The 72,089-nt window shown below is 46.5% G+C and overlaps 1 protein-coding gene across 1 annotated transcript; it reads left to right on the top strand.

Annotated features, from left to right (window-relative positions):
* The first annotated feature begins 20,577 nt into the window (after nt 1–20,577).
* CDK2AP1 (cyclin dependent kinase 2 associated protein 1) lies at nt 20,578–68,558 on the top strand. The gene is made up of 4 exons (XM_078667596.1): nt 20,578–20,742; nt 54,346–54,443; nt 65,564–65,711; nt 67,865–68,558. Exons 1-4 carry the CDS (start codon nt 20,676–20,678, stop codon nt 67,930–67,932), a joined length of 381 nt encoding a protein of 126 aa, XP_078523722.1. The 5' UTR covers nt 20,578–20,675; the 3' UTR covers nt 67,933–68,558.
* Nucleotides 68,559–72,089: the final 3,531 nt, after the last annotated feature.

Below are 72,089 nucleotides of genomic sequence, written 5' to 3'. Positions count from 1 at the left end.
CTTTTCGATTTTCCACTGGAGCTGACATGCTCTGTTGTTTCAGCCAGTCTATGGCTTACTGTGGGTGTAATCATGTCCATTAGCTTGTGAATTCAAAACTATCCAAGCTCCCTCCAAATCCTCACAAGCTATACATTTATTCCTTTCACAAGAAGTGTAACTATTCCTAATATTTATTGAGTGTTGTATGATGCTGAGTCCCAAGGGCCATATTTATGACCCGGTTTGCGTCGCTCTTGCACCATGCAATGTGGTGCAAGAGCGACCAAACCGTGAGTCATATTTTTGAAGCTACACAAAGCCACTTTGCATGGCTCCAAAAATATGGAGTAACGCAACACAGTGCACATCACTGTGTTGCGTTATTCTACCCTGGCTAGGTGTTGCGTGGGTGTTCCCACACAACTCCCATGCATTTTGACACATTCCTAGAGCTACAAGACCTTGTAACCCTGGGAATGTCCAAAAAAGATACACCTCCCAGGAGAGGTGTAACAAAGAGAAATATGTTTATTTCTCTTCGTATTTCCCTCTTACTATGCGTGCTGCAGAATGCAACACACATAGAAAGAGGGAAATGCCTCTCAGGTGTCCCTTCCTGCACAAAAACAATCCTGCCTGCAACACAGGCACCCTTGCATCTTGGTGCAAGTGTGCCTGATTTGGCGGTAGGCTGCTAAAACAGCATCAGCGCAAGGGAAAAGGACAGAATTGCACAGTATTGGATTAATACAGCACAATTCTACCTTTTCCCTGTGACACATGATAACACAGCAAATGACTTGCTGCGCTGCGCTAACCTGCACCACAAACCTAATAAATATGGCCTCAAATGTTCTGCCATTGAAGTCCCAGTTGACTAGAGAAGCAAATCAACCAAGAAGGATTGTACCCTATGCGCAAAGTGGCTTATTATACCAATGGTATGAACACATCCCATCACCCAATTAAATATTGAGCAGTGCAGGTTTAAACAATGTATTCATTTGCTTGGTCGTTTCCGTACTATTCCCATGCCACGACACAGGTATTTCTTTCCACTGTACTTGTTATGAGAAAGCAAATATTACAATTTTAAAGTTGTAGTTAATAAGGTCAAACTTTAGGGCTTGGTGGTCCTAGCCCTTATACTTGTCTGAAACGTGAATTTGTCTATTGTATTATTTAAGAAGTCATTTTCTTGATAAAGGTGCGATTGGAGGCCATTTCAGTGTTGAAACATAGAGAGCTATTCCCCTGCAGTGTTGGCATTGCAGGACATACAGCCAAATCGTGTTAGCCTGTTATGAGGTGTTTGGTGGCTTGTAGGCAGTGTTAATTTGAAAAGAATAAGGGCTGGGGCCCAAATAATCAAGCCTGCCTAATCTTAAATCCACCTCATGCCTCTTTAACCCATCAGACACTCCCTGCATCTTGCTCTCTCGTAGGTTCTATTCCAACCCTGTTTCTCCCCTTGCTACTGTTTTTCTGTCTTTCTCACTCTCCTTCTTTCCCTCATTTGTGTATTTGTCCCTCTTGCTTGGGATGAAGTCTATTGGAGAAAAATAGGTGCCGGTAGGCCCCACCTGCAGCCACCAGCTCAAATTAAGCACTATTTATAAGGGTGAACAGGGGCATAGTTTCAGTGGAGATTGCTTGGGATGTGATACCCCCCATATAAAGGCATTCTTGGCCTCAGAGTTAGGTTTAGGTGCCCTGAGTCAGGTCTATTATGCCTTTGTTGGTTTTTCTCATTGTCCTTATTTGACTAAAAGGGTTTTAACTTGTTAATTTTTTGTTATCGAGAACTTGGACAGAGGTCCACCTAATGCAAATCAGTATTAAACCTTTCCCTCGTTGGAATATTGTATCCCAAGCCTTGGTCATCTCATTCCCTTCACCCTTCGGTATACTGTTTTTTAGTTGGGAAATTTACGATTCCCCCATGGGTGATAATCTGCGTTTTACAAATACTGTTTGATGATAATGGGAACCACAGCTATCCAGATAGCTGAGTTAGCGAATACAGTACCCCTCACACAGGGTCATGAATGGTACAAATATTTTCAGTGTCACTGCCAAAATTAATTTATTCTGATTTCTTTCCTCCACATCATAAAAGGGATTGTATTTGCAGCTTTTAGCTGAAATCCATGTGACCCTAATTTCCCATGCTGGTGCTGACAGTAACATCTAAAATGCACAGGATGTGTCACTCACCACATGTTTATTCTATACCCAATGGCTCTGCATCACATGAGAATCTGCATTTGCTCAAGTGACTCGCCTGAGGTCAAGGGGTTATCCAAATATTTCCTGTGTCGACCTTAAGGTTTAACTATATACCAGAGCAGAGGTCCCTCACCCCTGGACCATCAGGTAGGGCCCAGCCCAGGCTATCCCCACCCACTCCTTGGACTGGTGGTCCTAAATTTGTGACGCGTTGTGCACCACTAGTTTTCTGTCATACCAGATGTCCGAAGAGTCTGGTTTCTTGCAGCAGCAAGGGTGGAGGAAGCAGCAGTCTTCTGCGGTAAGGTGCCAGCCACTAGCTTCAGGTTCCCATCCAGCACATGGGTGCCTACGGGTTTAGACCCACCTCTCCGGCATCCTTTCCTACGCCAAAGACATTGAATAAGACAACATTCAATGTTACCCCCTTACTGAGTCCTCTAGTTGGAGCCCTTTATAATGGATACATTCTTTCAGCGGCTTCTCATACAATCAACTCCTAGGATATATCTAGCTTTCACCATCAATCACTCCAGCACAATCCCTACTCAGACTATGATCACATTCTCTGACCACCCCCACCTTTTCCCCGGCATACCCCTCGATCACTCTCTGAAAGATGCAGACACCCTTACAGAGTCACCTATATGGAAGAGGTCCCTACTGTACCATTACAGTTGTCCATAAGAGACATACGACTGCATGCACCTGTTCAGTACGGCGCATGAGCTTCAGTAACGCGAGGGTAATCCAGTGGTGGTGCGAGAGGAAAAATGCGCTTCTCATAACAGCATTTGCTTTAGATGCAAAGTTGAATGATTGGGATGTGGGTGAGTTTAACTAGACGAGTATGCTTTGTCAGAATGAATAAAATGCATTTTATGTCTATTGAAACCTTTCTTTGTGACACCTTATATAATTAGCCTCTGGGTGTCTTCAAATTGTGCTTTTCTTTTTCTTTCAGGAAAGGGTTCCCTTTCCACTCCTGGACTAGTGACCCTCTGAAGGTACAAAAAAACCAAAAAGTCTGGGTATGTATGAGCAACAGGGGGAATTCCCTGAAGAAATAATAAATAAAGCTTCCCTAGTTCTGAGTCATATCACTGTCCATGTTGATCCATTAGACTCTGGTGTATGTTCTACTGTGGTGGGCTTCCAATCTAAGACACCAGCAGTCTACCTGCCTCCAGGGTGTACTTGGCCCTGCTCACCTCCAGAATCCTCACCGGACAGAGCAAACACTCAATGCCACACTATCTGAGATTAAGTGTGGATCTGTGGTTTCTTGTTGGTTTTACACTAGACCCTGGCATCCTCTTTGACCTCCATTGGAACGTTCAGGTGAGCATGAAATTGTCTAATAGGGATATAACCCTGTGCTGCACTTCAGTAACCAAGGATTGGGCCTTATATTGATAACGATGTGCTTCATTCTAGCGTATGAAGTATGGGGTCAGATCAGTCGGATACTGAGCCCTCCAAGGGTTCAGCTGACCCATATCCCCCCGCCACTACCCGCAATGGATAGACATCATTGCCATTGCAGTACCCACATACCTCTGCCAGGATCTGAATACTCTTCCACACAAGATTCCCGTTGACCCACCTTAGAAGTGGATCTGAGGTACAGGCTACAATTTTCTGCAGATCCGCCACAAGAAATTCATTCTGATCTGTATTTGGCATTTACAGTCACAAGGGTTGACATCCTGACCCTCAGACTGCTGGTAAAGGCCAGTCGTCTCCCCCTCTCATGGCCGATGATCACTGGAACGAAACCACACCTAAAAGTGTGGATGAATTTCTATCCCATCCAATTTGGACTTGGCCAAAGAGAAGTGTTTTCCCATGAAATGTCTGGAGCAAAGCCTCTATGCATCTTTATGCAGCAGGTCAGTTTCCTATAGAAAATATATGTCTGCAGCCATCCAGTATAGCAACTGGTGCACATTTACCCTCACTTTAGCTATACCTGCTTCTTATTGTGAAGCTGAACTCAAGGCTGAGATGCCCTGTCCCAAACTATACAACCTGGGTAATCTGGTGTGCCTTAAACAATAGTAAGAATATTTTGAATATATCTCTCCTCACTTCCCCAGAACTCAACCACCCCCATTTCGAAATAAGACCTCACACTCCTCATTTGTGCATTAGCCCTTTTAGCCCCCTCCTGCTGCTCCCCCAACAAGAGAAACCACAGAGCTGGCACACTCATTATCTGTCAGCAGGGCCCAGGCTGCTTTGCATATGGATGGGTGTAATCTGAGGTGGCATGCTGGGCAAAAACACAATAGGACACTGCCCTGAGTAATTACCAGTGGCTTAGATTAATTCAAGCATTCCATCCATCACTTTTTGTATTTTTAAGTGTGATGCCATAAGTGCAACAGTTAGGCCCACAGGTGGATTCTTTGCTCACTGTGCCACTGAAACCTAACTGCACCCCACTGAAGAAGACCAAGTAGGCTTAAAGTTGGCCTGGGGTGCTTGTGTTTTGGATCAGAGAAGACCTGAGCCTCACTGATCCTATTGGAGCAAGGTCAAGGCTGATTTGCTTATAGGTGGGTCTAATCTGATGTGACTTGGTGAGCAAAAAAGACGATGCACTGGGATGCGGCCCTGAGCAATTAAAAGTGGCTTAGATTAATTCAAGCATTCCATCTATCACTTTTTGTATTTTTAATTGTGATGCCATCAGTGCAACAGTTAGGCCCAGCGGTGGATTCCGTGCTCTCTGCACCACTGCACCTGAACAAAGAGGAACAAGTAGGCTGAAACTGGTCTTGGGTTGCTTGTATTTTAGTTCAGAGAGGACCTGGCCTGGTAGTTTGGGCTTGACTGTTCCTATTGGAGCAAGGTCAAGGCTGATTTGCATATAGCCGGGTCTAATCTGAAGTGGAGGTGGAGGTGGCGTGGTGAGCAATGGACTGGCCCTGGGTAATTACCAGTGGCTGAGATTAATTCAAGCATTTCATCGATCACGTTTTTGTACTTTTCATTATCTGACGAAGGCCGTGGAAACAGGACCCTTAATCTTAAAACCCTCTCCATACTAGTCAAGTACCAGGTAATGTTATCAAGACCCAAACTCCTCCCTTCACACTATTTTTTTGTAAACAAATTTTTATTGGTTTTTCAAAGTGATGCCATTAAAAAAACGGTACAAAAGAGGGTGGTGATGGACGGAGCATCTGAACCAATCAAACACTCACACCCAGTCAACAGATCTGGGTTTAATCCATCACCGTTCTTTAGCCCACTCTGCCACCCCAGTTCAGACATGGCCATATGCAAATCAGTCTGACCCTGTGCCTCATGGGAACAGTCCAGCCCGAACTGCCTAGCCAAGCCTTCCCTGGACCAGAATCAAGCTTCCTAGGACCGGTTTCTAGCATTTCAACCGTCTTAAAAAAACAGCCCAGAGGGCAAACTAGATGATCAAACTGTGCAATTAAAGTACGGTGCCGTTATCCCTCCCGTTCACTGTCATAAAGCCCTTCTTCCCCATCCATTATCGATTACTCCCATCAGGGAGTCAACGTGAGCACTCCCCCGTCATTCCAAACTCCCTCCCCGTGCTTAGCCTTATATAAATATCTCAGAACACCTCATCATAGTGGTCATCCCAGCAGGATTCCTCATGTGGATGCCACCCTCCGCCTCATCTCCCCCTCCCCCAACTCCCTAAGAAACTCCCACCACCTGCCCCACCCCCCAGGCATGCCGCTGTCCCATTAGGATGTCCGTTCATACCCGTCTGATGCATCCACCTTATTCCATGTCCCCTACATCTCAAACCCCAGGCGTCAATATCATGGAGAGAATTGAGGGAAGCCCCCAACTAGTCCTTCCCAGGTCCCACTCTATGCTCGAGGTTGCGAGGAACCTCCGGATTCAGTTGCCCGATGCTGCGCCCATCTCCCCTAGTACATCTTCTGCATCCGCAGCCGGGTGCTTCACCAAGTCCACCAGTCCCACCCATGCGCGCACCGTTTGCATCGATTTTTCATTCCCAGTGCGCCTAGCCATTTGCAGTCTGCAGTTCCCCTCACTCTCCGCCCATTTCACTAGTTCCCTAATCCATCTCAGCAGGTTAGGGGCATTCTTTGACTTCCAGTGACTGGTAAGCTCTCTCTTTGCCAATACCAGCCCCAAGTCGATACATTTACTAGTAATTTTGGTTTTAGCAGTATGCAGGTACCAATGTAACAAACAACAACCAGCGTCAATGCTATCTCTCTCTCTCCGTCACTGTTGCCAGTCCAGCTGTCACCCCTCTCCAGTATTCTCCCAAGTGTGGGCATTCCCAAAACATGTGAAGGAACCCTGCCCCCTCCAGGTTACACCTTGGGCAGGTGGACGAAACCCCAACGTAATAATTAATTTTGCCCGGTGTTAGGTATGCCCTATGCAATACATTGAAGTGAATTAATTGAAAGCGCTCATTCTTAGTGCCCTTCCAAGCCCGTTCTAGGATTTTCCCCATGGTTTCTCCCCGATGGTCTCCCCCAAGTCTGCCTCCCATTTAAAGCATAAAGCTATCAGAGGCTGTCGCAAATCGTGCGTGATCCGCCTATGGAGACATGTAACTGCCTTAACAGTCCCCGCTGCCATCACTACATACTGACATGCCAGGAACATCTTGGGTTCCACCAACCCCTCTCGCCAGTGCTTTCTAACGGCTGCTGTCAAAGCGGCATAGAAGAGAAAGTCCCCCCGTGGGAGGTCATGGCGCTAAAAGAGGTCATTAAAGGGGAGGAGGTTACCATCTTCAAACAAGTCTCCAATAGTAATGATTCCTGCGTCTTCCCATTGACGCAACTTGGTCCAATCGCTCCCATGGGGCAGCGCTTCACACATCCATAACGGAATCTCAGGCGCGTATGGGATTCGTATCCGCGCCCATCTAGCCAGGTGACTCCAACACTGTCTCACCGTCCCCAAATCAGGGGGAATCATTCTATACCTCATAGGCAACCTTCCTCCCTTCACCCCATGGACCTACCCGGCCAGAGTGTGGCAATATACAAGTAATTAAGCAAACAGAACAACCTGAACTTCTTGCAGTTTGCTCACCCTCGCTTCAGTTAACCCCTTCCAGTCAAAGATTCTACCTCTTGTTGCATTTCAGTTCCTATCCACTCGCAAGTCTTCTGGGGTACTTCAGCTTGAACAGTTCCCTGGTCAGATCACAAGCTGAAGTTGTTGCATCGCTGCCCGCCAGCCCCTCATGATCATTTCCGCATTGGGTTTGGTGCTTCTTTGCCACTGCTCTGCTTTGTCGGGTAGAGCCTTTTTCCACCTCCCCTTCATCGATAAATACAGAAACTTTATTGCTTCTCCTTAATCACAGACATTTGTCCCTGCCAATAGAGATGAACCAGGAGAGGCAGTGTCTCCAGTTGGATTGTGTTTTGTTTGATTGTAGAGAGTCAGTGATCTGATCAAAAGTACTTTCTCTTTTGTGGTACTGAAATAACTTTTCTAGGCATTGTACATAGGGTTATCTCTCCAACTGGTTTCCAACATTATGATTTCTTTTTGCTGGAAGTGGTGAATGCACAGGTTGTTGGAAAGCAGATTCTGTTGTGAGCCAGTTGATGCCATGTCCAGTTCTTTCCATGATGAATCCTCTAGGCCCAAAGGAGCTCGCTTAGGAATACCTCAGTAGAGTGACTCTCAAGATCCTCCTATTTTTCTGGCAGAGTAACAGTTTTCTTTAGAAGGGTCACCGCCCTATTGTGTTCCTTTTTGCAGTCTACGGTCGTTGCCTATCAATATTCCTATTCTATATTCCTTTGCCTAGATTGTCCACCTCTGTATGCCCTTCTGTCAAGTCTCTTATAAAGTTAGATTGTTGGAAGCAAAATCATGTTTTAACCCCTTGAAGAGAGACACCATAAAGTCTTGTTCCACTGTTGCTGTTCAGGTCTGTTTTGCTTTCTATGAAGAGATGCCCGGCTTCTGTTGAGGTTGAGTCAGCACATCTCTAACCGGAGGGCCCTGCTCCCATTTCCCATCTGTCATAGCTACAAGATGCTTCAAGAGGGCAGGCTTCTTGTTAAGTGCCTGACTCTCTACTTGCAGCTTTGAGTACATCATGTAGAAGAGACCAGTGGTGGCTGGTATTTGAAAGTGGTTGGGCGGCGGAGGGAATGACATGTGATGGCTTTGGATTGGGTACAGGAAGTACGTTTAGAAGTATAAGATCATGTCTCGTGAGTCCATGGTGCAAACAGGTCAGGGGGAACAAACCCAGAACAGAAACAACCCCTGCAAGTGTGTGGCTCAGGACCCACACAACACATATAAGTCAAAGTCCTGTGCACACGTATTAAGTGTTGTTAGGTTCTGGTGTCAAAACCAAGTGTGTTCAACAATGTTCATACGAAAAGTAACTTAGGTCAACATCCAGGGTTTCATGTGGAAAAGATTTATATTTCGATTTGATCAGTACAAGAGAAACAAACCAGCCGACACGTGTTTCGTCACACCGTGCAACAGATGTGACTCTTCAGGGCTGTTGGTTTGAACAAAAGTTCGAAAATCGCGGAAACCGGTGTGAATCCCACCCGGTCGCGACCTAATTGAGGGATTAATTTAAAAAATGGCAACGAATCACGAACCCCTGGTGTCTCAGATGTAGAGACAAGTGGGCAAAAAGACGGGTGCATCCAAATGCTAAAAGAGACCTAAGCTCCAGTGGTGCTGTGTGACGATCACGTCACGTAATCCTGGTAATGGATATTACCAGGATTACGTGACGCTATCGCCACACAGCATTTGGATGCACCCGTCCTTTTGCCCTCTTGTCTCTACATCTGAGACACCAGGGGTTCCTGATTCATTTCCCTTTTTATATTGATCCATGAATTAGGCTGCGACCGAGTGGGATTCACACCGGTTTCTGCGATTTTCGAACTTTCGGTCAAACCAAAAGCCCTGAAGAGTCACATCTGTTGCACGGTGTGACGAAACACATGTCGGCTGGTTTGGTTCTCTTGCACTGATCAAATTGAAATATAAATCTTTTCCAAATGAAACCCTGGATGTTGACCTCCGTTACTTTTCGTATGAACATTGTTGAACACACTTGGTTTTGACACCGGAACCTAGCAACACTTAATACGTGTGCACAGGACTTTGACTTATAAAAAAACCCACACTTACCTGTCTTCCGTTGCCGCACACCGTCGCTGCTGCCTCCTCTCGGTCCTCTTCCCCACTTCCATGGCAGGAAGAAGGATGCACCAGGCTCCCAGCATCCCGATAGCGAATCACAATGCTGCAATGAAGCCTTGTGATTGATCTGAGCACACATAAAAAGAGCAAATCGGCATGAATGATTTTTTATCTGCAGGAAGGTGTCCCTTAAAAAATTGCCCCTGCAGCGCAGGCACCCTTGCAAACTGTCGGCACTGTGCCTGCGCTGGTGCTAGGCAGCTTTTTTTGTTTCAGCGCTAGGGTAAACACAGGGGTGCACCGTAATCTTGTGAATATGGCGCATCCCTACATTTTAAAAATGTCGCAGTGTGGCACTGCTGTTTTAGGCGCAGCTCCGTGCTCTGAGATTTTTTTGTAAATATGCCCCAAGGTTTCTCCCACTGGACAGGGCAAGGCACACTCTTTCCCTCTATCTGCAGGCAGACAGGCTTTTAGACCCTAGGCAAATACTCAGCTCCTCCAGCATTACGTGCAGACTTCAGGTAATGTTCCCTGACCTCTGAGACTGGATGCCATGAAGGCACAACCCTGGTCATAGAGCATTCATTTGAGTACTCTGTGCAGCACTACCTTCCTTACACATGAAGAACTTGGAACTGGAACAAAGTGGGATTGTTTGGTTCCCACTTTTACACACTTTTTCCCAACAGGGAATTTGGATCTATTTTGTAAGGTTTCATAACCAGTTTCGGTTGATTATATTTCAAATGTCTTTTCTGGCTGCTCGTCAGACACAGCCTTTGTGCAAGATGAGGCTCTCACATCACACTGATGCTTATTCCAATCAGGGGTATCCAAACCAAGGGTGCAGAAATAAGAGATCTCTTCACAACACTGTCATCAGACTTCCTGAATCAATAATCAGAGACATAAAAAAAATGCAGGCCCTGTTTAGAAACGTCCTCACCTTCAGAAACAGAAACTGCAGTCCCACCCCTTGCCTCGAACATCTATCAAATGGCAGTGCTCAAGAAATACTAATCAGCAGGGGTAACAACCTTTACAACGCAACTTTTACATAGCACTACCATTTCAACGCAGTTATTACATTGCAACATCCTTTACATCGCATGACATTACAACGCAGGCATTACATTGCATGTCCCTACAAAGCATACCATTAAAACGCATGTCACTACAGCGCAGGCATTACATCGCAAGACATTACAACGCATACCATTACAACGCATAGTACCCTTACACTATCCAACACTTACCCTACTGTTGCACTCACTGGAATTAGAATAGAAATGTTTACCCCTACACTATCCAACACTTACCCTACTGTTGCACTCACGGGAGTTAGAATAGTAAATATTACCCCCTACGCTATCCAACACTTACCTTAAATGTGATGTAATGGTATGCGTTGTAAATGTATAATGCAATATAATGGAATGCGTTGTAAAGGTAGTTTCTAAAAATGCGTTGTAGTGACATGCGATGTAAAATCCTGTGATGTAAAGGATGTTGTGATGTAAAAAATGCGATGTAAAGGCATGCGTTATAAAAGTATGCGTTGTAACGTCATATAACCATCAGCAGGCAAACAAGGTTCACATTGAATTTCTAAGGAGAGCCCCCTGTCCACCCTCCTTCACTGTCTTGATCTCCATCCTCCGGTTATAGGAAGGCAGTCGGTGCTGTGCCACTGTCTGGGTAAGCTATAGCGGCCCTCCAACTTGTTGCAGGCTCAACCAGGGCATCCAAAATGAATTACACTGGTTCCAGTATTCAAACCCTCACCACAGAGTCATGCTACCATGCATGTGTTATAGGCACATAGCACCTTACATGCACACAGAATTTCAGTTTAAAGATCTGTGGTACACATAACAGTGGAACATCAAATGAGAGTGGTCAATAGACCTCACTTCTCCATGATGGCTTAGAAAAGGCTCTGGTTGTGCTAATAATTCACAAAAACTTGATACACTGACCCCACCAATTTATGTGATTCATCCAATAAATGGCCAGTGCCCCATACCTGCAATGTGGGCATGCTTTGTGTATCCCTTCATCTGACAGAAAAGTCTCACTATCTCGCATTCCCAGGGACGGGTCTAGGCCTCTGCACACATGCTAGTGTAATGCTAGGGCCAAACAAAAGGTTATGATACCTCTTCCATATGTAGTTGGGAACTCAAGGCTGGGGCCTATGATTGTTTCCTATAGTAGGACAGTTCTGACCCAATAGAGACTCATTACAGCCCCATTCTGATGTAACGAGGCCTCTTCTTTTTTCTGCCACAACAGCTTTGTCACTTCTTTACTGGGACTCAACTCTTAGGGTCTCGACCACATTCCTCCATACACCTCCTCCTAAAATTGTTAAATGAAAAAATAATTTCTTCAGTGGTGAATGGGAGCATTTTGCGGGGTCATGATTGGTTCTAGAAGGATCAATCCCGTAGCCAGATCCTTATTTATCATTAGGTTGGCACTCTCTGGCTTATTGTGAGTTTCAGTCCAGGCAAATCCAGTCCACCCTTCATTCCCTTTGAGGATTAGAAAATTGCATATCATTCAATGGGATGCTGGTAACGTCTGTTATTTTGTACAACACTCTGAAATGTCAGCTGTCAGACTGTTATGAAGCTATGTTAAGGCTTGTAGTGTGTACAGCTCCATAAGTGTATTACAGAAGAGGAATGTCTCGTAACATAGTGCTTTTTAACACTCATGTATGTCTAAGCACTGCATATGAAAAGAGTCACTATTACACAATGTAATGGTTTTCAGTTTACCATCCTTGGAAGAATGGGAGGCTGAACTGATCTTGACAGGATTCAAACTTGTGACCTACAGATCACTAAAATGTCAGCTATGAGTGTGTATCTCACTGGGCCAGGTATCACGCTTGTATTACCTCCTGGCAGGTACGGAGTGAATCAATGTTCTAACAGACTCTGACCCAGAAGAGGAAGGCCTTTAGGCCTTCTTGGCATTTCCCCCAAATCCTTCTCAATAGTGGTTCCTTGAGAATGCAGGGATCAGACACCAAACCGTTTGCACCTTGTCAGGGTGGAGCATTAGATAATTGATGGAAACCGGTGTTGGACATGTATGGGCAGATTTATCAACACTTTGTGCCACCACAAACCCCTGTTTAAAAAAGTTTGGGGCTGGAAAGTTGCCCTTTTTATAGCACAGATAGCTCTTTCACTAGACCTCGTAAAGGGGAATTCCCGGCTTAGGTGGTAGCTGGGTGTTCCATCTCGACCACCATGTGTAGGAAGCTGGCTCTGTATATACTATAGCAAAGTAAGGTAAAGTGTGCACAGAGTCCAGTGGATCCCCAAAAGCTTACAGAGGTTAAAGTAGCTGATACCTTACTCTCTATTTGTGGTAGTGTGGACGAGCAGTAAGGCTTTATCAGTCGGTAGTGTTAAGCCTTTATTGTACACACTCAGGTAAGAAATGATTTCACACACTCAAAGACTGAACTCTGACCAATTTGTTTTGTATAAAAATATTATTTTGTTGTATTTTATTTCTAGAACCAAGCAAGGCGTGGCACAGGTAAGTGTAATAGTACTTTGCAATAATAATGTAGTTGAATACAGTTGTATGCAATTGGTTTGGTTACAAGTAAGTCAAATGTTCATAAACAGTTGGAATTACTATACAGTTACTTTGTGAGTAGTTGTTGGATTTTCAGATTAATTTTCTTACTCAGTGTGGTATATCTAGATACCACACTGGTACATTTCTGGGATAAAGGTAAGTAATGCAGTCTGTTATAAAACCACACTTGTATGTCTTTTCATGGAATTTCCAACTCCACCCTTAAAGATTTTTTCATAGAAAAGCAGTCCATACAATCCTATGGGAGGAAATGAAGTTATCGGTTTACAGGTACGTACTTGGTTTTTGGAGCTGGGTTTCTGTGGCTAGAACAAGGGTTCCCCCAGGGTCAAGGATGCACTCCAAGAGCACCCTCAGTGGCACTAGGGTGGCTGGGTGCAGAGTGCTGAGGCCCAATGTTATCCAACTGGGGGCTGATGGGTCTCCGGTTGGTGGCTGATCACGTGCAGGCCACAAGGTTGAGGGAGCAAAGCTCCTAGGGTTAAGCTCAGGGCAAAGCAGGGTTCAAGTTAGCACACAAAGTACACTCACAGTGGCACAGGGACCGCCGGGTGCAGGATGCTGTTTTGGCTTCTGGTGCCCTGTTGTTTTCAATAGGATTCTCTGGTTTCAACAAATACTGCACGCTCGGGATGAAGATTTTCAGGAGGCGACCACCAGTTGGAGAGTTAAGTTGTGATGCTGGGGATTGTCTGGACACCGTTGGTTGAGCCACCCAAGGCCGTGGGGCGTCGGGTGCAGTGGTGTCCTTTGGCATTGGGTTTCCTTACCAGCTCCTGGTTGCAAACAGGAGGACCCACAAGATAGAGGCTGCAGGCGTCGGCTGGCAGATTGAGGCAGGTATGTGGTCACTGTATCTCGGGACAGGATAACCAGGGAAACCTCCTCTGGGTGTTGGGCCACTTGAACTTGGGCCGTGGGTGTCAGGTGCAGAGAGGTGCAGACTTGCATATTTGGTGGAGCCAGAGTCTATTGGTGAGCAAATCCGGTGCTCATGGGAGACAAAGTCTTTTTAGTGAAGGCAGGGCAGGTCCTCCAATTTCTGGGGGGCTGCTGGCTGCAGGACAAGCCAGGATTTTGCTGGAGCAGGTCAAGGTCAGGACAAGTCAGGGAGGCTGGGGCCAAGTCAGTTTGTGTCCTCCTCTTCTTCCTTCATCAGGGCTCCTCAGTCCTTCTACTTCTACTCTCTTCTTGTCCGAGGAGCCAAGGTTGGAGGTTGCCCCTAAATACTAGATTTTGGGGTGTTTCAGGTAGGTACTGGTTGGGACCAATCGGTCCCTTTCTTGGATCAGGGACACCACTATTATGCCTCCCTCCAGTGGGAGGAGGGCATAAGCCTCACTCTAGTTGACTGGGTCCTCCCAATTTTCAAGATGATGGGGACTGAGAATTGTGCTTCACCTCGCTTCCCCGACCTGAGGGGTGCGATTGGCAAAGGTGAGCACACCTCTCCTCCTATCTTGGTTTTCCCGCCGATTCTCCTGCCCAAGTGGGGGTCAGAACCGGTGGGGGCCAGTTGCTGTGAGCAGCAAATTGCTGAGTCAGCTTACAAAGGCAGCAAGCCTTCAACGCTTCCCCTTCGTGGACCCTGCCCATCCTTGGGGAGGAGGCTTAGCACCTCTGCCCAGATTGTGCAATTTGTTATAACAACACACTTGTTTGACTTTTCATAGAATTTCAACTCCACACTTAGAACTTTTTTCACAGAATAGCAGTCAATGTAATCCTATGGGAGGAAATTAAGTTATCGGTTTACAGATAAGTACTTGGTTTTGGGAGTTGGATAACATGGTTTCCCCCAGGGTCAAGGATGCACTCCAAGAGCACCCTCAGCGGCACTAGGGTGCCCGGGTACAGGGTGCTGAGGCCCAATGTTATCCAATGGGGGACAGGGGGCCTCCGGTTGGTGGCTGCTCACGAGCAGGTCACAAGGTTGAGGGAGCAAAGTTCCTAGGGTTAAGCTCAGGGCAAAGCGGGGTTCAAGTTAGCACACAAAGTGCACTCGCCGTGGCACAGGGGCGGCCGGGTGCAAGATGCTGTTTTGCCTTCGGGTGCCCTTTTGTTTTCAATGGGGATTCTCCGGTTTCAACAAACACTGCAGGCTCGGGATGAAGACTTTCTGGAGGCGACCACCAGTTGGAGAGGTAAGTTGGGTGCTTGGGGTTGCCTGGACGCAATTTGTAGGGCCACCCAAGGCCGTGGGGCGTCGGATGCAGGGGTGTCCTTTGGCATCGGGTTTTCTTACCAGCTCCTGGTTGTGGTCGGGTGAAGCCTTCTGAATGAGGCTGCAGGCGTCGGCTGGAAGCTTGAGGCAGGTCAGGGGTCACTGGATCTCGGGTCAGGATCGCCGGGGAGACCTCCTCTGTGAGTTGAGCTGCTCGAACTCGGGCCATGGGCGTCGGGTGCAGAGTGGTGCAGACTCGTGGACTTGGCCGGAGCCAGAGTCCGTTGGTAAGCCAATCCGGTGCTCACAGGAGACAAAGTATTTTCCGTGTCGGCAGGACAGGTCCACCAGGTTCTGGGGGCTGCTGGCTGCAGGACACGCCGGGATTCTGCTGGAACAGGTTGAGGTCGGTACAGGCCGGTAGGGCTGGGGTCAAGGCAGTGGGTGTCCTCCTCTTCTTCCTTCAGCACGGCTCTTCGGTCCTTCTTCTTCCTCTCTCTTCTTGTCTGAGGAGGCAAGATTTTGGGGTTGCCCATAAATACTAGATTTAGGGGCGTTTCAGGTAGGTACAGGTTGGAACCAATGGGTCCCTGCCTTGTGTTGGGTACACCCTCTATTATGCCACCCTCCATTAGGAGGGGGCTTAAGCCTCACTCTCGTTGGCTGGGTCCCCCATCTTCAAGATGGCGGGGACTAAGAGTTGTGCTTCACCTCTCCTCCCCCAACTGAGGTGTATGGTTGGCACACCTCTCCTCCTATCTTAGTTTTCCTGCCGATTCTCCCATCCAAAGTGGGGGTCAGAACCAGAGGGGGCCAGTTTCTGGGAGCAGCAAACGGCTGGGTCAGCTCACAAAGACGGCCAGCCTTTGAAGCTTCCCCTTCGTGGTCCCTGCCCATCCTGAGGGAGGAGGCTTGGCACCTCTGCCCAGGATGTGCTTTATTTCCAGACCGCGGGAGGCTCTGGACAGGGGTCCAGAAACATATCTGAGGGCGAGCAGCCAGTCGGCCAGGACACTAGAGTTAGACCGTTATTCGGTGGGCATCTCTAAGATGTACTCTGGGTGCATTTTTCATTAAATCCCCCACTGGCATTAGGGTGGGTTTAATGTGCTGAGAAGTTTGATACCAAACTTCTCCGATTTCAGTAAAGCCATTATGCTGCTGTGGAGTTCGTAATAACAAACTCCCAGACCTTATACTCTTTATGGCTTTACTGCACTTACAATGTCTAAGAATAGACTTAGACACTGTGGGTGTACAGGGCTCATACACCTTGACCCTCACCAGTGGCATAGTGTACCCGACTAGAGGGATGGTTGACCTATGACATGGGACGTGGGTTGTAGGCATGGCACACAGGGATGTGTGCCATGTCGACTCTTCACTTTTCTCTGCACCAAAACGCACAGACAGCAATGGCAGTATGTGTCTGTTAAGTTACAGGACCTCTAAGGGTGGCACAATAAATGCTGCAGCCCTTAGAGACCTTCTCTGGTCACAGGGCCCTTGGTACCTAGGGTACCTTATAAAAGGGACTTACATGTGGGCAGAGAGGTGCCAATGTGGGGCTACACAGTACAGTTTTAGGGAAAGAACATAGGTCCTGGGTACCTGGCAGGAACCCAGGGCACACTCAGTCAAAGAGCATCAACATCAGGCAAAAATGTGGGGGGCAACCATGCAAAAAGGGGCACTTTCCTACACCATGGTTTTTGGCACCACGCCAAATCAACAAAGATGGTCAGACCAGGTTTTGCGTCAAAAAATAACACCTCCTTGAGCCAGGTGCAATATTTGATTTTTTCCCAACTTCACCTAACATTTAAAATATTGAATGTGTGCTGCACCATACAACACACATCCAGTGTGGTAAATGTTTAAAAAAGATATCCAAGCATAAACTTTTGTACTGAAAGAATATCCCTCCAGTGCAATACCTAAGCCAGACGGCCTGCATACACATTTGCACTGTGGTGCAAAGGTAGGTGACTAGTGCTAGGCAACCTTAAAGAGCGCCATTGCAGAGGAAGGGAGCAGCAACAGGCCACATATAGTAAATATGGGTCTGCGCAACTCTTTATCGCTAGCATAATGCAGTGCAGCAACTTTAGTTGCTGCGCTGCGTTGCACTATTTTTTGGTAGATCTGCTCCACAGTCGACACTGCTGTACAGGGTACGATCCTTACCACCTTCTAATTTGTGTTCCTGTCCAATATTTGTGGCCCCTTAACATTAATTTCTTTGGGGATACAGAAAAAACGATGCTTTTGGTTATTCAGATTTTCCTGGGCTTGAAACATTTCTTTTCTATTCTGGTCAAGTGTTTTTGAGCCTGAACATATGAAATTTGCCTCTGTTTGCTGATTTAAAAACAACTTGAACAAATGCATCCCCATTACTTCTGTGCACTGTCTTATCACATTTAAGGAAGATTATAGGCTTTTCATAATTGAGACCTGGTCAAAAAGCTAACATTGCAGCTGCTGCTGTATTTCCAAGTGCAAATCCTTGTTCCCAAAATAAAACACAGAAGGTAAATGAACTACTATCGAAGGAGAGACGAACAATACATCCAAACAAGAGAAGTCAGTAGAGCTCACAGGGCTTCCTATCTGTCAGATGTGATCTGATAGTCACTGAGCTGGAAAGCAGGAAAACAAATCTACTAGCACCAGAGTGCAAAGGAAAAGGCAGAGCTGTGTGAACTACTCATAATAGCTGAGGAAGCCTTTGTAAGCATCTTGCACCTGTGCCGGCCTATATAACCACAAATCGGATAGTGCGATATTCTTTGCACAAACTACCTGACCATGCTGTACATTTTACAGCTGTTTTTCCATGTCACCATGACATTGGTGAGGCACTGTAAAGTGACCTCCTCGCTATATGCAGCTCACCAAAGGGCTTAGAGGCAAATATGTCATATAGTCAGTGCTATATAACAATAAATAATAAACATAAACAGATGACTAGGGGCACCTTTATCCAAGACATTGCATAAAAGTATCTTGACTACTAAGAGTAGGCAGTCCCAGATTGATAGCCACATACAGATTTGTGAATCTTTACCGGAGTTATAATAAATACACTCCTATGGTTTTTTTTTTACTTCGTCGGGAGGCCAATAGTTTGGGGCAAACCCACCCCAAGAAGCTCTCGCTTATGACTTCAAGGATCACCGTCCACACAAAGTTGCCCATTCTAGACATAGTAGCAGGGGGGAGCATAACTGGAACCGTACACCTGTCGAACAATAACTCAGGCCTCCTAAAGCATGTTCAGGAAGGACAAAAAACCTCAAATGAAGCAGCACAGCAAAAGCCCGATTGATCTTGATTTTAGTGTCAATACAGCCACCCTCCGGTTTATTGGTTGTTGGTTGATACCTGCCAACTTGGAATCCTTTTCACTATGCTTGTGTGAGGTGATCCTTCTCAAAGATGAAGCCTGAAGATGGGGTGGGGCGTTCTGGCCATTGCAGCTTGAGCTGCCATAGCTGGACATTAGAGTGGGGCAGGGCCTGAAGAGGAGTGTGGTCACACCTCTCCTAGCCAAAACCACAAAAGTTTCTGAAACTCCCTTGTGTGTATGTCCGGGGGAAGCTGCATAATTTGGAACAGATTCCGAACATGCAGAGCCTTCACCTATGAGGCAGAAACTCATTCTGAGTATGGGGTTTCCAGCCCACTTGGTGTTTGCCATGTGAGATCGGCTCTTTGCCCGGTGTCCATTTATTTATTCTTATTTATAAAGTTCTATATAGCGCTAGCTAGACCTGTGTGTATCACAGCGCTTTAAATACACAAAGGGAAAGAAAAATTGCACTACATCATCATGTGAAGATAGCCGACATTGACACACTGGGGCACCATGTGGGTTGACAAGGAGGTGTCAGAAAAGTTACCACAGAGATAACTGGCTAGTAGTGACTATGCGTCCAGAAGGATACCTTTTAGTGTCGGCTCTTTCTATCAAAAATGAACTTTGAACTTGTAAATTGGAGTGCTTGTAATGCTAGACCTTTAGGAAGAGGTTGTTTTGTTCACTATGATGCAAAAGTTAGTGGACAAAAGAAGACATTTCGTTTCCCATTTGCCAGCCCCTTCCTCGCTGCACATATATTATTCTAATAAATGTAAAGTTACGGACTGGATTATCACTTCAGTTACACTATTTTATGCTTACATGGAACCAAATTACACTTGCAGACTTGCCAAAATCAGCTGGAAGAAGGGGGTGATCTTTATTTACACGTGTGTGCAAACAATAGGCTCTTGGGCATTTAAATACATATTTCCCTTAATGAAACAATCAGACGCGAAGACACGTCGAAGAATCCTCAACAGTCGTGTAAAGCGTTAAAAATGGGACGATTTCAAAGAAAACGAGGGAAGTGCCCTAGTCCTTGAAGCTGGGGTGAGGGGGGAGGCAGTGAGACACAGTGTTCCATTGTGCTGCACTCGCCTCACCTTTACCACTGTCTCTGCATTTCTTAAAATGGCTACTGCTGTGAATTAGCCAAGGGCACAACATGGATAGCTCAGAATTGCTGCCACCTACGGGCACGCCCATTCCTTTCATTTCAAAGACATTTTCATGGCTTTCAGACCAGAACGAAAAAGAAAGAACTGCATTTTTTTCTAGCACATGCCCTTGAAAAATAACGCAGCGCGTTTTAACTGTTCTCCACGATAAACTAAAGAAAAAAATTAGATGGAATTAACAATATCCCGATTTCTTCCAGACAGACGTAGTAGTGTCAGCGACGCCGGTCACTGAAAAAACACATTTAAGTGAGACATTTCACATTTTGCTCCCCTTTATAGGAGGGTCATTGGAGATCCTTGCACGAATTTTTAGGCGATATGTGGGGCTGAATATTATGTGTATTTAGTGCCGAATATCAGAAACTAAACTTTGCTGCACTAAAACGTTTGCAAAAAAAAATAATCATGCTAGGCTATCCACGTGATTCCTTTATTTAACCTGTCCTTTTTTTCCGGGAAAGAAACCACGCAATCAACAGAAAAAAAAAATTGTCAAGTTATTTTTCCCTCTACGTCTCACTTTTTATCCCCCTCAGTCGGAACTCTAACACACTGTAATTGATTTTAATTTTTAAAATGCATTAAAAAAGTTTGCACTTTTTAAAAAAACGTAACCTGCTTCAAAAGAATCCCATACCATAAAATCACTTTTTTTACAAAAAAGAAAAAAAAACAGGTCTTATATTTTTTTAGACCGGTTGCATGGATGAGGGATGTGATTTATTATTTTTTTTACGATGTCTGTAAAGTTTTTGGGATCTCTGGAGCCCCCTTTCCCAGCCCCCCTTAATGATGTATAGATGATATATTGCATTGTGGGTGTCAATATAAAGTGACGGCCATATTTGCCGGTGCTGCCGCTGTAAACAAAAAGTGTCTGAGGGAGAGAGACAGAGACGCTTCACTGAATTTCAGGACATTTTTATTTCTGTAATTTATAATGTCTCTGGGAATGCCTTACAAGCCCAACTCGAACAGCCACATGCCTGTGGGCTCCATGAACCAGGGTAAGTGTGAATGGGGCTTGGAGGGGCAGTTTGGGGGGCTTTTGGGGGCCCCGACTCGGGGTGAGAGAGGAATACCTGGGGAAAGCCCCGGTCTGTAGTTTCTGTCCAGTTCTGTGTGCAGGGTCAGATCCTGAGAGCTGATTCACACATCCGCCATGATCACTTAACCGGTGGGGCTCCGGCGGCCCCGGGATGGGCCGCCAGGGCGGCCCGGGGACCCCCGCCCGCGGTGGGGGCTGCTCCGCCACCCCCGGCAGGTCGTTCCAGCGTGTAACATGTATCAGCCGGAGCCCTTTTGATCAGCCCCGGTTCCACCATGATTGCCTCCCTAGGGCTGCTGATTGATCAGGAACAGGGATGTGCGTGTGTTTGCGTGGAGCCGGGCGGCCCCCAGTGGCCAAACGCGGCGCTGCAGCTCAGGCTGCTTCAGCAGCAGCACTGTGGGTACAAAGACAAAGGGGGAAGAGGAAGCAGATGGCACGATGTCTTCATGTTCTCTTCATCGACAGGGTTCTCGGGGCTGCCTAAAATCGTGCATGGATCTCCTTCCCTGCTGTTTTCCCTCGTTTTGCGATTTTATTATTCGAGGATTGGCACTTTGAGGACTTTTGCTACGGAGTTTGGAATACCCGGGTTCCACACTGAAGGCCATGCCGAGGTTGCATCCTGTCCTCGCAAAGCCTCAAGACTTTATTTTGGAATATTTCATGTTTTTTTAACTGGCGATTTATTTTGTGCGGGGGTGGAGGAGGGGGGTACGTTTAATATTTTAGTATACGCTGTGCATGCGCCAGTCCTTTTGATTTTTTTTTTTTTGGGCAGATATGCTTACATTTTCTAAACAAAGACCCCGTGTTTGTTGATGTGGCGCTTTTTCTGAACTTTGAGACAGATGTCCAGTGTCAGAAATGTGTGTTTTATTCACTTGTGGAATTTTAACGCGTCAGTGGCAGGGGGGCCCCGACCTTTCAGCGGTGTGGTTGCAATCCTCCAAAAGGGGAGGGTTATTCCGCCCTGGGGCAACGAATATCTCTGAGATATTGGAGACTCGGGGGGCCCTCTTCACCTTTGGCAGATGGGGGCATCCTTTCACTTTACGCCACTGATTAGTTAGTGATACGTGCACATTTGTGTCTAGAAAGCGAGGACCGATTGTGGGGGGGCCCCGCGATGCTTGGACTGGGGTGCGGTGAAGCAGCAGGGATACCTTCCGTGAACCCCCTTCCTTGCGCTGAGCTGAGGGAAGGGGGAGGGGTGGCATCGAGCCCAGTGGATTTAGAACACAAAAGAGATGTAATGCAGCAGACCGGCCTTTTTATTACCTCGTTTAAATCGATTTGCACTTTGCTGAAAAGTGATTTTCGATAATACTAAGCACAGGACTCCAGTACTCTCCTTAACGTATTGTATTGTCGCTATAGAGCGCCAAGAACTTATACAATACCTGGTAAGAAAAAATACAACATTGGGCATTTTATGTAGCGCCCACCGCTAAGTTAATTGGCTCTTGGTGCTAAAATAGACAGAGGGGACAAGCGGCCATCGACTTGGGCATGATACTGACCTTGTTGGCTGTGCAGCGTTTATCACATGTACTGCACTGGGCCATTTCTATTAGTATCAGCATGCCTACATATGACGTGGTATTTCATTTGATGTTACTTATAGCTTGCTGTTGATAAATAATAAAAACAAGTATCTAATGTGTTATAAGTGGCTTGTGACATATGCCGGACGGGTGGACCCAGTAGGTTCCCTTGCCTGCTAGAGATATGTATAAACCAGGTGTGCATATTTGATTCCACAAGGGGGGTGGGGGTGACTCCCCCACTCTAAAGTCAGTCTTCTGGATGCCCCTGAGGTGGGCAATAACACAGGCCACATACAGCGCCACACAGCCGAAAACGGGCTATCTAAGAAAAAAGTTATTGTTTTATGTTATACTTTGCACACGTGCAACACTTCTTGAATAAGGCTGGCGCAGGCTCAAGTTGGCTATCCTCGATTATTTATTATTTTGGGGTGGGGGAGTCGATCATTTTCTTATCAACGGAGTATTTACCGAGGAACTAGAACTGAATGCTGCTATATTTTTTGCAGAAGAGTGTATGGTGCCAAGAATTAAGTACTGTGTAATGAGGACAATGGGCGAACATAATGTAACTCGGGGTGAGAGCGGGGTGAGTAACGAGTGATTTGAGTTGTGCAGCACCAGTTCTGAATCTGTGTCCGCGGCTATTATTGGTTGGCCTGTCGACCTCGCTGGTCTAGCATGTCATGGTGTGCTGCGTGCAGCGTCCTGCAACCCTGGAACTCTGGGATGTGTAGTTCAGCAGGGCTCTTAGACTGTTTCCATTGGCTCATGCGGTGCATGCAGTTTTTGAGAATTTACACCTTGCGGTGCCAGGTCTTTCCAAAGAAGCCTTTGTCGACCCAGTGCACGCTCACAGGGCAGGTTCGATGCCGCCTGTCATTGTGTCGCTCTCTACACCAGGGTTTCTCAAACTTTTCCTTTCCGTGACCCGCTTGCTTTAGCAATTCATGTTCTACAGAATTATGAACCTGCACTAATGTTTTCAGAATGAGACTTGTCAAACTGAGATGGCTCCACCAGATGACCTCATCACAGCCTTTTGCAGACACCCGCAGTCGTCACCGCGCCTTAAATCCGCGTCCACTCCGTGGTTGTAATGGTATCCCATTGGCAAGAGCATCTATTAAAGTCACAGACCATCATTAACGAACGAGGTCTATCTTCCCTTTTTGCCTCTCAACAAAAACTGCTGTCGGCCTGTAAGTCCAACATAACTTGGATGCACATTTGATAGTTGTTCCTTGCAGGCAGTAGCTTCAAAAATCACTCGTCTATACAGACAGTATGCTTTTTAACAAGGCAAATTGTGTTTACACGACACCCCCAACTTCCATAAAGAAACCTTGTTACTCTTGTGTTTTTTTTTTTTTTGTACAGAGAATGTCTTTCACCTGCAAGTTTTAAATAATATTTCCGTGTTTGAAGGAAACACCTTTTTCTTGCTAACTGTAGCAAAATAAAGCAGTAAAGTAAAAATACATTACAAGTAATACATGCAGAAGGGCCCTATATTGCGGTTCAGGTGACCTTTTCAAGCCATTTGATCTTTGGTTTACTACATCCCCAGAACCCTCAAGCGTCATGAATAATCTATACATGCAACCTAAGGGTAATAAACAATGGAAATACAGCAGCGGATTGGTTAGGTCACATGATAGGTACATGTAACTAGTGCTCGAAAGGAAACTGAAAGCGTCAATCATTCTATGATTTATATGGTGCTGCTTATCACCCAGTATGGTATCCAGGTGCTTGCAGGTCCCGAAGATCTTATTTGAACAGTCGGTCTTGAGGGCCCTTTGGAACTCGGAAGTGGGGTGATGGAGCTGCAAGTGGAGGCTTTTCCAGGTCTTTGCTGCGATGTAGGAGGAGTGTCCTCCGCTTCTGCTTCGGTGGATGCGGGACATATTGGCGAGTGATACAGGAAGCAGAACGTAATATTCTCGAAGGTTGGTGGAAGTTGTGGCAGCGGTTTATGTAGGCGGGTCCCTGGTTGTGTAAGGCTTTGTGTACTTGGGTCAGCAGCTTGAATTGGCATCTCTTCTGTATAGGGAGCCAGTGGAGTTGCCTAAACTTCAGTGTGATGTGGGTTCATCGGGGAGGGCAAGGAGAAGTCTGGCTGGGGCAGTCTGGATGGTTTGAAGTCTTTGTAGCAGGTGTGCGGCAATCCCTACTTAGAGAGCCTTGCCATAGTCCAGTCGGCTGGTGATGAGGGCATGCGTCCCGGTACATCTCGTGAGCAGGGGTAGCCATTTGAAGATTCTCCGTAGCATGCACAGTGTGACAAAGCAGGAGGAGGAGGCTCAATTGATCTATGTTTTCATGGTGAGCTTGTTATGATTCCGAAGTTTCAGGTGAGGTCGGTGGGAATGGGGCTGGGTCCGGGGGCCACCAGGAGTCGTTCTAGGGGTTGTAATATGAAGGAAGGAAACCGTAATACAGTTTAATTTATCGGTTGCCTTCACAAGGGGCTGCTGGGAAAACAGAAGGTAGATACCCACATTAGAGAGAGGCATTTTCAATCAAAACAGCTATCAGGTGAGTTTGCTAGCTGTAAAAGCCCATTGAAAAGTATTCAACTGTATGTGAAATTCAAGTGAGGTCCTTTGCAGCCTTGCAGAACACACCCACTGCAGAGCAGCAGTCCAGCCTCAAATGCAATGGAAATTCTTACACTAACATCTTCAACATGGACCACGGAATTTAAGGGAAAAGCTAGAATAATAAGAAACTAGCACACACTACACCTTTCCTCTCAGTCTCGTTTTCCATTGGTTTTGGACATTTACCTACGTCAAAATTGTCCATAATTGGCTTAACAGCCCATGTACTCCGGTCCAGTTGCATTATGGTCAGTGCTGTTTTTTACGATCTGTTACATCACATTTGGCTTCAATGCAACTAATTTATGCCATTGCAATTATTCATATGGTAATACAAAGTCTACACTGCAGTGACAAACCAGACAAAAAGTACTGGTTTGTCCTATTGTTGCATGTTTTGGAATTCAGTTGTGGCTTCTGAGGACCCGTAGATGCCCCAGGGGAGGAGTTTCATTGCAAAAAGGGCTATTATTATCGAACAGGTACTGAGGCATTCTACTTTGAGAATGTAAGTGTTTTCAGTACCGAAACTCCCTGCCCTCACTTGCGCCATCTGCGTTGTTCAGGGCTTGCAAAAAAATTAAATAAAAGCGATTTTGCACAACTTTACAATTTTTATTATCGAACCAACTCTTTAAAAAAAAATACAGACACCTAGAAAAAGATGCGTCCGCCAATGTTATATTGCCATGTTTTGTAGTTAGTTTCCATTAATAATACTGGGGTTTTGTAGAGCGCCCTTATCACCCGTGAGGGTATTCAGGCTTTACCATGCTGCACAGCATCAATGGTGCTGTACAGTATGGCTAAAAACCATTGGCACAGACAATAGGTCCCAAAGGCATGACCTGTTTCTGCATTTTTCTTCACCATCTCATCTGCACTGGAGCTCATGAAGAGAACACTGCTCGGAGAGAGATTTTTGTGAGGGCTGACGCAACCTGTATCTGTTGTAATACAAATTTTCGAACGTGTCCACTGAACAGTCACACTATGGTTTCTACAGAACCCTGTCGGTAGAAATTAATTTGTGCTACTGATTGAATGTTGTGGACACTGGCACTCATTTTAAAGTCGAGCATTTAAGTCATCTTGTATATAGTTTAGTATATACTTCTCTTATGGGCGTGAGCTATTGGCACATAAATAAAAGGCTTTGTCATTTACACTGCCAATAGCTCAAACTCTTGTAAACGCAAGGCCTATTTCATTTCAAATAAGCAGCCGCCATTGTCCTGGGCTGCTTGGAAAGGGTAAGCACGCATGGCGCGTTTAATGCTGCAGGAAAGCATGGCGTGCCTGCAGTAGGAGAAATTCATTAAAGAAAATAGTGCTTACAGACTAAATAAGACATAACGTGTAACAACAGAAGTAAATGGGCCAGTCCTCATGGGAGGTTACAAATGAAGACGAGGCTGTACTGAGGGGGTACTAACAGGCCTATTAACAAATTAGAAGCCAGCATTTCTGAAAGGACATTGACACAAGCCAATGACAAATATGGGTGGATAGTGGGCAGGGCTCGACCTAAAAAGGCTGGTGCATTTGCATGGTCCCTTGCCTTTTGATTGTTGAATTTAAGGATTTGCACTCCAATTCCCACAGCATTAATGAAGAGGAGACCTATGTGGAAGGCCAGCTTGATGCCTTCTAGACCACGTTGGGGGGCAAGTGAGTGACAGGTGAAGGGGGGCAAATGAGTGACCGGTGAAGGAGAGGTGTTTGTGGTTTGGGGCTTAGATTCAGGCTAAGTCCCCTCGGAGACAACCTCTAGAGGGCACTATTAGCAGTTGATAGACTCTGAGGTACCGGATGGTGGTAAAACAAACATGATTGATGTGCTCTGGGTAATAAGACTTGGTCCATCAAAGGGTGCTTGAGATCTGAAGGGACCCTAATGCTTGAATTGAAGAATGGACATATATGCTCCAGAGAGACCCCTCTTTGTGAGACCAGCCTTTAGAAAGAAACTAATTTATTTGCATGGAATCAGGGTTCTGATGGCCCCAGATCTTAGCTGTGGTTCACCTCAAAGGACACTGGAGCTTGCAGTGGTTTGCAACAACCTATCGAGGCTTTTTGTAGAAGCACGAGTCTTGCAACAAGATGGACTGAGGGTGACTTACACCGGGAAGGTGCCTTGCACATGTGGGTTGTCAAATGTCACGATTCTTCTTTGCCCGTTGACTAAGGGGTGTGCCCTAAACTTTTGGGGGTTGATGAATGTTTCTTCAGCAAAGGGGCTAATATGTGTGCACCTAATTGGTGGGACAACCCAGGTCCTCCGTCCCTGTGTCTTCTTCATAGGTTGGCTGGGACCTTGCTAAAACATTTTGTTAGCACTGTTAAGAGTTTTCACTTAATATGCAGTTGAAAGAGAATTTGTTCAGTTTTGGTGGTTTGGTATTCGGGTGTACTGTGTTTATATGTGCGTACAAATAACCTGTATCCAAAAACCCACCATTCAAACAACAAGTCTCACAACTACAAGAAATATTTTAGGTGCTTCTGGTGGTATCCTAAGTGACACAGGAGATGGTCACCGATGCCTGGTTTAGAGGGTGCAGTCCAGGCAATGGAAACCCGTTAACCACCCAAGAAGGACTCTGATTAGAAACGTGGTAGATTAATGACTGGTTCCCACTGTGTACCTCAGTTCCAGCCATACAATATTTTATGGTTGAGGGGCAACCACAGTGCTAGGGTACCTACAGCATTCACCAGGTAAAGATTCAAGCAGTTCTGCAATCAGCAGAACCTCCTCCAGCTAACAGAACCAGGCTCACACCTGGAGGGTGAAGACTAATTGTCTCCTGGTTCAATAGAAGAAGATAGGAGGAAAGTAGAGGCAGTGGGTGGGCATGTGGTAGATCTAGGGTAAAGCAGGTGCACCCTCCTTAGGTCTGAAAGAGCAGTTCCATGACCAACTTTAGGTCAGCTGCTGGCTGAGATGGCTTTGTGGCACCTGGGCAGGTCGTTCATCACGCTGCCCACTTACAGGGCATTTTTGGCAGTAGGGCCTTGTGCTATTTTCCTGTGGCTCAGGACACTCATGGCAGGCGCAGTTCAGCTTCCATTGCAGCCCGGTTGCGCCTACTCTCCACAGATCAAGCAGTAGGACAATTCTGAAGGCACTGCCAGACTTGGGCTTAGCCTGGGGGAGAACAGCAAACACACAGCAGTTCCATTCCTGTTTCTTGTGATCTTCTTTCATGGGATGATGCATAGGCCTCCTTTGTAATTAATCGACACATCGAACAACGTACTGGCAGGGGGTGGGGAGGGCAACACGTGTACTCTTCCGGGAAAGGTCCATGTGACAGCAGGGTCTGCAGTTTATATTAAGGGCTCCTCTATCCCTGGCGGAGTATGTTTTTGCTTTTTCTGGTCACATTTGCAGACTTTGCTTTTTCAGGTCACATTTGAAGAGTTCTTGTCCTGGTGACCAAAAGTAGGTCAGCCTGGGCTGTTGCGGGTGGAAATGTGTGGAAGATGGCCATACACATAGAAATATGTTGGAAATGGGGGAAGTGTTTCACTCCAGCAGAGGGAACGTGAGCTAAGATCTAGATTGGCTACCACTCTCATCTACAAGGTTAACCAGTTTTGGGAGGAGGTCAGGGATGGTTTGTGTACATGCAGGCTGAGACACCCTCAAGGAACATCACAGCTTAGAATAAAGGAGACCACCACCATGTGCAGGTTACGCACGTGAAGTTCAATGGACCCTAGCTCTCCTCATTCTAGATACACGCTTGATTTCCCCCACTCCCCACAACCTTCATACATGTCTCAGAGATGCTGATGGGCCACGATCCCAGTTATAGAGGACTGAATAGACTTTTTACAGAAGGGAGCCAGAATCAGTCTCGCCACAGGGGGTTCAGGTAAAAAAGCCAGTGTTCCTGACTGGAAACAAACTGCCTTCTCCCTCAGTGCCCACATAACCTGGTTAGAGAGGACTGCAGTCTCTCGCGGGAGGGATCTATAGGAAACCCCTCTGACTGACATGGGAGCCTAGCTTTGGCGTCTCTAAAAAGTTTACACAAAAAGTACCTCCAATGGGCGCTGTTAAGAGATGGTGGCACTGACTGATGTAAAACAAAACAAAACAGGACGGTCCAGAAAATGCTCAAGGGCAGGTTAGCGCTCCTTCCGAAAGCTATGCGGAGGCCTTTCAGCCCAACAAGGTGCATACACCAGTTGTGGTGGGGTGGTTTAGTGGGATATGATGATGATCTTGAGGTATGGAGTAAAAGCTGTATAGATTGACTTAAAGGTAAGTGTAACTAGTTTGTTATTGGGAGGTGGGTGTCATCCCATGGAGGTTAAAGACGTTGTGAAAGAGACAACCTTATGTATAGGTGCAACTGCATGTTTGGGTAGGCAGATTCCCTAATGGGTACCTACAAATGCGAAATGCTCATATTTATGTCAATAAATTTGGCTGTAGACCAGTCTCGTGCAATATCTGTAATCTGTCCATTCTGCAAGTTTTTCCGCTTTTCTCCCCAGTGGTTTTGGCCCGCCTTTATTTAAGGGGGCAGTAGTGGACTTGACTATACCAGTCCTGTACATTTCTACCCAATATCTTTATTCCTGTTGGCATTTATGATCTTAAGGTCCACATTGTCAAATTAACTTCAGTAGCATCTTTTTTGTGTTCAGATATTTTTTTAATTTTATTCAAAACGGCAAAGAAAAAAATCAAAGAAGCAAACATTACAAAGGTAAGCAGTACACTCTAGTTGCAAGAGGGAAGAGAAAGGCAATGAAATTGATTGTGTGATATTATTGGTGAAAGTATGCAAGTAATCAACGGCATGCCATAGCATAACAAGTGCTTACTTAACGTCTCCTATCAGGGAAAAGGCATGGCATCTATACATATGTTACCTTGGAAAACATTCCACTTTCCCCATACCCGTGACCATTTCTTGGGGCACCCTGTATGTGTGCAGATTGCCCTTTCCGCTATCATTGCGCTGTCCATGTCACATCCCCATTGTCGACAGGTGGGAATCCCCCCCCATTCCCCAATGTTGGGCTATATTGCGTTTCGCAATCACAAGCCCCAGTGTCGCCCAATCTTGAGTCCTAAGGTTCAGATCTGTAGGTTCCCAAATATTAAGGAGACATCTTTTTGGTTCTGGCAGGACAGTAGCTCCACGGACCTGCGAGATCAGTAAGGTCTATGTGCAGCATTTAAATAAATTCAGTTTAACTTCATACAAATGACTTATCTATTCCCCGAGAGTTACACACAATTTATTATACATGTGACCCATGAAACCCGAGATGTAAGGCCCATGAGGCTGATTTCTTACATATGGTCCGGTATTGTCATAGGTGACTTATTGGGCAGAGGTGGTGGCGCAGCTTACCCATGCCACTGGTTGGTATATCTCACTGGCAATTGCTAAATGACTCTTGAGATTACTACCCAAGGACCCGAAACGAAAACTTAGCAGGCGGTTTCTGGTGCTCGGACTAACAGTGGCAAAACAACTCATTGTGAATCATTCGATAAGCAGCAAACCACCAACCAGGGAGAAATAGGAGGGAGATATGAAAGAGTGTGCAGGGATAGAAGATAGATAGATAGATAGAAGAAGAACACATGAGAAAGACGAGGAAAGAATTGCCCGAGGTGCTGCTCGCCTGAGGGTAGGGGCAGGGTGGATGGTGGGTAATGCTACGTGAACTGCTTGACCCTACATTACACACGCAACCTGGAACGGATCATTTGGAGGAATCGGTGCGGGAGGGGGGACTGAAGGGGGTAAGATTCTCACAGCAAACCCCAATCGGACAACCACTATGTTTATTGACCATCAGCCTCATTGTTCTAAAGTATACTAATTTGATATTGCCTATTGATATGACTTGATTGTTACATGGAAGCTACACGGAAGAGGAGGCCCAGGGGATAACAGTTGTTATATCATTGTTTTCTGGTTTGCAAATGACTACACACATCTTTTGTTTTGGTGTATGACGAGAAGTGGAATCACTCCTGACAGCTGTCCAAATGGTCATGAGGAATGTGTCAGTTAATAGCCTATATAGACATAGGGCAATCACCTTTCGGCCAAAAACCTGAACAGTTTAAACAGGAAACATCAAACATTATACTGATATTATCAAACATTTCTGTTAGTAGGAGTTATAGTGTTCATACTGTTAGACATGCATGCAGATCTTGCGTATCCGGCATGGTGTAACAAGGTACGGGTACATTACAGCAGATCCAACCGGGACAGATCAGGTTGGCCCACAGGTATCAAACAGGACGTTTGTACTTGATAACATCAACTTAGACCAGGATAGCGTCCTCAGTGAGGGCTAGATGCTAAACTGCCTTGTAGTTCAGCATAGGTTTACGTTAGCCCACCAGACTAGGAAGTCATTTTGATGGACCATGAAGTGTCAGTGAGGAACTGTGACCTTTCTGAATAGGATCTTGGCAGCTCCACATAAGAATAGTCATAGAGACTGGAGAGTCAGAAGACATTAGCAAGCCAGGTGGACATTAAACGTTCATTGTAGCCGGGACGGAAGAATCCAAGAATGCTTGTAGTTCTGCTGGATCCTTGACGAGCCGAGTTTTTCCATGGATGACCATCCAGAATTTCGAATGGGCCTGTAAATTTGTATGGAATGTTAGGGTCTTTGAGAGACTAGCAGACGTCCGAGAAACTTTTTCTGATGTTCACTGTGTCCTTTGAAGAGTCCTCTGCAATACTGATTCTGGCTCAGTTCCAGAAGATATGCTGAGCTTTTCCTCATATGTTCGAGTATGTTGTTTGCATGGCGATATTGTAGTGCTCTAAATATCATGGCTCTAGGATGCGAGTTAGGAGGGTTAGAACGTGGCTTGCCCATCAGGACTCGATGAGTCCGTTCTATCTCAAAGTCTGTCAAATTTGATTCCAAAGGGGCTGGGTGGTCAGGCTTCCAAAGATTTGACACAGGAGTTTGCGTCGTCTTCCACCGTTTCTGATGACCCAAATAGATAACCCAAATATATGAAGATTACCTTTGCGATTCTGATCGTCCAAGTCGGAGATGTCTTTCATCAGGGCCTTGATCTTGTTGGTGGCCGCATCCACTTTTGTCTTCTCGGATGATCCAGAGTCCTGCAGTGTACCAATCCTTGTTTCTACTTCTGTGAGCCTGCCTGCCATATTTTGAAAGTCGTTCCTTAGGGTTTGAAGGCCGTGATGCATGGAATCTGTGTTTACTTTTGTTTCTTCGGCCAGGTTGTGTAGGGCATATCCAGACTGGCACCGGAATCTGTTTTAGGTTTAATGGCGGAGTCTGGCAACGGAGGCTCCGCCTTGGCCCATTTTAGTGTCGATTTGTGGTCTTTATTGTCCCTGGTGTCTTTGCCCTTGTGATCTGCCATCTTGGGAGCTGCTACAAACTCAAGGGAATGTTTTGTGGTTGCGTATCTGCACAAGCTGTTTACAGGAGCAGAGGAGTAGCTTAGCGGTGAAGGATTTTGTCTTCAGCAGTTCTCTTGAGTCAGGAAGTGTTTTTTGGACAACTAATCTAGCAGGGTTATGTTAAGCATGGCCACGCCGGACCCCAAGGCCTGTTTAAATTGTAGTTGCAGGAGTGGCGTAGGGTCATGAGTAGCACTATATGTAAAGATCAGTCGCCGCCCTCATAATCTCGCTAGGCAGAGTATTGGTATCCAACCTAGCATCTGGCTTCATTGATCCTTAATTTGGGGTAGGGTGCAAGCAGGGGCGTGTCTGTCATTTTGTTTTCCTTCGTGGGGATGCTGCTAATATTGCACGATGTTGATAGTCAGAGAGGTCTGCAGTGCGTGTGCTGTGTAAGTGTACCCAAAAATCCGCTGGTCTATTGCTGCAAATTTTAACACATCACAACCCCCAATGGATAGTTTGCCTCTGTGGATTAGCCTCGGGCGTTTGATGGGCAGATTGCACACCGAAGCACTGGAAACCGCAGGACTGGGCACAGAGCAGTCCTATTCGGCCCCAATCCTGCTTGGGCTCAGGCCTCGCTCCCCAACTTCAGTAGCATCTTTAGGTTAAGTATAGGCTGCGATATGGACAGGCGGCTTTCGACTATACCATAGAATAGGGTCAGTACTAGTTGCAGCCCTCGATGACCTAAGGGACAGTAGCATCTTTCAGTCTCTTGATTCTTTGAGATCCAGCCTTGTGATTGATACCGTAAACCTATCCTCCAAGATGGTTCCAGGATACTGAGAACCGAGCTTTGTTTATTTGCTTCCTTTCTAGCCAAACTCCAAATGTATCTCTGGCACAATATACCTGGTATCCATGGGATTTCTAATCGTGGGTGAAATTACAATAAAAAAAAGTGTGAAATGCACATACTGGTATCATTTGTGAAAACCGAACACAAATACCCATCCATATTCCAAACTCCTGGGAGATCCCAGCAGGAGACTGGCTGAGGTGAAACCCCTTGATTTCACTGTTCCTATGTGACATTTTCTGCTGCAACCAATGGTCGGTGAAAAGAAATTATTAGAAATCTCAGTTGTCCAATTTCATAAAATTTGCCTCACAAGCAGTACTTAAAATGTGTGAGATTATTGCCGTAACATACATTTTGACAAAGGCTTATGGACTTCCAACAACAGAAACCAAATGTTTTCACCTTGCACTGGCATGCAAAAAAAGCTGGTGCCGGGAGTCGTATTCTATCAAGGCAAAAGCGCAACATGTCTACAGTTGGCAACTATGGCACTTGGCTGGCACACAAAGCCTTCTGAAACAAAACAAAAAAAGGATGGTCTGGTACAGGCAAAGTCACGTCCACTTCCAGCTAAATTTTGTGCCCTAGATTGTTCTGCGAAAATACCTGCCTTTTCTAAAGCGTGCAGTGTCCATCACCGCATACGTTCTTATTCTGATCTGAAGAATGGCATCTTCCTCTGATGTGGATGTCTGGCTGTTGGCCACCCTCCAAGATGCAGAGTCCCTTAATTCCTGTTACCATGGCAACACAGGCCCTAATTCCTTGTCTGATGTGAACTGCAGGATTGTTGGGTTGGCACTTGTTAGGTTATGAGGATGAAGCAGACAATGGAGGCACAAAAAAATGGCGAACAAATGGAGACCTGTGGTAGACGCGAACGACTGCCCCATAATTAAGGAAAATGGCAGAGTCCTGTGCTGAGAAGAGCTAGTCAGGAATTGGGGCGCCCACAAACGAATGAGGACATGACGCAACAGAGAAAGGTATCATTACAGGCTTGAAATATTGGTCTAGCTTGATATGACGTCAGGACCATTGTACAGGCAGTTGAGCGGTAAGAGGGGAGGTTTGGTGGCATCACCCACAAGGATTTACACATAGTGCAAATTGTTAGTTTTGAAGTACATTGAATTAAGCTTACTAGGACCCAAAGAACAATTTAATGGGTGATACAAGGGGTTTCTCACAAAGATTAAGTGGGAAATATGTTACTAATTGCACATTTTAAAGTACATTCAAAAGTGGTCAAAACATAAGAATTCATTTTACAAGGGGACAGAGATAATTCAGTAGACGGTGGAGATACAAGCGGTGCAAAATATTTCTTTTCACAGCACTCAATGCCAATACACAAATTGACCAGGCCATATCACAGGGGTATGGAGGGGTGAACTCTGTAAAGAAGCTTACTGGCAGATTGTGCATTTTCAAGCACAGGAATCCAAAAATGGCGTGTTTACAACTCCATTCGACCTAACCTTAATACCCAAATATTTTGTATTTGAGTTCCATGACAGCAAAAAAAAACACCGATCAGACTGTGCCAGTACTCCATGCCAATAGTAACACTGTCTGAGGCATTATCCAGTGTCCGTATATAACTGGACCCCTTTTTGAGCAGTACTTCCCCATTCGAATCAGAACTAGTCCTATTAGTAGGCAACTACCCCATCCATTTAGTGCACAACATACACCAGCACTCAACCGAGCACATTAACTTCAGTCCCCACATACCAGCCCAGTACTAGCACAGAGGGCCTAGTCGGCACAATGCCACTATAGCAAACGTTGCGTGGTTTATATAACGTCACAAACAGGACAGTGTTATAGTGCAGCTGAGCATCACTAGAGAGGGGGCTTTGGTTCCTCATGTTGGGAGCCCGGAGTACATATTTCGATTGGGCAGAATTTGTAATTGTAATTACAATTACAGAAGTTGTGTGCTTCCACAAAAAAGTACTTGCCCACCACACAGCTGTGAACTATTTGTCTTTTTATCCAGCTGACTGAGGTTGAACTTTAAGGGGTAGACACATGACACTGGAATGCTAATAAAGTGGCTTAGATAACTAGATCACTTATGGTGTTTTTCTCTGGCAGCAGCACATATGGGAGTAGGGCAGTCATTAACCTAGACGGATTTTTAGGTCTGTCTTGGCAGTGCATTCATAAGCGAGACCTATTGGCATCAGCAACTCTTGTTAGCTGTGGCGTAATGCAAAATGATGGGGTGATAGTCCCCCTACAGCATGCGGTCCCCCACATTCCCTATATATATATATATATATATATATATATATATATATATATATATATATATATACACACACACACACACACAGAGTACAGGTAGACTGGGGTGCTCATGTGTTCCACAGAGGCTTGCGTTACTGCCCTGATTTCTAGAAGGCTCGTTATGTTTGTGCACCACCATTACTGTAGTGGCCCAGTTATGTTGGTGCTCATGTGTAACGTGCTAGATTAAGAGCTCTGGGTACTGAGTAAGCCTGGGCGAAATCACTCGTGAAAGGTCTTAATTTTGCTTAATGCAATTTTGCGTAATTATTCTCCCCAGGGAAGCTGGTTCTTGCAGAATATGTCTCGGTGAGAGAGATTTCCTGCTTACAAATCAGTCCCATGACAGTATCTCAGAAGGCTTTCTTTTTTACGCGAGTTGCATACTCAAGTAAAAAGTTTTCCGAGAAACCAGCAAACCACATTTTACCCAAAAGCGTAGTTTCATGAACTTTTTATCATCTTTCCCAAAATGTCATAAAAAGTGCGCATTCTCGTCCATCTCTAGCTGTTTAGGACTCATTAACCGTGGAAATGACCCCCACGTGTGCCACCTACTCATGGATGCGAGGGTAAATGATTTCTGTGAACATCTCTTGATCTATCCTGTCCACGAGAGGATCACAAGCAGCTATAATACAGAAGATGATAACTCTCAATCAACCATCTCCATCCATTAAGCACAAAAATGTAGAATGTCTCCGTGCTTGGCAAAAATGGTCTTACCAACAGGTAGAGCCAGAGGAATTGACTTGATGGCAAACCTTCTAGAACACCTCCAGGTGTGTGATTTATTTATTTATTTATTGAAGGAGATGAAGGGTTTACTCGTATGGTGTCAATCTCCACAGCAGAGGGAGCGACCCGAAATCCTGGTTTTCACTTTAAAAAAAAATAAACACACCTCTGCAAACAGATCTTTCATAGGAGGGAGAGGGGTGCAAAGGAAAGCAGGAGGAAAATGGGAGTAGAGGTGGAAAATGTAGAGGGGGGAAGAGAGTTGTAGACCTAGGACAACTCGTATCACAAAGTTCTTAATTGAATAACCACAGTGAAATAGATGCTGCTCTGACACCTGTGTGTAAAGAGGGCATGTTCGTAGCTTAGAACATTGAGGTAATGACAGAATTGTGGTGTTAGGATTCATGAGAAGGAGGACGCAATACATCTATTTATGCTAGGAAACGAATCTGCAATTGACAGTCCTGTTTTTTATCATAGGTAGTGCTGGAGTCAGGTGGGAAGGGCGAGTAACAAGAACCTGGTCCTTCTGTGCACTATGCACATTCTTAATATACAGTAGTATTTACCTTGACTGTGGCCAATGGCTGTTTTGAGAGAACTGGAAGCATTGATGTGTAGGTGTTCAATGTTGCCTAAGGGGCATCAGAAACTCGCCACCAACAATCCTCCTGCTTCACTGTAAACCATTCTGTATTGTTTCTCATAGCTCCTGCGTGTTTTCAGCGCTATTAAGCTCCCCAGCAAGGTCCGAACTATATAAATCATTACACCCACCTTATATGCATCTAAACATGTATAGAGTGTCACTATTCATGAATGTGACCAAACTCATCCATCAATCAAGAACATTTGTAAAGCGCGCTACTCACCCTCAAGGGTCCCGGGAGGGGGGGGTGGGGGTGGGCGCTGCTACTGCTCGAAAAGCCAGGTCTTGAGTTGCTTCCTGAAGGAGAGATGGTCCTGGGTGAGTCGTAGGTGGGTGGGGAGGTGTTCCAGGTCTTGGCCGCCAGGTAGGTGAAGGATCTTCCTCCGGTGGTGGTTCTGCGGATCCATGGGACGGTGGCGGGGGCGAGGCTGGCGGAGCGGAGCTGGCGGGTTGGCGTGTAGAACGTGAGGCGGTTGTTGAGGTATTCGGGCCCAAGTCATGGAGAGCCTTGTGTGCGTGGGTGAGGAGTCTGAACGTGATCCTCTTGCTGACGGGGAGCCAGTGCAGGTCCCTCAGGTGGGCGGAGATGTGGCTGTGTCGGGGGATGTCCAAGACGAGTCGTGCTGAGGCGTTCTAGATGCGCTGGAGTTTATTCTGTAATTTGTCGGTGGTCCCAGCGTAGAGGGCGTTCCCGTAGTCCAGACGGCTGGTGACGAGGGCCTGGGTGACCGTTTTCCTGGTTCCAGTGGGGATCCAGCGAAAGATCTTACGGAGCATGCAGAGTGTGTTGAAGCAGGAGGAGGTAACGGCGTTAACTTGCCTGCCATCGTGAGGGAGGAGTCAAGGATGAAGCCCAGGTTGCGTGCATGGTCCGTGGGCTTGGGTGGGGGGCCCAGAGCAGGGGGCCACCAGGAGTCGTCCCAGGCGGAGATGGATGGTCCGAGGATGAGGACTTCCGTCTTGTCTGAGTTCAGTTTCAGGCGGCTGAGCTTCATCCAGTCTGCGATGTCTTTTATTCCGTCCTGGAAGCTGGCTCTGGTGGAGGTGAAGTCGTTGGTGAGGGAGAGGATCAGTTGGGTATCGTCGGCGTAGGAGATGATGTTGAGGTTGTGCTTGCGTGCGATGGCTGTGAGGGGGCTAATGTAGATGTTGAAGAGGGTGGGGCTTAGCGAGGAGCCTTGAGGTACGCCGCAGATGATCTTGGTGGCTTCTGCGAGGAAGGTTGGGAGACGGACTCTTTGGGTTCTGTCGGAGAGGAAAGAGGTGATCCATTCCAGGGCCTTTCCTTGGATCCCGGCGTGGCGGAGGCGGGTTGTCAGGGTGCGGTGGCAGACCGTGTCGAACGCGTCCGAAAGGTCGAGCAGGATGAGGGCGGCGGTTTCTCCGTTGTCCAGCAGGGTCCGGATGTCGTCGGTGGCCGCGATGAGGGCGGTCTCGGGGCTGTGGTTCGCTCGGAATCCGGACTGCGATGGGTCAAGGGAGCCATTCATCTCCAGGAAGGCTGTCAGCTGTTTGTTGACGGTTTTCTCGATGACTTTTGCAGGGAAGGGGAGGAGCGAGATGGGGCGGAAGTTCTTGAGGTCTGAGGGGTCTGCGGTGGGTTTCTTCAGGAGGGCGCTGATCTCTGCTTGCTTCCAGCTCTCCGGGAAGGTGGCGGATATGAAGGAGTTGTTGATGATGTCCCGAAGTTTGGGTGCGATGATGGAGTCGGCCTTGTTGAAGATGTGGTGTGGGCAGGGATCGGCTGGGGAGCCCGAGTGGATGGTGTTCATCGTGTGGGTGGTATCTTCCGTGCTGACCTGAGTCCAGGCGCACAGGGTGGTGGTGGGGGGGTGTAGGTTCAGTGGTGGGGTATGAGTTCTGAGCGCCGAAGCTGTCGTGTATGTCGACGATCTTACGGTGAAAAAAGGTGGCCAGACAGTTGCAGAGTTCTTGAGAAGGTGTGATGTCGTTGTTGCTGGCGTTGGGGTTGGAGAGCTCTTTCACGACGTTGAAGAGTTCCTTGCTGTTGTGGGTGTTGTTGTCCAGTCGTTCTCTGAAGGATGACCTTTTGGTGGTGCGGATCAGCTGGTGCTGTTTGCTGGTGGCGTTCTTGAGGGCTGTCCTGTTTTCCGTTGACTGGTTGTCGCGCCAGGTTTTCTCGAGGTCACGGCAGGATTTCTTAGAGTCTTTGAGATCGTTGGTGAACCACGCGGCTTTCTTGCTGTTGAGGTTGCTGGGAGGGTTTTTCAGTGGAGCAAGGGTGTCGGCGCAGTCGGTGATCCACTGTGTGAGGTTGCGGGCTCCTTCATTGGGGTCTGTGGTGTTGGTGGGAGGGTTTAGGCTCAAGGAGGAGGTGAGTCGGTCGGTGGTGATCTTGCTCCAGCATCTTCGGGGGGTTTGTTGAGGACGGTGGTGGGTCGTTGTTTTCCTGAAGTGAAGTGTACGCAGCTGTGGTCGGTCCAGTGGAGCTCGGTGGTGTGGCTGAAGGAGATGTGGTTGCTGGAGGAGAAGACTGGGTCGAGCGTGTGGCCGGCGTAATGGGTGGGGGTATTGACCAGTTGCTTGAATCTGAGGTTGGCAAGGTTGTCTAGTAGGGCGGTGGTGGTGTTGTCCTGGTCGTTCTCCAGGTGGAAGTTGAGGTCTCCTAGGAGGATGTAGTCAGGGGAGGCGAGGGCGAGCGGGCTGATGAAGTCTGCGATGGCCTCGCTGAAGTGTGAGCGTGGTCCCGGGGGTCTGTAGATGAGGGTTCCTCTGAGGGTGGTCTTGGGGTCGGTGTGAATTTGGAAGTGCAGGTGCTCTGCGGTGGCGAGAGTGTCGTCGGTGTTGGTCGTGATGCGGATAGTGTTTCTGTGGGCGATGGCGATGCCTCCTCCGGTCTGGTTGACGCGGTCCCTCCGGATGATCTTGTAGCCGTCCGGGATGGCAATGGCGATGTCGGGGGCTGAGGAGGCGTTCATCCAGGTTTCCGTGAAGAAGGCGACGTCTGGTGCCGTTTTGTCCAGGAGGTCCCATAGTTCGACGGCGTGCCTGTGGATGGAGCGGGTGTTGAGCAGGATGCACTTGAGGTGGTTGTTGTTGGCGGCTGTTTTGGCTGGCGCGGTGCAGGACCGAGTGCAGGTGAAGTAGCAGGCGTGGCAGGTGAAGGCTCCGTGGGTGCGTTTCGGGGTGGCTTGGTAGCAGGCTGGATGTCGGCCAGTGTTGAGTGCGTGGAGGGCGGCGGCGTCGTAGCTCAGTGGGGTTGGCTGGCTTTGGCGGGGTCCAGGGGTTCTAGTGCTGGGCGCGGTCCAGGCGTGGATGGGCGTCGACCGGCTTGCCATTGGCGCGCCTTTGGCGCGCCCTCTGCGCGTACACGCGGTCCCCGCCATTGATGGCGAAGTGGGAGGGAGGAGCAGCTGGGAGGCGGGAGCGCGGCGGCGAACAGGGAGCGGGAGACAGGAGAAGGGGGCGGGGCCGCAGCGGCGGGGAGCAGAGGGGGGGTTGGAAAGAGCGGGAAAGCGGAGCGGGGGAGAGCGAGGGCAAGCCTGGGCAAGCCTGGAGAGCGAGGGCAAGCCTGGAGAGCAGGGGCCCTAAGGAGAGGCGGCAGCAAGATGGCCAAGCGGGCAGCGGCAGCAGAATCCGGGCACACGGGGGCCGTGCGGTAGTGGAGTGACCGGGTCAAGGGTCAAGACTCATGTAGTTGAATTGTTTTTAGGTCGAGCCTGCTACACTGCTTAACAGTGTGATTGGACAAGACCTATTGTGGGGTTACCAAGAGCTTACAGTCGCCCATTACCTATCATTGAGTGGCAGTATTGTCACTCATTTGCTTGCTTCCTATTCGATAGCTTTCCTGTCCCACCTATGCCGATTTTGTGTTTGACCCTCCTCTAGAACATATCCTCTTTACCTTATCTTTGGTTTGCTTCTATCCTTCCATTTCTCACTCTTAGGGAACTACTTTTTTCCTTTTGGCCAAGTACTGCATGAGAGTGCCTGTGCTTTTCAGTTCACTTCTCCTTGTGCTTTTGCCCACCCAGCTACTCGTTCCCCGTCTCCTTCGTGTGCTGTGGTTTGAGTCATGTGCTTCGTCTCCTCACCAAACCCCTTTGCTTCTTCTCCTCCCCAGACTCCTGTTCTTCATGTGGCTTTTTACATTTTGTGCCTCTCTACCTTCCGTGTTGCTTCTCCCTTGTGTGCTGCTTTTCTCCATCCCTTCTCACCCCCACTCCTCATTGCTCCACCCAACATACCCACCAGCCTGGCCCTCTTTTTTAAGTGGGGTCTGCAATCCTATGGTCACCCCAGATTTTTGCTTTTTGCTTCACTGGTTTACGACTTTCCCTGGCTGTGGGCCTGCTAATCAGACCCACAGCCTAGCTGTTCTCTCTCTAAATTGACAACCATGTACTTTAGGTGCATTTACCAATTGGTACTGGGCCACCTTATCAGTCCCTGTACCCAGGGCATAGGTGTACCCAGGGCCTACCAGGGTCTGAAGCATGTTTTATGCCACCCCTGGCTGGCCATCTAAATCTGACACAACTGGCTGCATGACAGCTGGGGCAAGGTGGTGTAAACACCCTTTGCTGTAGATATAGTATACCTATATCTAACCCTAAAATGGACACATATATTCCTATCAGTCACTCCTATGGAAGGCCTTATCAATCCTGAAGGCAGAGTGCTTGGAATTATGTGAGATGGTGCTCTGGCATGAGCTGAGCCCGTTTGCAGCTTGCGGAACCAAGTCCTAATAGCTGTTCCATGATAACGCTATACCATATACTCATAAGTGCATTATCAAAACATGTCGAGTAAGGTGTCATACGATTTGGAATACTACCCCCTCGCCAATTCTGGCGATGGGGGTAGCATTCCACCCTTCTAGAGGGACACGACATGTATGTAACTGTGAACCCCGGTTAAAGTTAACTCGAGCCTCAGCATCACAAAATGGATGCTGCCACCACAGACACAAGTCTGACTTCCTGCTGCTGGGAGTCTTTCCAGCGAGGATGGCTTGGACAAAGGGTTTCCTGCCTTGGGAGGTGCTAGCACCACCCCAGACAGGACTTTGTGTATTGGGGAGGATAGGCCTGAAAGGAATGAGTCATGCCTGGGGCACACAAGGTGCCCTGTGCATACACCGGTTCAAACCAGTTGCTGGGGCATCCCAGCCCCAGCTCTGCGGGAAACCGGACAAAGGATAGGGGGTGTAACCACCCCCCTTCCTGGTCCCACCCAGGGGAGGGACCTAGTCAGTAGTGCAGCCCCCTTTAGGAGAATAAAGGTAGGAGCTGGTCCCATTCCAAATTAGATTATCCTGAACTATTCAACAAGAAGAAACTCTGGCCTTCGACGTTCTGCTCCACAGAAGACTGAAGAATCTCCCTTGTGGGCAAGGAGTGTCCACCCTGCAACTGCAGGCACCATCAAGCGTCCAGCGGCTTCACTTTGTCGTCTTCCCTCGAGGATCCAGACTTCAGAGCCCGACGAGACCCGGATTCCCAGACCTCTCCGACCTCACCTCACATCTGCAGCAAAGCTGAGACCCGTGGGTGCGACGAGACACGTGGGACCGGCCATCTTGAACGAACCTGCACTTCGCTTCCAGCACGACTCCCGAGGTAAACTCGACCAAGTGCTTTGGGGACTGAGAAGCCCCAACCCCGAGCAGCTCCTGCACCGAAGATCAGCCCTCCAGCTTCCACGAGATCTGCGTGGGGCCCTTCTGCTTGTTTGCTGCTCGACGCGTTGTCTGGTCACTAGCCGGCTGGCTAGTGGCCTCCCAGACGACGAACCTTTGAATCTTTGCTGCTGGTCTGGTTGCTCCAGACTGGCCCTTACTCCCTTCCAAAAGAGGGGCACCCCGGACTTTCCTAGTCCGCACCAGACGCGTTCCTCACTCACCGCATGGGTTGCCTTTGCCAAGGCCTGTTGACGCCGATTCCGGATCCAACACTGCCGACAGCGAGAGCCTGCGTGGGGCAGCTCGTGCCTCCATCCTGGTCGTCGAAGACACCTCCTGGTCCACGTGGCTGCAGAGTCAAGCGTCCACTCTTCACCTGATCGCGACGACGACATCTGGTTCCTTCCTGGTTCCACTCCAGTCACTGGCTAGTGACTGTGAACATTGTCCCCTCTGCTTTCAGGTCTCCTTCTTCAACAATCCACCCTTGGATTGCACCGGACATCTTCCTCCTGGTAGCCTGCAGCATCTTTTCTTTCAGGCTCCATTGACTTCAACGCGAGAATCCGACGCACTTTGACACCTATGCACCCGCGGCCCGTGGGTGAGGTAACAAGAGCATTTCGGTGCTCAAGGGTAGTTGAACTGTCCTAGTGTCCAGTTCCACAGTCGTTTTAGTCCTACCTAGTCAGGATTGTCCGTACTCACCTTTTACTTGAACTGTACTGTCCATAGACGTTGTTACGCATCTCGCGTGTGAGTTCACACTCTGCACACGCGTTCCGTGGGCCTCCTATTACTTACCTGAAGTTAGTGTAGCGTGGTCCCATCGATCCTACAGCCTCTGGACAGCTCCATTCCTTTTATCGACTTTCACATTCCACTTACTTAGTATATGGTTTGTCGTGCCCCTAGGGCACCATTGTAATTTCGTGCAACTTGTAGTATTTTTCGTAAGAGATTGTCATGTGCTTAGCCCTCTGACCTCATAAAGAGTTCAAAGGTGTTGTTATTAATAAATAGACTGTTTATTTTCATAACAACCTCTGTAGTGTCCTTTCATCTGGTATTCAAGGGGTTATATTGTGGTAAAACATCTGGCTTCACATGCCAAAAGAATTTAGCCTAAGACTGCTTTGTCCATGCTACTATTAGGATAGCTGGTCTATAAGGTTGACTTACAACCATTCACCATAAGGGTTGTTTGGACTGATACAAGGTGATCACTAGAACTAGTGAGCATCATATATCAGGCCAACTTCTCACATTGGTGGGCAGCGGTTGGGATTTGAGCTTGCTGTTGTTTTTACCACGTATAATCTTGAAATATCATTTGAAAGATCACATAAGGTACCTAGGTACATATAACAAGCTTAGAGATACTCTGAGTTCTACTGAACCAGCTGTTGTAGTAGAAAGGGCCTAGCACACCCTGACTACAACTCTTAGCATGGGATCAGTAGGAAAACCCACAGTGTAGGTAGGTGCATCACTTACACCTCACTAGAAGCATGTCTACCCATGGAGAGTCTTCAGAGACTCCCCTAGTGGTTAGTGACCCTCCACAGGTCCTTTCCAGATATGCAGCTCTCAGTTTCCAGGAGATGAGACAATTGTGTACCTCCAGGAAATTGAAACAGGGTTCTAACCCTACCACTCCTTTTCTGTTAGGTCTCTTAGAGACATATGATGCCAAAAGGGCTGCCAACACAGACCCCTCTAATCCAGATAGGAGCATGCCAGCCTTAGAAGTTACTCTTGGAGATCCAGACCTCCCTGAAACAGAGAATGTAGAAGAGGAGGAGGAAGAAGAACAGTCTGGGGATGAGGCAGACAATGGTTCTGAGATAGTCAGCAGACTAACCAGGGCCAACTTAGACCTACATAGGGAAGGATCTGGGGGACCCCCGTACTGACTCTGAGCAGGCCTAACTATGGAGTTAGAAGAGATAGGTCTCATTCTAGGGACTCCAATAGATCTGTGCACTCTCATGCCTCTGCTCAGAGGAGAATGACTTCCCCTCAGAGGAGAGACCATGAAGCAAGGATGAAGCAGACTAATCTGAGGATCCAGAGGGAAGAACTTGCCCTTGCCAAAGAAAAGCTTGCCTTTGCTAGAGAGCAACAGTTGAGTGGGGTAGTCCCCCACTGGTGGCAGCAATATCCCTAGGGATAGAGACAGGAGTTTTGATAATAGACACCTGAGTAAAATAGTGCCCTCCTATAAGACATGAGAGGATATCCACAAGTGGATAACTGCTTTGGAGAGAGCCTGCAAAGTACAGCAGGTACCCCAGAGTCAGTGGGCAGCTATATTGTGGCTCTCCTTTGAAGGTAAAGGTAGAGACAAGCTCCTCACTGTTAGAGATGAGGATGCTAATGATTACCAAGTCTTGAAAACTGCTCTGATTGATGGGTTTGGCTTAACCACTGAACAGTACAGGTTGATGTTCAGGGATACCCAGAAAACTCAGGCTCAAGATTGGACTGACTTTGTTGATTGTGCCACTAGGGCTCTGGAGGGCTGGTTACTCGGAAGTAAAGTTACTGATTACACAGGATTGTATAATCTAATTATGAGAGAACAAATCTTAAATAATTGTCAGAACCAGTTGTTGCATCAGCACTTGATTGACTCAGATCTGACCTCTCCCCAAGAATTGGGAAAGAAGGCAGACCGATGGGTCAGGACAATGGTCAAGCAGCAGAACCAGAACCAGGGTGGTGGCCAGAAGAAAGCAGACCAGAAGGGTAATGAGAATAAGCAAAATGACCAGAAGTCTTCAACAGGGCCCCAACAACCTAAGGCGGGTGGGTCCCAAACTTCCCAAAAGAAGAAGAATGATGGTCCTAAGAAACCATGGTGCCAATACTGTAAAAGTAAGACTCACTGGTTTAGTGAGTGCACCAAGAAAGGCCAAACTCCTACCACTACTGTCCCTAAGACACCTGCACCCCCTAGTACAGTTAGTAGTGGTAGTGTACCTCCCAAGGCTATAGTTGGGTTAACCCTGGGAACTGAGGTGGGTTCTGACTTAGTTAGAATTCCTACTCAGGCAGTTCTTGTTTGTACTGGGGACATGGATATGACCCCTACTGTAAGTCCTAGTACTCTGGGCAAATACAGACAAACACCTTTAATCAATGGAAAAATGGCTCAGGCCTACAGGGACACATGTGCCAGTGTCACCATGGTGACACCAACATTTGTAGACCCTGACCAGATCATGCTAGGTTCAGATTACCTAGTGACCAATGCTAGCAATGTCACTGCCAATCACAGTATGGCAGTTGTTAATTTCTCCTGGGGAGGGGTAACTGGCATCAAAAGGGTTGTAGTTAGTTCAGACCTCCCAGTAGATTGTCTTTTGGGCAATGATTTGGAATCCTCACTGTGGTCAGATGTGGAGTACAGGACTCATGTAGAAATGCTAGGTCTCTCCTCACATGTCCTTGCTGTGACTAGGTCACAGGCCAAGAAATGCCCAGCTGAACTAGTGCTGGATCCTGGAAGAATGGACCAGACACTAACCAAGAGAAAGAGCAGTAGGGGTCAATCTGAGCCTTCCCCCCTGCCTCAGGTTGAGGATCAGCTCTCTCTGGAGGCTGACCCCAAGACCCCAGAAGGAACTGTCCTAGAAGAACTTGAGCCTGAACAGGTTGAGTTTCTTGGGACAGGGGGACCTTCCAGGGCAGACTTGAGACAGGCACAGTTAGACTGTTCCTCTCTTGAACCCCTCAGGCAGCAGGCTGCTGCTGATGCTGCAGGGAATGCTACAGGTGCCCATAAAGTTTATTGGGAAGATGGACTCCTATACTCTGAGGCAAGAGACCCCAAGCCTGGTGCTACCAGGAGGCTGGTCATCCCCTTGTCTCTTAGAGGTTTCCTTCTCACCTTAGCCCATGAGATTCCCCTTGCAGGTCACTTAGGCAGAACAAGACTTGGGACAGGCTTGCCCCACACTTTCACTGGCCTCATATGTTTGAAGACACTAAAGAGTTTTGTCGCTCATGTGTCACCTGCCAAGCCAGTGGCAAATCAGGTGGCACAACAAAGGCCCCCCTTATACCACTACCTGTGGTGGGGGTTCCCTTTGAAAGAGTGGGGATTGACATTGTTGGACCAATGGAACCCCCCAACAGCATCTGGGCACAGATTTATACTGGTGGTAGTGGATCATGCCACCAGGTATCCAGAAGCTATTCCCCTTAGGACCACTACAGCTCCTGTTGTGGCCAGGGCCCTACTTGGAGTTTTCTCCAGAGTGGGGTTTCCTAAGGAGGTTGTCTCTGACAGAGGTGCAAACTTCATGTCAGGATACTTGACTGCTATGTGGAAGGAGTGTTGAGTAAATTACAAATTTACCACACCCTATCACCCACAATGCAATGGGCTTGTTGAGAGATTCAACAAGACCCTCAAAGGGATGATAAAAGGGTTACCTGAAAAGCTTAGGCGAAGATGGGACATCCTTTTACCCTGCCTCTTGTTTGCTTACAGAGAGGTCCCACAGAAGGGGGTTGGTAACAGCCCTTTTGAGCTTCTGTTTGGGCATCCTGTAAGAGGACCCCTATGTCTTGTGAAGGAAGGATGGGAGTTACCTCTCAAAAAGCCTAAGCTTGACATAGTGGACTATGTACTTGGTCTCCGCTCCAGGATGGCAGAGTACATGGAGAAGGCATCTAAAAACCTTGAGGCCAGCCAAGAACTTCAAAAAGCTTGGCATGACCAAAAGGCAGTCCTAACTGTTTACCATGCAGGACAGCAGAAGGTGTGGGTGTTGGAGCCAGTGGCCCCAGCAGCTCTCCAAGACAAATGGTCTGGACCCCATACCATCATTGAGCAAAAGGGAGAGGTCACCTACTTGGTGGACATGGGAACTCCCAGGAGCCCCCACAGGGTGCTTCATGTAAACAGGCTCAAAGCATTTGTCAACAGGGAGGACATGGGCTTGCTCATGGCCACAGATGATGGGCAGGAGGAAGAGAGTGACCCTCTCCCAGACCTGCTCACTCAGAACCCTGATGATGGGTCAGTAGATGGTGTAGTCTTTTCTGACAGCCTCTCTGCTCATCAACAAGAGGATTGTAAACAGGTTCTTCAATCCTTCAAGCAAATGTTTTCATTGACCCCCAGTCAGACAAACTGGTGCACCCATGAGGTGGACACTGGTGACAGTCTGCCTGTCAAGAGTAAAATCTACAGGCAACCTGACCACGTCAGGGACTGTATAAAGAAAGAAGTCCAAAAGATGTTGAAATTGGGAGTCATTGAACCCTCAGAGAGCCCTTGGGCTAGTCCTGTAGTTCTAGTGCCTAAACCTCACACCCAGGATGGTAAGAGAGAGATGAGGTTTTGTGTAGACTACAGGGGTCTCAATGCTGTCACTAAGACAGATGCCCATCCAATACCTAGGGCAGATGAACTGATAGACAAGTTGGCTTCTGCAACTTTCTTAAGTACATTTGACCTAACAGCTGGTTATTGGCAGATCAGGTTAGCTGAGGATGCCAAGGCCAAAACAGCATTTTCTACCCCAGGAGGTCATTACCAATTTGTGGTGCTGCCCTTTGGTTTGAAAAATGCACCTGCCACTTTTCAAAGGTTGGTGAACCAAGTTCTCACTGGGTTGGATGACTTCTGTGCAGCATATCTAGATGATATTGCTGTCTTTAGCTCCACCTGGGAGGATCACCTGATCCACCTGAGGAAAGTTTTGGATGCCCTGCAAAAGGCAGGCCTCACTATCAAGGCTACTAAGTGCCAGATAGGGCAGAGTCGGGTTGTGTACCTGGGCCACCTTGTGGGTGGAGGCCAGGTTCAACCATTGGAGAGCAAGATACAGGCCATAAAGGACTGGGCTCCTCCAGCCACCCAGACACAGGTCAGAGCTTTCTTGGGCCTGTCTGGTTACTATAGGAAGTTTGTCAAACATTATGGGTCCATTGTGACACCACTTAATGACTTGACAAGCAAGAAAATGCCAAAGAGTGTTCAGTGGACAGTTAGCTGTCAGAAGGCATTTGATGACCTAAAGCAGGCCATGTGTACTGCACCCATTCTCAAGAGTCCTGACTACTCCAAAACCTTCATTGTCCAAACAGATGCATCTGAGTTGGGTGTGGGAGCTGTTCTATCTCAACTGAATATTGATGGTCATGACCAGCCCATTGCTTTTATAAGCAGAAGGCTGACCCCTAGAGAGAAACGTTGGTCAGCTATTGAGAGGGAGGCCTTTGCTGTGGTTTGGGCCCTGAAGAAGTTGAGGCCATACTTGTTTGGAACTCACTTCAAGATTCAGACCGACCATAAGCCCCTCTTATGGCTAAATCAGATGAAGGGTGAAAACCCCAAACTTCTTAGGTGGTCCATTTCCCTACAGGGGATGGACTTTACAGTGGAGCACAGACCGGGGACTGACCATGGCAATGCAGATGGTCTCTCCAGGTACTTCCACGTAGAACAGGAAGACTCACCTGGTCAAGGTTAGTTTAATGTCCCTAAGTTTGGGGGGGGGGGGGGGGTTATGTAGGAGAGTGGGGTCTGCAATCCTATGGTCACCCCAGATTTTTGCTTTTTTGCTTCACTGGTTTACGACTTTCCCTGGCTGTGGGCCTGCTAATCAGACCCACAGCCTGGCTGTTCTCTCTCTAAATTGACAACCATGTACTTTAGGTGCATTTACCAATTGGTACTGGGCCACCTGATCAGTCCCTGTACCCAGGGCATAGGTGTACCCAGGGCCTACCATGGGCTGAAGCATGTATTATGCCACCCCTGGGTGGCCATCTAAATCTGACACAACTGGCTGCATGACAGCTGGGGCAAGGTGGTGTAAACACCCTTTGCTGTAGATATAGTATACCTATATCTAACCCTAAAATGGACACATATATTCCTATCAGTCACTCCTATGGAAGGCCTTATCAATCCTGAAGGCAGAGTGCTTGGAATTATGTGAGATGGTGCTCTGGCATGAGCTGAGCCCGTTTGCAGCTTGCGGAACCAAGTCCTAATAGCTGTTCCATGATAACGCTATACCATATACTCTTAAGTGCATTATCAACCTAGCGGTTAAATGCTAACTCTGGTATAACATTATCAAAACATGTCGAGTATGGTGTCATAGGATTTGGAATACTACCCCCTTGCCAATTCTGGCGACGGGGGTAGCATTCCATCCTTCTAGAGGGACACGACATGTATGTAACTGTGAACCCCGGTTAAAGTTAACTCGAGCCTCAGCATCACAAAATGGATGCTGCCACCACAGACACAAGTCTGACCTCCTGTTGCTGGGAGTCCTTCCAGCGAGGATGGCTTGGACAAAGGGTTTCCTGCCTTGGGAGGTGCTAGCACCACCCCAGACAGGACTTTGTGTATTGGGGAGGATAGGCCTGAAAGGAATGAGACATGCCTGGGGCACACAAGGTGCCCTGTGCATACACCGGTTCAAACCAGTTGCTGGGGCATCCCAGCCCCAGCTCTGCGGGAAACCGGACAAAGGATAGGGGGTGTAACCACCCCCCTTCCTGGTCCCACCCAGGGGAGGGACCTAGTCAGTAGTGCAGCCCCCTTTAGGAGAATAAAGGTAGGAGCTGGTCCCATTCTAAATTAGATTATCCTGAACTATTCAACAAGAAGAAACTCTGGCCTTCGACGTTCTGCTCCACAGAAGACTGAAGAATCTCCCTTGTGGGCAAGGAGTGTCCACCCTGCAACTGCAGGCACCATCAAGCGTCCAGCGGCTTCACTTTGTCGTCTTCCCTCGAGGATCCAGACTTCAGAGCCCGACGAGACCCGGATTCCCAGACCTCTCCGACCTCAACTCACATCTGCAGCAAAGCTGAGACCCGTGGGTGCGACGAGACACGTGGGACCGGCCATCTTGAACGAACCTGCACTTCGCTTCCAGCACGACTCCCGAGGTAAACTCGACCAAGTGCTTTGGGGACTGAGAAGCCCCAACCCCGAGCAGCTCCTGCACCGAAGATCAGCCCTCCAGCTTCCACGAGATCTGCGCGGGGCCCTTCTGCTTGTTTGCTGCTCGACGCGTTGTCTGGTCACTTGCCGGCTGGCTAGTGGCCTCCCAGACGACGAACCTTTAAATCTTTGCTGTTGAGCTGGTTGCTCCAGACTGGCCCTTGCTCCCTTCCAAAAGAGGGGCACCCCGGACTCTCCTAGTCCGCACCAGACTCGTTCCTCACTCACCGCGTGGGTTGCCTTTGCCAAGGCCTGTTGACGCCGATTCCGGATCCAACACCGCCGACAGCGAGAGCCTGCGTGGGACAGCTCGTGCCTCCATCCTGGTCGTCGAAGACACCTCCTGGTCCACGTGGCTGCAGAGTCAAGCGTCCACTCTTCACCTGATCGCGACGACGACATCTGGTTCCACTCCAGTCACTGGCTAGTGACTGTGAACATTGTCCCCTCTGCTTTCAGGTCTCCTTCTTCAACAATCCACCCTTGGATTGCACCGGACATCTTCCTCCTGGTCGCCTGCAGCATCTTTTCTTTCAGGCTCCATTGACTTCAACGCGAGAATCCAACGCACTTTGACACCTATGCACCCGCGGCCCGTGGGTGAGGTAACAAGAGCATTTCGGTGCTCAAGGGTAGTTTAACTGTCCTAGTGTCCAGTTCCACAGTCGTTTTAGTCCTACCTAGTCAGGATTGTCCGTACTCACCTTTTACTTGAACTGTACTGTCCATAGACGTTGTTACGCATCTCGCGTGTGAGTTCACACTCTACACACGCGTTCTGTGGGCCTCCTATTACTTACCTGAAGTTAGTGTAGCGTGGTCCCATCGATCCTACAGCCTCTGGACAGCTCCATTCCTTTTATCGACTTTCACATTCCACTTACTTAGTATATGGTTTGTCGTGCCCCTAGGGCACCATTGTAATTTCGTGCAACTTGTAGTATTTTTCGTAAGAGATTGTCATGTGCTTAGCCCTCTGACCTCATAAAGAGTTCAGAGGTGTTATTAATAAATAGACTGTTTATTTTCATAACAACCTGTGTGGTGTCCTTTCATCTGGTATTCAAGGGGTTATATTGTGGTAAAACATCTGGCTTCACATGCCAAAAGAGTTTAGCCTAAGACTGCTTTGTCCATGCTACCATTAGGATAGCTGGTCTATAAGGTTGACTTACAACCAATCACCATAAGGGTTGTTTGGACTGATACAAGGTGATCACTAGAACTAGTGAGCATCATATATCAGGCCAACTTCTCACATTGACCAGTTGCTTGAATCCGAGGTTGGCAAGGTTGTCTAGTAGGGCGGTGTTGTTGTCCTGGGTGTTGTTGTTGTCTCCTAGGAGGATGTAGTCGGGGGAGGCGAGGGCGAGCGGGCTGATGAAGTCTGCGATGGCCTCGCTGAAGTGTGAACGTGGTCCCGGGGGTCTGTAGATGAGGGTTCCTCTGAGGGTGGTCTTGGGGTCGGTGTGAATCTGGAAGTGCAGGTGCTCTGCGGTGGCGAGAGTGTCGTCGGTGTTGGTCATGATGCGGATAGTGTTTCTGTGGGCGATGGCGATGCCTCCTCCGGTCTGGTTGACGCGGTCCCTCCGGATGATCTTGTAGCCGTCCGGGATGGCAATGGCGATGTCGGGGGCTGAGGAGGCGTTCATCCAGGTTTCCGTGAAGAAGGCGACGTCTGGTGCCGTTTTGTCCAGGAGGTCCCATAGTTCGACGGCGTGCCTGTGGATGGAGCGGGTGTTGAGCAGGATGCACTTGAGGTGGTTGTTGTTGGTGGCTGTTTTGGCTGGCGCGGTGCAGGACCGAGTGCAGGTGAAGTAGCAGGCGTGGCAGGTGAAGGCTCCGTGGGTGCGTTTCGGGGTGGCTTGGTAGCAGGCTGGATGTCGGCCAGTGTTGAGTGCGTGGAGGGCGGCGGCGTCTTAGCTCAGTGGGGTTGGCTGGCTCTGGCGGGGTCCAGGGGTTCTAGTGCTGGGCGCGGTCCAGGCGTGGATGGGCGTCGACGGGCTTGCCATTGGCGTGCCTTTGGCGCGCCCGCTGCGCGTACACGCGGTCCCCGCCATTAATGGCGAAGTGGGAGGGAGGAGCAGCTGGGAGGCGGGAGCGCGGCGGCGAATGGGGAGCGGGAGACAGGAGAAGGGGGCGGGGACGCAGGAGAGCAGCGGCGGGGAGCAGAGCGGGAAAGCGGAGCGGGGGAGAGCGAGGGCAAGCCTGGCGAGCGAGGGCAAGCCTGGAGAGCAGGGGCCCTGAGGAGAGGCGGCAGCAAGATGGCCAAGCAGGCAGCGGCAGTAGAATCCGGGCACACGGGGGCCGTGCGGTAGTGGAGTGACCGGGTCAAGGGTCAAGGGTCAAGACTCATGCAGTTGAATTGTTTTTAGGTCGAGCCTGCTACACTGCTTAACAGTGTGATTGGACAAGACCTATTGTGGGGTTACCAAGAGCTTACAGTCGCCCATTACCTATCATTGAGTGGCAGTATTGTCACTCATTTGCTTGCTTCTTATTCGATAGCTTTCCTGTCCCACCTATGCCGATTTTGTTTGACCCTCCTCTAGAACATATCCTCTTTACCTTATCTTTGGTTTGCTTCTATCCTTCCATTTCTCACTCTTAGGGAACTACTTTTTTCCTTTTGGCCAAGTACTGCATGAGAGTGCCTGTGTTTTTCAGTTCACTTCTCCTTGTGCTTTTGCCCACCCAGCTACTCGTTCCCCGTCTCCTTTGTGTGCTGTGGTTTGAGTCATGTGCTTCGTCTCCTCACCAAACCCCTTTGCTTCTTCTCCTCCCCAGACTCCTGTTCTTCATGTGGCTTTTTACATTTTGTGCCTCTCTACCTTCCGTGTCGCTTCTCCCTTGTGTGCTGCTTTTCTCCATCCCTTCTCACCCCCACTCCTCATTGCTCCACCCAACATACCCACCAGCCTGGCCCTCTTTTTTAATATGTTAATATATTTTTGGGAGGGCCAGGCAGTAAATTGCTACCAGCCCCTCTATTTTCAAAATAACTTTTGCATTACTACAATTTCATATATATTTTTCATTATTTACCGGTTCATCGTGGATCGGCAAAAAAAAAACTTTGCCAATGCTGGTGGAGTATAGAGGCAGTGGAGGCGACAGAGGAGGGGAGTTAGGATCTAGGTTTACATCATAACAGTTTACGACATCTAGATGTATTAGTTTGAAGAAAACAAAAGAGGCAGATCCACCTTGGTGTTCACTAATTCTAGTGCTTCCATTTTTTTTTTATTTTTTTTTTTTAAGATGGATCCCACGTTTTTTGCACTGATTCTTTCAGTATTGTCGACAGAATTTTGGACCGCTTTGTCAAAAGTTTTAAATAGTGCGATGATTTTGGTCAAACCACCCAGAATGTTCTGTTTTTAGTAGCGACTTCTGAGTAAATTTGGGAGTTTAGTGACCGTACTGGTAACCTCATTTTTGATTCCACCCCCCCCCCCCCTTCTTCCCCAGTTGATTTGTACCTTAATCATATTCTGTTCTGTTGCCTGGAAATGCTTCTCTCTGTGGTCTTCATACTGCTGTTATTTTCATCTGTAAATTATGTTACTTGGTGCCAGATCTCTTCTTCTGGAATTGTTCTCACATGAAAAGCCTATATTTAGAAATAAAAGTATTTCAAACCAGAAACCCCACTGTTTCAGAGTGACCCTACTTTTTTATAAAGTAAATTGCATGCATGCCCTTGCTGGCTTCTAGCTGTAACTCCTATAGATAAATCTATTAAAAGCCATTTTTAAACTAAAGAGCATTTTTGGACTTGATGACCAAACATTAAAACTTTGCCTCTTTTATTTTTCTCAACAGTTTCAAGTGTTCACTCTCCATCCACCAGTATAGCAACAACCGCACAATATAGGCAACTAATAAATGACTACGGACCCCCGTCTTTAGGCTATACACAGGTAATGTAGGGCATTAATTCTACTTGTCTCATTGACTTTAAACATTTTTTAAATGATCTAATTTTGCTTGATATCATGTGATGTGTTACTTATGTAGCGTACTTACACCAAAGGTTCATGGTGCTGTAGAGAAAAACATACAAATGATTAAACAAAGATAAACTAGCGAAAATGTTTAATTCCTAAATAATACAAGTTTTGAGTTTCTTTCAAAATGACGCAATAGTAGTAAATCGGGCAGAAGTTTGACTCAGTTTGTTCCACTTTCTGGCAGCAGCTATAGAGATAGGTTTATCGCCGAAAGAAAAGATTTCAGACTGGCGCAATAAGCACGGACTTTTGTGCAGTTGCAATTTGCAAAGTCCAAAAAACAATATTAGAACTATGAATTAAATGATTGACAATTCCAGAGACCTAAATTGAATTCTTGTTCTTATTGGCAACCAATGCAGGCACAACAGAAGGGGAAACGTGATCACAATGGTTAATACTGGCAATGGACAAGCAACGGTGTTGTGTACCCGCTAACGCATATTGAAAGTTTTTCTGCGAGGCCTAGATAACTTGAGTTACCATGGTCTAGTCTGGAGTGTACTTATGCAACCATCACAAGAATGTGATAGACCGATTTAACAAAAGGCAGGATTAATTTTCTTAAGAAGTTTAAAATGGCAAAAACAGGTAAGTGCTATTGTGGAAACCTGAGGCTCAAGGGAGAGGTCCGCATCATTGTAGACACCCAAGCTGTGAACGGTTTGGAGGGCAATAGGAGAAAGTCCATGATCTCGGGCCAAGAGGTGGGATCCAGTAAAGAAATTCCTTGTGTTAACAAAATGTGTTTTGGCTGGATTCAGTTTTAATACATTTAAAGCTATCCAACGTACAACAGTAAGTACCATCATAAGACAGTTGTATACAGTAGCAGACTGGGCCGGACGGATGGATAATTTTAATATCGACTTAATGCCTTCAGAGAGATCACCCTTCACTGGGGAAGCAAACCTTCGCCTAAAGACACATCTCGGTAACAAGTCTAACGTACTGCGATACAACAGTTGGCAGCCACTGCAAGACTACCAGCTGTGAAGGGAATGGATATTGCTGTCTCCACGTGACACCAGCCTCAAAGCACTGTACCCAGGTGCACCTGACACGGACTCCCTCAATCTGCACTGAGTTCCTGCCACTTGCCCGTCTCACCCCAACACCGACATTCAACCCTATCATTGTTTATACTCACTGTCACCAATGACCTCTACGACGCACTGTAATAATGCACACCCTGCAAGGATACCCATGCTTATGAGCTGTATGTTTGTTTTGTACTATGACAAAATAGTAAATGAAATGTTTTTAAAAAAAATGGCAAAAAACTTGGGGGCATATGTACAAGCCCCTATCGCCACCACAACGTCGCCTATAGTGACGTTGTGGTGGCGATACGGGATGCACCTTATGTACAAGGCATCGTTAAGCCACTTAATGTGGCTTAACGCTGCTATAGTTAGTATGAAAGGGGTGAGTATTGGGTGTTGTGGTGGGCCTTCCACTGCAACACCCATTCATTTTGACGCTGACCCCTATGTACAAGGGTGGCGTACATAGGAGGCAGTGCCAAAATTAAGACCAGGTAAAAACTGGTCTTAAGATGGCGAAACAAGGAGAAAGGCATTATTTCTCTTCGTTTTTGCTTTTTCCATGTGTGCTGCCTTGTGCAGCACACGTGGAAAAAGTAAAATGCCATTGTTTGTTTAGGTACAGGAAGGTGTTCCTTCCTGTACATAAACAAACTTTTATACAAAATGCTATTTTGAGACTTTCATGTGTGCTGCATGAAGCAGCAAACCTGAAAGTGACAGAATGGCATTTCTAGGATTGTTTATGTGCAGGAAGGGACCCCTTCCTACACATAAACAATCCTTCCCTGCACGCAGACACCCTTGCACTCTGGTGCAAGGGTGCCTGCGTTGGCACTAAGTTGCTAAACGTAGCGCCATTGCAGGGGGAAACGCAAGACTGCACCACATTCTTGTAAATATGGTGCAGCCTTGTGTTTCAGAAGTAGAGGAGAGAGGCGTTAAGCCAGGAAGGCTAACGCCTCTCTCATCCACTTCCTTGTACATATCCCTCTTGGTGTCTTCATCATAGATGTGTATTTGGGCAACCAAACTCTAAAGAAGACAGGCCAGAGGGAGCTTGTATAAATTAAACAAGGTTGGGTATAACAATGAGTGAGCCATCTCAATTAAAAAAGTACTAAAGGTACTTCCAGCTCCGGGCTATGTCTTTGCTTAAAGCCGACTTGGAGAAGTGGAGTAGGTGACTGAATTCTACAAAGGAGTCCAGCTTAACAAATGTATGTTTCTCAAACAAAATTGACAAGAAATGGTGGCAGGGAAACTGGTCGAAAATGTTAGGATCATCTTGGGGAAGCAAGGAGGTTTAATACATGTTATAAAGTCAGATATCATTATTTGGCTTCAAGACTGGTTAAACAAGTGAGCCAGCCCCAAGGCAAGAAGGTGCACGTTGTTGCACAGTGCTAGCAGGATACCAGATGGTCTGGATATAGATTTTGCTTGAAGTACTTCACTGAAGGAAAATAGCTTATCTACCTTTGATGTAGTAGATAAAGGTAGCCAAGGTGTGTGGAAAGCAGAATCCTTCATGATCCGTGAATAAAGTTTAACTATTTATGGTGCTAAACAAAGAATATTATCAAAGAGAGGTGTGACTTGGTTCTGGCTACTTACGGGATTGGATAAATCGTCAATCACACCTTCAACAGCTCTTTAGATACATTAGGAGCCAGGTGTGATACACATATAGTAAAAGCTCATAGTAAAAGCTCAGCTTTGCTAAACATATATGTTGTTTGTACTTAATTAAAGCCACTGAGTAGTGTGTTTAGCTGTAGGGTCAAACTCCAGTCTCCAATGTCGTTCTGCTGTGCTCATCTCTAATTTCAGAAGGGCGAGATTTGAGTGTTCCAGGGGCTGGCTATATGTTTAAGACTGATGAAACAACTGTGAGTTTGAAATGGTATCCAAGGGAGAAGATTGTTTTTTATCAAAAGTATCCAGGAGTTCATTTTTCTCCTGACTCACTTGTAGGCTGATTGGACGGAAAGTCAGCAGAGATAGCATTGAAAGCTAGTTGGAGTGCAAGTGTCCCCCTGCATGTCTCAGCTATCGAAGTTTAGGTGGCCACTGTTGTTGCAAACTGGTAATTTTCATTGCAAAACGGAAACCATGATGTCTGATCCGACCAACCAAATGCAGGGGCAAGAGTTGCTACCACACTTTGTACTGGTAAAAAGTGCATCCAGAATATTGCTTGATTTTTGAGTTCTTCGTTTACTAAAGAGGAGTTAAACACCTCAAAATCTTTCATTAAACTAAGCACTGGTCCACCAGGTTGGTCTAGCTAGTAATAAGTCACCAGGTACCAGAGCATGATTGTTGTTAAGAACAAAATTGCCGTTAACCTCCATCATGGCTGCAGAAGCCTTGACTGCACTTCGTGGTGAGCGATCGATCACAAACAAATTTATGAAGAAAGGTCCTATTTTATCCACATGTCCAAGTGTTACCTGAAAAGGTTTACGTTTATTTGCCAAATTGTTACTTACGAAGGATAGCTTCTCCCTCAGCCGTTTTATTAGAGCGGTCCTGCTTAATTAAGGAGTATTTAGGAGAGACCTATTCATCCAATAAGGGGTTGGCTATGTAATGGAACCAAATTTCTGTAATGAAGCATAAATCAAGATTCTACATTGTGCAAATGTCTCTAACTTGGGTCCAGTGTTTAATGGCTGACTAGTATTACAAAGCAGGGCTTTGATAACGGTAGTGTGATTGCTTGTACTCAGGGCAGGATCTACAAAGATGTGACCTTCTAGAATGGTATGCTGTAGGAGGCTGGCTTAGTAGATGGTGCTCACTTATGTAAGTGTAGTACCCTGCACTAATACTGACAACCCTTATGGTTTGTTTAGTGGTCTTAGACAAACTTAGAAAGCTCTCTAAGTGGTAGCCGCGGAGAGCAACCTTCAGGCTTAGTCCAGAAGGAGTGTAAAGCAGCTTGTTTTACCAATACTAATCACATAGTGTAGGTTAAATGAAAAAGAACCACACAGTGTAGTTATAAAAATATGTATTTATTATAAACACTAACACATTGCAATATCTCCTACCTGGAGATATAATCACAATACACACACTACTTTGATAATAGAACACGTAAGTAGCACAAATACACAGTGGTCGCCTGGGGGAGACCAAACCATATACTAAAATTGGAATGCGAACCATCACCTAAGTCGAGACTGGACCCAAAAGACGTAGAAGAGCTAGGCACACAAGGTAAGTACCCAGGAACCCCCACGGAGGTCGTGTGCAGAGTCTGAACACGACCAGGTGCTCAATACATGTCAATGGGTAAGTCGCAGTTTTTCAGAAGGACCCTTCCCAGAGGACCCTGAAGAAACCCTGTGGAAGATGGAAGGTTGGAAAGTCACCCCACCTGTGGATACCCTGGGAACCAGGTTACCTACACCCGGGAAGCCGGTTGCATAGGTGTGAAGTGACTTTGGAATCCGCCGTAAACCACAATGGAGGACTTCAGTGAAGATGCCGCCGGCGAAGAAGGCAAGAGAGTCCGGTGGAACCCAAAACTGCTTCAAGATGAGCGGTACCTGCAAACAATGAGGACAGAGTCTATGCCACTCCGAGATGACAAGGAGGCATGGAAGATGAATGCCCACCGATATCGGAAAATGCAGGAGAGCTGATGGTGACCTTGGCACTACAGCTGTGACAAGTGTGGAACGCTGTGGAAGACCAGGAGCTTTTCACGAGCTGTCCCATATCGGATGTCAAGAGCCAGGGGGTTGTAGTCCGTAAGGAGCTCCAACAACCCTTGGTAACCGCAACAAACGTAAAAGACGAAAAAGGTGCAGGGTCACCACAAGCCGGTAAGTCAGGGCAGGCCTGAGTAAGTAGGGGAACCCACTGGAGCCGAAGAAGACCCTCAAGTGTACCAACAAATTGGAGGCACAGGAGTCTCAAGAGGATCTTGAGCTGCTCACCAAGGATGAAGGCCCATGATACTGAGGACGTGGTGAGGACAACTATCTTGGTAGCAAAAGATGCTTGAGACTGGAGCTTCTTGGAGTCTGAAGATCTCTGGAGGAGAGAGTCAACAAGCCTTGACGTGTCAAGTCGACGTGGTGCACAGGGGTACTGCTCTAGCGGTTCCGACGAGGGATGCTGGCTTCAAACTTGATGTGAAGACATTGCAGGCCTCGAGGGAGTTGCAAAACCTAAGCCTGTATTGCTGAACCTTCCCGAGTCCATGTGAGCTCAGGAACAGCGGACCGGTCAGCTTCGTTGCGGTGCGTGCAAATGCAGGGGAGTGACTCCTTTACTCCAAGGGAAATTCCTTCAGGTGTCTTGGATGTCCACGGGCCTGTAGAAGAACCAGTATGGAGCACAGGCACAGACGATGCAGAAGTCTGGCAGGACGACGAGACCAGGAGCAGCAGCATTCTTCCCAGTTGCAGTCTCGGTTTTCAAAGTGAAGTCCAACGAAGTCCCCAGATGGTTGAAGAGGAAGTGGTTTTGGATCTGAATCTTGTCCCATGACTAATCTAAGGAACCCCCCCAAATAAGCCCTCAAGTACCCAAAGGAAAGGGTTGGGATGATTCAGGGGTCCCTCCCACATGGGGGAGGATACTTCCATGTCCTTGTCCAGTTTCGCACCAGAGCGGGAACCAAGGGCTGCCTGAACTGGTTCCAACTGGAGCATGCAAGGAGGGTACCAAATTTGCCCTTCAAAGCAGTCCCCACCATGGCCCAATACACTAAGTCCTGTCTGGGAGGTGATCACACCTTCCTGTGACAGGAAACCTATTGTCCTGCCTTCCTCTGCTCGAGCTTGGCTCAGCAGCAGTAGGGCAGAATCTTGTCTCTGGTCGGCATCAGCCATAGTTTGCTATCTGGGTCTGGAAGACTAGTACCGGGAGCACTGAGGGCCTCCCGGAGGAGCTTTACAGTGCATGTGTTGGGGGTTTGATTCCAACATCTTTTATACCAAACATACCAGGGTTCATTCCAGCCAGTTTAGAGTTAGCCATCGCGTAATGACAAATAGCCACTGTATGTATCGTAATGGCTGATGCACTTACAACCCAGGAGAATGAACTCTGAGGATTATAGAGGTGTCCTACTCATGCAGGGGCACCCTCACTCTTATAACCAAGCACCCTGCCTTCAGGATTGAATGGCCTGCCTTAGGGGTGACTTATAGGTTTTAAGTGCAGTGACCTCAAATATAAGAAAACGTGTATCTCACGTAAGTGGTGCTAGCACCAGCTTGCACAGGCTGCAATGACAGGCCTCTAGTCACACTTTGAGTGGTCTCCCATGGGTAGCATAATACATGCTTCAGCCCATGGAGGACACCTAGGGTCCCTATGCCCTGGGTACCCCTAGTACCATATACTAGAGACTTACAAGGGTACACAAGTAGCCAACCTGGGGGGTACCTAAGTAATCACCATGGTCCACAGAGACTGGGGTCCTGATTATCAGCATCCCAGACAGACTAGTCAGAAAAAACACAATAACACCAGCAAAATGTGGGGGTAACCATGAAAGCAGATCCTACTTTCCTACATATGCTATATGATATACATTGTTTACATTTAATGCTGTAGTGGTAGTAGCATGAAAGGTATCATTTTGAGAGAAAAGTGCAAAGAGGTCTTGAGGAGTATAGTAATTTGTTACCCCTAATGGGCATGCCCACAGCATTGGGAAAATAAGTTGATTGTCCATCTTTTGGGGCCATATTTGGCAACCAGGTGCGGAGAGGCTCAAACGTGCTTGTCTTTGGCACGCCTTCGAAGCACTGCCTGTACATGCCCTCTGCATGAACGTACAGTTGTAACCTCTTAATAAGCAACAGAGATGTGACACATAAGGCTAGAGCGCTGTCATAAGCTCAATAACACCCTCACCAAAGATGGCCCCTAATGGCAAGGACCGCAATCTTGCCTGCACTGGTGAACGAGTCTCCAACCAGCCAGTAGTGACAAATAAGAAGCCAAGAATGAAAATGCCCAGAATAAGTCCTCCAGCACAAACACTAACAATTCGACTGCCGAAAAGAGGTTTCAGCAACAAGCAAAATAAATTTGATGCGCAGTGGTCGCCCCTAAGTAGACATCAAACATTAGCAACAACACCAATCCGATTTACCATGTTAAATTACATTAATAGTTCTTCTGAAAAATTCCATACAATCTTCAGTCCCTTGACCTTAACAATAAAGCCTGTGTACATGACCAGAATAGTGTAAGTAGTTAGTTGCCCTGTAGAATCAAACACTAGGTTTCTGCCCCTTTACCAGTTGGACAAACATTTTAAGATTATTTACAAAATCAAGGGTCAGGGTGGTCAAAAGATGATAAACTTAAAAGTAAGAATAGCCACCAAGGACCACCGGGTACAAGAAATGGATGTGCCTAGCTCCACAGATGAAGAAGCGCAATAGCCATTTGATGCCAAAGGACAATAAGCAATCACAAAAGTGATTGTGCTGTAGGGAGACCTTCTACATTTTACCACCTGCAGTTTACATGCGATACTGAGTGGCACAGACAGCAAGGACACTACAGTCTAATCTGACCTTTTAGCAATTTAGTCTATCAATGTGAGGTAATCTCCGGATATTAGCGATCGTCGATCTTTATGGAATGTAGGTTACTCAACTTAGGATAGTTTTTGCCACTGCTATTCCCTACTGGTCTTTCAACCAGCTTTTGGTAACAATTAAAACATTCAGGTCATTGTATAGAAGGAGAGATCCAATTCCAAGATGATTTGGGATTGACTGTGTATAAATATTTATTTTATGCAGGTGGAGATATTCTGCATATTTTTGAGCTTGTGGCACCTCCAGTCACCTGACTAAATGGGAAGCCCGCATGCTAAATGTAGAAAAATTAGCAAAGATGACAAGCACTTACGGCTTTTGAAATGGGTATATCACATATAAACCAGGAGAAGATTGTTTTGCAGGAACATCTGAGCCAGGAACAACAAAGGTGGTGTTTAAGCTGACGGGCAGCGAGGTGATCTTCGCTTGCAGTGAATGGGCACAAAGGAGTTTACTTTCAGTGCCTTTGGCATCCCTGTGACACAGATCTGCCACAAGCAGCATTGAGATGAGGAAGATGGGGAGGGGAAGATGAACGTAGGTGTAAAACGTCACTCCCAGCAAACATGCAAAGCAAAAAGACCTCCACAAAGAGACAGGGAGAGATGAAACAGAAGGAAAGGCCTGTCAATTTATTTTTTAATTTGAAAGTTTTATATAGCGCAAACATGACCCTTGCGAGTATCAGATCGCTTTACAATTGTTCAGAGAGCAGAGACAAATAGAATCAATAATATAGTCGCGAAAAATACAGGATATGGCAACAACCAGATAAGGGAGGGTCAGTGCTTAAATTGAGCTGGTGGTTTCAGGAGCTCTGCACCGGCAGTTAATTGTCAACACTGACACTTATGACGGCTGCCACATGGTGGCACTGTTTGTGTAATTTAGAGATGAATAGTACAACAGTTGTTTAATGATTAAAAAGAATTAATGCATGTCGCTCACACCATCATTATAGCTTTGGGGCCCTGAAACAGTCTGAATTGTAATTCGTGTAGCAGTGTGGTGGTTAGTAGTTGTGTAGGTACACTCCTAGGGTAGTGCAAGCTGCAGTGGCCTACTGACGAGAGCCCTTGCACTTATTTTTGTACAAACTAAGTACTGGGGAGGTTACAATACAATGTCAGGACCGATAGAACATAGCATGCCTACATACATAGCAATCCCTTGCATCCACAGTGTCAATTACCTGGGTCCCAGTCTGAGACAGTGGTCCTTCTCATACTGAGCAGCATCTGTGAGCACACTTGGAAGACAGTTTCTTCTATGTTATCTGTAACTCATTTGTGTACCTGTCTCCGACTGGGTTGCACAGAGACAGTCTAGAAATGAATCTTCCATAATTAAGCTGGGTTATATGACCCCCTGGAAGACAGCCGCACACACCCTGGGTTAGTCTGCCTAGACTGTTACTATTTTGTAACAAATGCACCTGTGCCTCGTGTAGAACCAGCAGCAGCAGATTGTAAATGTACCTGGCAACAATGGCCTTATGCTTTCTGTATGCATGGCTTTGCAAGTTAGGTGGGCCAAAAATTCAATACAGGTAAAACGTAAAAGTTTATTTGTTGTATTTCTCTACCTGGTAGTTACTAGCTGGAGCTTCAATTGAAATAACTAAGTGAGGTAACAAGAAAAATCAGCTGTATAAAATGGACTGGCAAATAAAATTAGTAAAATAGGAGGTTGATCTATGATGCTGGTTCACGTTAACTAAAACGAGCATTAGAAATAATATTAACAAAAAGAGCCACGCATCTCTACAAGTACAGCAAACAACTGAGTGCAACCTAAAAAATACATATAAGATTACAGGGTTGGCTTGGCATAATGTTTGTAACAAGGAGTACTAACGCTCATCTCAAATGATCCTTTAATATTCCTTGCAGTGCCAGTTTTAGGACGCTGGCATGCTGTTGGTCGAGCATTGGTTCAGAGGTCTGATGTCTTGCTGAAGATGCACTGGTGGGCCACTCGCGGTGAAATGTGCTCAGGTAGACTGTTGCTGACTGGAGGTCACATTCATTTAGCTAAAATTAGTAATGAATATTGCTGCTTTGACGGGGTAGGGACTACAAACGACAGAGGAGTGCAGAAAACACGAAAGAATGAGTGGGTCAGATTAAAGGGGAAAAAACGAGCTCATGGGGGCTAGACAATATTTGGAACATATTTTAAGCCTAAATACAGGCTCAGGGACATCCCCACTGCCCCGTAGGAGAGCACAAAGGCGAAGATAAGTGTCCAACGTAATGTTTGGTCCTTGTGGTAAAGCTTGGACATAGAAGTGCCCCTACAAAAATCACCAACCTGGCTGAAGCCACAGCAAGTTTATATATATGCCAGTGTGAAACGGGATAACCAGATGGCGCAACTAAACTAGCAACACCATGTAATTTTTACCACTGAGTCCAACTGCAATTCTCTTTTGACTTTCTGTACATGGAATTGCTAAATGTAAATACAATTAAACTAATTCCTAAAAATGTAGTGTTTTCTGAGGGCAACTTGATACTACTTTTGAGGACGATGGGGTCTCCCTTTAGCAATGTCTCCATACGCTGAGTACAAGTATATTTGAACAAAAGACAGCTTTGTTTTTCCCCCCTTTGTATGTTCATGGGTGAGACACTGCCATATTGTTACTCCCTGGTACTGGGTCTGATTTTGCATTATGGTTATACGTGATAATACAGATTGAGCAAACCCTAAGACCTCATACTGAGTCGCCCAATATATTCAGTGTTATTACCACACCCTGCATTTACCAATACAGCTGGGTGCATATTTACCGGAAAATCCCTTTGGAATGAGGCATAACACACATTTTCCTTTTTGTTTCTTTTATACCAACCCCATATTGCCTAGAGTGAAATTAGCAAGCAAACACAACTCTCTCTGTAGGCTGGGAGAGACAGAAATGGTTTCTACCCAAGAAGCACTTTAAAAAAAAAAAAATTAAAAAAATGGTACCAACAGATTAATTTTACATCACAATTTTCCAACTAAAGCAACTAAAACAGTTAGATTTTACCGGATGCTTGGAAAACAACAACCTGAAATATTCTAATATTGAAGTTTAGCACAACATACAGGGGCATTATTTCGATGCGGTGCCTTTAATGAAATTGTGCGCTCCTCCACATGTTTCAAGCTGAGTAGGCTGGACATTCATAACCGAAGAGCCCAGAAAGCTACCCCTGCCCCAACCACCTTTGGGTATTACCAGTTTCCCATTTGGCCAATCCAGTGGTGCTCAGTGGTCTTCTGACTTTGGGTGGTTTTCCTCATTAAATGATGAGCAACTATTAAATGAACAGTAAATATTGTCTTTAATTGTAATCTATTTCATGAAATTCATATCTTGATTGTGTCGCTTCTGTGTTTCTGTCAGGGAATTTTTATCACTCCACAGGGGACCAGTAGTAACCAAGTACCTCAGAGCAAATATGCAGAACTTCTCTCTATAATCGAGGAATTAGGAAAAGAGATTAGACCAACGTATGCTGGAAGCAAGAGTGCAATGGAGAGGCTAAAAAGAGGTAACTATTCCCCAATAATGTAAATCCGGATTCCTCTTTTAGCTCGTAACATGTTCTTAGTAGGGTCCTGAAAATTCTGCATGATGGCTCTTAACTCTGATATCGTCTGGCCTCCTTAGTCTGTATTTAACAGAAGAGGTAGGAAAACTATTTAGCTAGAGTTGAACGTTATTTTCAGGAGAGACCCCTAGGAATTACAAAGTCTTTTTTCAAATATCATATAGACTTGGAAAAATTGCATAGGCTCTAGTGAAGTAACTGGGGAAGGGACTTTCTTAATTTAAGAAAAGCATAAACAAGTCTTGCTTTCCCCCTTTTTGACCCTAATTACAAGGTTGAGGGTGAAGGCAGGGGTATTTACTACACCTAGTAAATAGCATTACACTGGTGTGAGGCATCTGCCATATATTGTTGCTATGCAAGTGTTTCTTTCGGAAATTAGGCTTAATATGCAGAATTGATATTTCACGCATTTTGCCTATTTTCTGTGTCTTTTCAACAATAAAGTTTGGCAGGCTTGACCTGTTATGGAAAAAGAATGAGAGTCCAATAAGTACTGAACAACTCAGATTTGAATCCTTGCGCAAACTTCCGTTTGCACAGAGATCAGCTTTTACCTCCAGCTAGTAATCCGATCCTAGGTGCAATCGAAAGTCAGGTTAAAATAAGTGACCGTGGGGATGCAATGCAAAGTCGAAAAACTTTCTTCAAAATATCTGCCTATGAGGTGTTACTTTAAACCCGTGATATTCAAAGTACGGCCCTGGGGGGCATTTGCCGCCCTCTTGACCTTTACATGTAGCCAAATTTAATAGACCGTGGTATAGTTATAGGTTATACGGCGCCTTAGGAATAATCGCACATATATCAATTCAGGATAGTATTGAGTTATGGTGCTATAAGGTGAGGAGAACCACCAACCTCCCCCAAAGTTGTGGCCAAACCCAATGTTGAAATTCACAAAATCCTCAGCACACGTCTGTAGAGTAATATTAAATAGATAACCAATGGGATTCTATCAATGTGAAGAACGTGGATATTTTATTTGTTTTTATAAGCTATAGGGTGAAGACTTAGTGTCTAGGGACAGTGAGAGAGGCTCTCTTTGCGAGTGGCAAAAGGAGAGCCTTATGTGCTTTTAAAATACCCCTCACACACTATGAATCCCATAGTGTCATGCTTCATCATAGGGGTCTTCCCGTCCCTCAACGGGGCGGGGCGTGCTGCGACCTACGAACTACGCGGGAGCACTTAGTTAATGACGATAGGCTATGTGTAATGTGAGGACAGTGGTAAGTGTTGGGGGGTAGGGACCTATTTAGTGTAATGGTGATATAAAAGAGAAAAAACATATATATAAAAATTCCCTGGCTAGTAGAAAAAAATATTTATTGACTTCTCTGGCTGGGAACAGTAAAAAGGGGTTTGGAAAAAAGTAGAGCGAAATACGTTATTTACTTGGTCGACATGGCATGTTTCATAAGCAGTCCCCTACTGCTTACTCATCAGGACCTATGTTGGTCCCTACTAACAATACTCAATTATAAATAAATGTAGTATGCCTAAAGTCCTAAACCTGGTAGCAAAAAACGGCTACTAGGTTATTGCTTCTGGGCTTGAGTGGGCCCCCAGTGAAGCACAAATAAGATCTATTGTGGTCCAGTTGTTTCACATGTAGCGTGCCCCATGAGTCTGCATCTTAGGGTTTTAATCGGTGGTTTAGTGACCGCTTCCAATCATCTGCATTAGTCCTACCCTTCAGCAGCTCCGTGGGATCTCACATTTATTTATAATTGAGTATTTAATAATACTCTACAGTGTGCTGAGGATGTTGTGAATTTCTTTACATGCAGCCCCCACTGGTGAACAGATACACAAGCTGCTGTTTAGTTGCTGAGGAATAATATGAGGAACAAAATGTTGAATAAACGGGCAAGCAATTATTAACCTGCAAATAAATGCTTGGCAGTTTATTTATCATGTCTTTAAACCTCCTTATTTAATCCCTGACTCACCCAGACCGCCACCCTGATAGTACCAGTGCGGCCCTCGGTTATACCACAGACCGTACTTTGCAGCCCCTGCGCAATTGTTTGTGAGTGCCCATGCTCTAAACTCTTGTTTTGTGTGTTTGTATTTGTTTTTTATTCTAGGTATTATCCATGCTCGAGGACTAGTCCGGGAATGCTTGGCAGAAACTGAAAGGAATGCAAGATCATAGCACTTACGCGATCCATCCAACAAGATTTGCCATCTCCTTATGAAGAAGCTAGAGATTTTTTCTTTCGTGATTCCGAAACATTCACTTGAATGTTTCCTTTTGTTCTGAACGGCATTAAGTACTGTACAGTGATTTAAGAATCTGAGAAACTACAATTTTACAGTCAAACTTAGTTACAACTATCAGTGCAAGTTACTACACATATTCTTTTTCACAGGAAGCTGGAAGCTGCATGCATATGAATGCTTAACATTTTGTTTACGTGCCTGTACATTTTTTTCCCCCTTTGCTTACACCAACATCCTGAATTGCTGGACTTACACCTTTTACATAAGCTATTCATTTTTGTTTGCTAATTAAAGCTAAAAAAGGACATTTTACCAAATTTCGTTAGTAACGCAAAGTCTGCCATACATCAGGATGAAAATGATTGTTTCGTGGTGCTTTGGGGACATTATCAAAGCATGATTTACTAATGTAACTTGACTTAGACATACTGGAAACTGCAGATTTTATTAGTATGTTTTAAACAATATTATGAAACCTGCAAAAAGGACTTACTGAAACTGTTATTTGCATCTTTGTATGTATTTATTACTTTATGTAATAAAGCTTATTTTCACTAATGGCTTGTTAAAAAACCCAAAAACGTATGTGATAGATGTTAAATGGGAGTGTCAGTTGGAAAGGCAGTTATAATTCAAACATGGAGGTTCCAGACTGCTGTATGACAACCAGTGGACATTTAGTCAACATTTTCTCATTGAAAATCTATCCACATTGTAAGAAGAAATCCGCAGCCTCATTTTGAGTTTGGCGGTAGTTGAAGTCCACCTTAGTGTCCACCTTAGTTTAAGTTCTCCGTAAGAAGGAGCCGAGCTTTCACCGTCACAGTGGCCATATAGGATGCTGCAGAAACCACTGGTGGGCAAACGTTTTAATGGAAGCTTTTTAATGTCAGCTAATGTAAGTGGACTTCCACCACAAATTGTGGGAACTGAGAAAAATACTCCCCTCCCCAAAGTGACGATACAATGTCAGTGCCAATCTAGCTAAGGGGCTACATAACAGCACTGTAAGTGGAAAATAATATTCTAATATTTAGTTTAATAGCAATACTGTGTTGAAAATTGTGTGTAGAAAGTGGTATTTTCTGCCTCTTAGAGATCTGTCTGTGAGATGATTGTCTTTGTGGTAATTAGAAGTAGAAGTTTTAATATGCTTATGTTGGGGGTTAAGACATATTTTAGCCTCTAAATCATTGGGTACTTTACTCATACCTCTCTCATTGTTACTATTATGGTGTGCGTCCACTCTCAGGAGACGGGAAACGGCTGGTATACTTACCAAAGACAAGTACTTTTAAACTCCAATCCAAAAGTAGCCTGTAAACAACAGCACCTTCGTCCAGTTTTGTCTTGGTCCTGGCAGCCAGTCTGTTTTTGGTGGCTGTTATAACTTACATTTTTCTGATCCTGTCTGTTGTGGGCGTGATAGTTACCCTGATGGGATCAAGCTTTGGCTTCAGTTAAATGTGCATAGGCTAGGGGCACCTGGGCATAGGAAGCCCAAGATATCCCGCTGTTTGCTCCTCCACGCAGGCCCCCTTTCCTTCTCATTTACTCGCTCAGGTGCTTTTGCCGATGGCACAGAAGTTGAAGGATGAGGGCCACGGCCTCTTGGTCTCTGGCTACTTTGATACAGAATTCCCAACAGTCCCCACTAAAGCCAATCATTGGAATTCGTTTACAAGTGGTGTGCAGTCAGAGGTGTTGAAGCTCTTTATGCAGCTCTTTTTCTGGTTCTGCACATTTGTCCAGCAAAATGTTGACATAGGTTTAGCTGTCTTTTCGCTTAGCCTAATGCTCAATTTATTATTGGTAATGTTCATTACTTTGAGTCCTAGTCCACGCCATCCCAGTTCTTACTTCAACAGGCTCTGTCCACACATACATGGGCAGCATTCACCTATTCTGTACAACTAAACGTTTTTGAAATTATTCCTCCTGAATGGTTAATACGAGGTGTTTGATACCAAACAGCTTAGGTTCCAGTGAAGCCATTATGTAGATGGGAAACTCATTTTGATGAGTGCCCAGTATATACCTTAAGATGGCTTCCCTGCTCACTTGTAATATCCAGCCAGAGTGCTAGATACTACAGGGGCATATTTGCCCATGCAAATAGGTCCTTACATGTGCTATAATGCACCCTGATTCAGGGCTCCAAGGCCTGCTGTAGCGGTGACCCCTATATAGCCCTCGCAGTGTCTTTGATATGACGAACAAGAGTGTCATGTCATATTTTCATACATGGTTTGCACCATGTCAAACAGGTCTGTGTGGAATTTGTGTTTGGGTCCCTTAGGGTGGCATAAGATATCCTACAGCCCTTAGGGACCCTCTTTAGCCCCCCCTGGCCTAGGTACCTTTTACTAGGACATTACAGGGGTGTGCCTAATAAGTCCTTAGTCATTTGTGAAACAATCAGATATCCTTTTGTTATAAGGGGGCAACAAGTGAGGGGACAACTGCAATAAAGCCCAATTTCCTACACAACCAACCCCCTTGCCAACCGGGCAGGAGACTCATTCACAACCTGGTTGAGTCTTCCTAGTTTGTCAGGTGAGGAAGAGAGTAAGGAAACAGGCTGCATTGTTGCAGGGCCCACTCTGCCTCACATCCACCTGTCCAAGTCACTCCCTCTAGGCAGCTGACCTATCCCAACAGTGATCAGGCCCATTTTAAACTGATATAGATTTGTTCGGATGGCTGTTTGATAGCTTTGGGCGCTCATATAACAATCACATTAAGTTTTTGTCTCAAGGGTTCTTACCTGCAGGGCTCTCAAATGAAAGGGAGCAACACCCAGCTCCCCCAATTTCAATCCAAAGATTGAGCAACAATAAATGCATCAAGAGGTACATGCAATAAGTATCAAACAGATTCAGTACAGTGTACAATGTAAGAAACGCAGAAGGCTTCTTTTCTTGACTTGTAGGTTTATTCCTTGATACGTATCGCTTTTTCTTATGTGCTCTCCTTTGAACTTTAGCGAACACGTGTTTCGTTGTTTGTGGGAAGTATCCATACAACTTCATCAAGGCTATTGGATTCAGAAGTTCTCTGTTGTCCATCCTCAATTCCGGTGTAATCCTCTTAACCAGAGTATTATCTTCACTGTGCCCGCTATGGACAATAATGCCAGGACATGGTATCTTTCAAACTGCACCACTGTATTATAGCTCACACAGTAGCGTTTTCCCATAAAGTAGTCAAAGAGTTGTGATCAGTAACCTATGTTTGTGGTCCGTACTATGTAATTGATGGCACAGCTATATTTTCAGAGCCACACAGGAGAGTATTCCCGAACAGAAAGGTAAATCCAGAGCACATCTTTGGAGCTCTGAGCAACCTCTGGGAGGTAATTTCCAAGCAGACAATCAAGCAGTATGTCTATACTGACTACCGCCCTCTGCTAACTAAGGGTCCAGCTATGACTAAGAGTACTAAAGCCATAGGCCTAATAGTAACCTCACCTGGGACAGCCCTTACTTGTCTAATCTCCCCTGGTAAATACTGGTCTGGGCTTACCAACCTGTAATGCACAATGGTGTGACTGGCACAAGTATCCCTAAGGGAATGATTGGGGTTCCATTCACCTGAATGCGATGAATGTTTCTGCTTCCCTGTGGAACAGGTGTCTCTGACACTTTGATCACGAGCTACCAGTAGCTTGTTGACACCTTCAGAGTAGCTCACATTCTCAAGTTGATTAAAAAAAAAAAGCACAGGGCCACATTTTTCTTTTAAGAGAGGGCTGAGCTTATTTACATTATTTTCTTCAGGCTGCAGATAGCAGGGCCTGATAATAAGCAGTGCTGGAGTCAGATTTATGACACAGACCACAGGGATGATGAATTGAAGCACTGAGGTATTTAACTCTTAAGTAAGTCCTTGTCAACTCAATATTGGAGTGTGAGAACAAAATGATCTTTCTGAATACTTTTAAATGTTAGAAAATGAAAAGTTACCTTAATGATTAAATTAACTCTTCATTTTAATTTTCCCCCATTTCAAAATGTCACATTTAAAAACAGAAGGTCTCATGCTCCCTGTAGACAGTAGACACTGTACCCTAGGTATACCTGGAAAATA

This window comes from Lissotriton helveticus, chromosome 11 (assembly GCF_964261635.1).
Source record: "Lissotriton helveticus chromosome 11, aLisHel1.1, whole genome shotgun sequence".
Taxonomy (NCBI): Eukaryota; Metazoa; Chordata; class Amphibia; order Caudata; family Salamandridae; genus Lissotriton; species Lissotriton helveticus.
Note: the sequence above shows the minus strand (reverse complement) of the source record. Positions and strands in the feature narration are given on the sequence as shown.

What these genes read in the sequence shown, in the direction of transcription:
- CDK2AP1 (XM_078667596.1), top strand. Translation starts at nt 20,676, where the DNA reads ATGTCTCTGGGAATGCCTTACAAGCCCAACTCGAACAGCCACATGCCT. An exon ending in CGTCTTTAGGCTATACACAG is followed by an intron (nt 54,444 to 65,563) that starts GTAATGTAGGGC and finishes TGTTTCTGTCAG; the next exon opens with GGAATTTTTATCACTCCACA. An exon ending in AATGGAGAGGCTAAAAAGAG is followed by an intron (nt 65,712 to 67,864) that starts GTAACTATTCCC and finishes TTTTTATTCTAG; the next exon opens with GTATTATCCATGCTCGAGGA.